The sequence below is a fragment of the Trichosurus vulpecula genome, chromosome 1 (assembly GCF_011100635.1).
Source record: "Trichosurus vulpecula isolate mTriVul1 chromosome 1, mTriVul1.pri, whole genome shotgun sequence".
NCBI lineage: Eukaryota > Metazoa > Chordata > Mammalia > Diprotodontia > Phalangeridae > Trichosurus > Trichosurus vulpecula.
The window spans coordinates 6,255,217-6,327,305 of record NC_050573.1 but is presented as its reverse complement, the minus strand read 5'-3'; the positions used below and the strand labels follow the sequence as shown (position 1 = coordinate 6,327,305).

The window sequence follows — 72,089 nt, the reverse complement described above, 5'->3', positions numbered from 1 at the left end:
GACTAACTTATCAGAACAACCCTATTATTATCAACAATTTTTTACAATTCATGAATTTAAGGTGACAAAAGTTTAAGGCCTTGTTCCAGGTTACATTGCTAGTCAGTGTCTGAGGCTAGATTTGAACTCAGGTCTTCCTGATTCCAGGTCCAGCACTCTCTGCACTGTGGCACCATCTTTATGTGTAACTGAGGTGAATTGGAAAAGTAGGTCATGGTAATTCATCTGAAATGTCAGTGTTGGAGGGAGTTGTATATGTAATATGTATGTTGAAGTCCCCTAGTATGATGGAGGACTTAGGGAGGAAAGAAAGATTATGAATCAATTACTTAACTCATTGTGAAGGAAGGGGATTGAATCTCCTGGGAGTTAGTAGGTAGTGGCTACCAGAATCTTGAATGGTTGGTAGACATGGATTAATTAAGCCTCAAACAAAGGAGGAGAAGTTACTGAGCGATGGTGGTAGAGAGAGAACCTAGGTTACAGGGAGCAAGGATTGCAATTGCCCCACCTACCCACCTCAGCCAGTGGGTGGGGGTGGGGGCCAGTGAAAGTACCAATCCATACCAGAGAGAACAGCCAGGGAGGTGTTGCCATTAGGAGACATCCAGGTCTCAGTGAGAGCCAGAAAGTGGGAAGAGGGGAAAGGAAAAGATTAAAGAGATAATTAAGTTTTGTTTTGTTTTTTACTTATAGAGCAGTCATCGTACACGGCACAGTAGAAAGAGTAGCTTTAAAGGTAGCTTTAACTTGGGATATTGGAGGGAGATTGAGTTAAAGGGGATGGAAATTAGGGAGTGGGCAGTAGGAGATGGAGAAAAGGGTTTAAACAATGACAGCCAGAATCAGAATCACTGGACTGGGGAGAGTATGATTGGGTCGGTGCTTATTAATCATTGAGAAATAAGTTCAGGTAGGTTACTATTGTTCAAAGGGGTTTGTTAATCATTGAGCAGTGAATTCAGGTTGGTTGTCATTGATCATAGGGGTTCAGACTCAGGGATAATAAGTGAGAGAGCATGAAGGAGAGGCATGGATCATGAAAACTGGCCCATTTGCTTTTGCTCACACCCAATGCTCCGGACACATACACTGGAGCTTCTCTAAGAGGAGGCCTGCTTAAGTGAGGCCAATCTTAATACATATAGCAATGGCTTCCATGTTTTTCATTTTAAAATACATTAACTGTACCCTTATTCTAGGTTAGATGGAGCTAATGCTCCATCTTTACAAAACCAAACCTAGACTCTCTTTTTTATTATTCCTTTTATTCTTGAAACTATCTTTCCATGTAACTAGGAGTAGTCATATAGTGGTTATTCATAGGCTTAATCCCAATATTGATTGCCAGGGATGCTTTAACTTACTTTGTTTCTTTGACCTGGATTGCTTGGCATTTGGTAGCCTGAGGAACCTCTTACTCTTAGAAGCTGTTAAACCTGAAAGTTTGGCAAACAAGCTAGGTGATGGAAAAATCCATGTTGTTTATTATTTTCCCTTAAAGCATAGCTAAGCTAGCTTACTTGTACGTACAAGGAGTCAGAGCATAAGCTCTGGCTGCTGAACAAAGGAATGAGAAAACTTATATACATTATTTTTAGCGGACTCAACAAGCCTGTGTTACCTCACTTTTATGATCCCCATGTATGTTTAACCATGATACAAGAAGAGGATTTTCCTTCATGGAATAGATTTGTAAATACAATAAGATAAGAGTGTTAACAAGGGTCAGTTGAAGTATATGCCCACAGAATATTAAGTGAGGTAGTCTCTCAGGATTATGAACTCATCCCTTAATGGTTAATAAGGGGAAAGAATGTTCTGCGAGCCAAGATGGTGGCTGGAAAGCAGGGACTAGTGTGAGCTCTGCACCAAGTCCCTCCAAAAACCTATAAAAATGGCTCTGAACCAATTCTAGAACTGCAGAACCCACAAAATAGCAGAGGGAAGCATGGCTCCAGCCCAGGACAGCTTGGATGGTTGCTGGGTGAGGTCTTTCATGAACGGAGCTGGGAGGGGAGCAGAGCAGAGCCCAGCATGGGCAGTGCAGACCAACCAGACCAGGAGCCGGGCAGAGCGGGACCTAGCACCCTGAATCAGTGAGCTGTGGCAGTTGCCAGACTTCTCAACCCACAAACACCAAAGACAATAGAGAAGAACTGCAGAACCCACAGGATAGCGGAGAGGGGCAGGGCTCTAGCCCAGGACCGCTTGGATGGTCTCTGGGTAAGTTTTATCCCGCATGGAGCTGGGAGTGGAGCAGAGCAGAACCCAGCGTGGGCGGCACAGACCAACCAGACCAGGAGCCAGATGGAGTGCCCTAGCACCCTGAATCAGTGAGCTGCAGCAGTTACCAGACTTCTCAACCCACAAACACCAAAGACAAAAGAGAAGGTTACTGGGAAAAGCTGCCGACGACAGAGTGAAAAAAGGAGTTCACGGTTCAGCCACCATCCTGGGGGCAGCAGAGGTGGGGCAGCTACAGAACTACAGCTGCAGTTGCTTCCGGCCCCAGTCCCACCTGGTGGGAGGAGTTGGGTGGCGGATCAGAGCAGGAGTGCAGAGCCTGCTGAAGATCTAAGTCCAGACTGGGTTGGGGGTTCTTGGGGAAGAAGGAGTGCTGGGGCAGCAGTGCTGGCGCATCCCCCCAAGCTTGGAACATAGTTCTGTTAACTCTACAAGCAGTCGTACCCTGCTGAAAAACTCAAGGGGCAAGTAAGTTGGTTGGGAAAATGTCCAGGCAGCGAAAACGCACCCAGATTCAGTCTCAGACTTTGGAATCTTTCTTTGGTAACAAAGAAGACCAAAACATACAGCCAGAAGAAGTCAACAAAATCAAAGAACCTACATCAAAAGCCTCCAAGAAAAACATGAACTGGTCTCAGGCCATGGAAGAGCTCAAAAAGGATTTGGTAAAGCAAGTTAGAGAAGTAGAGGAAAAATTGGGAAGAGAAATGAGAAGGATGCGAGAAAACCATGAAAAACAAGTCAATGACTTGCTAAAAGAGACCCAAAAAAATGAAAAATATACTGAAGAAAGCAACACCTTAAAAAATAGACTAACTCGAATGGCAAAAGAGCTCCAAAAAGCCAACACACTAAAAGGTGGAGAATCACCTGCATTCTGAAAGAAGCCATGAGAGGCCAGGTGGAAACCAGGCACACAAGCCTGAGTTGGAACACAGGAGACTGAAATTCAGCCCTGGGGCAAGATGGAAACTTTGCAGCAAGGAATTAAGTGTATCTCTGTGCTTCCTCCCCCACCCCAGCCCCCTGGGCCTATTTGGGACCTAAGAGGGAGGGGTACATTTGTTTATGGTGGGGTGGGGGAAGTGCCTTGGACCCCCAGGGACCCGACCCTGTTGCCTTTATCACCCAGCCACCCCTCAGGACTTGGAACTGGGAACTGGAACATAATGGGGAGAACAGACTCCAACAGAACTTTGCTTGGACTTTGGGTGCCAAGTGGAAGCCTGAAATGGCAGTGTGGGGAGAAGGAGACACCCCCAAGAGAACCCTATTTGTTTGTTTGTTTGCTTTAGGACTTTACTAACTAAAGCATGCCTGTGCCTGAGGGTACTGGAAAAAGCCTGCAGTGACAGTACTTTATGAGTATGAGCTAAAGAGATTAACTTGCTTTGACCTAGGGGTGGACATTTGAATTGTAAACCAAGGGAAACTTTGTTTGGGAATGGCACTGAATGATATATTTTGCTTAGTTGTGAATGGTATGTTTTAGTTTCCTGGGTGATTGGATCACAATGTATAATGCTTCTGTTTTGTTCCAGGATCCATGGCTATTTAGATTATGTATAGTCATGTATCCTGGAACAGGGGTGGAGTGTGTTGGCAATCAAAATGGGCTCTTCGCACTCAGTTCAACTAAGTGCACTTGAAGAATTTGGCCTTTGTTTCCCTGATTAGACTGGGAGTGCTTGGTGACCTCCTTTCCTCAAGGGAAGGCCTAGTTTATATGGATTTGAGTGGCATGTTTGGGACATCAGAGGATTTTAAACCACATGGGTTTAAGTCACCTCTTTGTGACGATTTTAGGTCACATGTGTGACTCAGCCTTGACCCTGAAAAAGATATAAAACCAGGGGTTGGCTTTCTCTTTTTCAGAGCTCTGACCCACAAGCAGTGGTGGTGTGCATGACTCTGGTCCAACCCTTGTTATGAGCTCCTGGGCTGAACTTAGATGTTGGTAACTATGAATTGTATTTGGTCTGTCTGTCGATGTTTGTAATTTGTTTGTATTTGCTCTGAAGTTCAGGGTGCTGGATTTTTCCCCTGAACTAAGTGAATGGTATTTGTATGCCGGATTAAAGTAAGCTTGTTGACCCCTTAACATTGACATCCTTAGTAAAGCAGATCAAAAGAACCTGGGCTTCTGCAGTGTTCTGTGAGCTGGGTTGTTGTTGACTTTACACCCCCTACAGAAGCTGCTAGCTGAATTATTGAAACATACATCTTCCTTTTCTTCTCATCAAGCTCCTCCCACCACATGTGACCTAGGCTTCCTGTGACATAAGCAGGTCACATGGCCTACTAATGGGTGGGAAAGATCTTCAAATTTAAATTGCTATTACTTTTGGCTCCAATATCTTTCTTATCCATTACAAAGGGCAATGGGAATTCTGAGATAACTGGTGTCAAGAGACCTTTACACAACAACATAACAGGAATAACACAAGATAAGCATACAAAACAATGTCGTCATTCCCCCCTTGAACTAATGGGGCTCAAAATCTTGGGGTGAAGGGAGAAGGTCACAGTTGTGGACAGGTCCAGAGATGACACATCACAGTAATGAACAGGTCTAGAGGTAACATCCAAACACATCAGAGGGTGACATCTGGCTTAAGCCATCAGGCATTTGCAGGTAGATGGTACTAAGCCTGCAGAAAACAAATTTCACCAACAAATTTAACAGATGAAAATCCAAAAAGAAAGAAAGAGACTCTCATAGCCTCATTCATGATAGAATACATGAGTCAAAGATACAGTTCCATAATTATTTTCTCTTGGGTAAACTACTGTTACAGCATTATCTTTCCCATGTGCTATAATTTCTGTAGCCTTTGGAATATCATCAGGCTTCTGCTTTATCCATACTTTAGCTCCCAATTTTATTCTATCAGTAGAACCAAACCCTTCCTTTCCTCTGTTAGTTATTTTGGAAGGAGGGTAAGTTTTCACAAGGGGTATTGTTTCACAAGGAATAATAATCAATTGAACTATTCTATCATTTTTACAAAACTGTGTAGGTTCTTCACCTAAATTTTGGTGGGTCACAATAATTTTTCCTTGATAATTAGAATCTATCAGTCCAGCCAATAGATGTATTCCTTGAGCTCCTAATCCTGGTTTAGGTAACATCCATCCAAAGTGATTCTTATGGATTCTCATATATATCCCAGCAGAGATTTTTCTTATCTCTTTTCTATCCAACCAAAAGTCCTCTAAACCATGTAAATCATATCCTGCCAAATCAGGTATTCCTGGATACAGTGTTGGGACATCTTCCCTCGCAGTCCAATACTCAATATTTTGGATCTTATGTATTTGCTGTTTTCTAATTTTCAGATCTGGGGTTATCATTCTGGCTAGAAGTGTACTTCCCCCAATGGTCTATTATTCAAATTATGTAAAGCAGTGAACAAATTATCCTTCCAATGTTGATACACATTATTAGAATTTAACTTCCTTAACTGTTCTTTTAACAATCCATTCATTCTTTCTATCAACACAGATGCTTGTGGATAATATGGAATATGATATATCTACTCTATATTGTTTAACACACGATATCTCTTCATCTCATTACCTTTGAAATGTGAGCCATTGTCACTTTGAATCTGCATTGGGGTTCCATAATATAGCCTTATAATATCTAGAGTTTTACAGGTGTTTTTCTGTGTTGCATTCTTATAAGGACAAGGCACTTACACATCTGAATAGGTGTCAACACAAGCACATATAAATTTACATCCTTTATCTTGGGATAGTGGTCCAATATAATCTATCTGCCAAATCTGGGCTAGAACTTTTCCTCTTGCTATTTCCCTAGTTACTACCCAAGGAACAGTTTCTTCCTTTTCCAATTGACATACATAACATTCCTCTGCTACTTGCTTTAACAATGAATGAGAGATACTAATAGTTTGATCTCGTGCCCAGCAGGGTGTGGCCTGGACCCCTAAAAGACTGGCTGTTTGGTGGACTCATTTTGCTAGTACCAGATCATCAGCTGGTGTCAGTGTAGGGACAATATGTTCAGTAACAATCTTTGCTAGTCGATCATCATGTGCATTGTACTCACGTTCTGGCATAGTGAGGGGCACATGAGCATCCACACGAAAAACTGACAAATTAGTAACCAAAGACATGTTCCATATATCGTCCCATAATTCTTTGCCCCAAACTTGTTTACCATGAATTTCCCAATTTTGATTTTTCCCCATTGGCATCCATGTAGCCAACTCATTAGCTGTTGCCCATGAATCAGTGAATATATGACACTGTCCTCCTTTCTCTGTTTTAATAGCTTGATGTACTGTCATAAGTTCACCATATTGACTACTTCCACCTATCCCAGTACTTTCCAAAGTTCTCTTAGTATATGGGTTATAGGCTACTGCTTTCCAGTGTCTTTTATGGCCCAAATATTTTGCTGTCCTATCAGTAAACCATACATGTTTCTTCTGTTCTTCAGTCAGTCCATCATATCCCTCATTCCATTTTACCAAGGATTGTAACAATTGTTGCTTTGGTTCAGAGAGTTTGTCATTTCCATCAATGTTGATGCCTGCTATAGATTCATGTAGAGCAGAAACTCCACTTTTGCCTGTTTTTGATCCATTCTGAATATACCATTTCCATTTAATTATGCTGACCTCTTATTCATGTCTGATTCTGTGAGATGCTGGGGCACTCATTACCCAAGTCATAATAGGGATTCCAGGCCTTAATATCACTTCATGGGCCAGAGTCAGTTGTTCTGTCTCTAACAACACACAATATGCAGCTAATAACTGCTTTTCAAAAGGCATATATTGTAATCCAGTTGAAGGCAGTTTTCTTGATCAAAATCCTAAGGGTACATTTCAGCTTTGTTGTTTCTGCCACAAACTCTAATTCACACAGACATCTTATACAGTCACTTGTAATTCCCCTGGTGCACTTTGCATAGGCCATATATCCAGAGCCGATTTTAAAGCAGCTTTAGCTCCTTCAAAAGCTTTACTCTGTTCAAGTCCGCAGTCAAATTCATATTTTTTCCTGGTAACTTTATATAAGGGTTTCAAAATCTGTCCCAAATGCAGAATGTGGTGCCTCCAATATCCAAACGGTCCTATGGACCTCTTTTTTATTGGTGGGGATAGGAAAGTCTTGGGTCTTTTGTCAATCTTGCAGCAGAATTTCTCACAGTCCTTTATTCCATTGTATACCCCAAAATTTAACAGTTTGAACTGGCCCTTGAATCTTTCCAGGGTTAATTTCCCATCCTTTGCTTTTCATATGCTCATTTGAAAGTATCAGACTCTTCTCCACTTTTACATTTCCTCCCTCTATCATGTTGTCATGTATGTAGTGGGTAAGCTGTCCACCAAGTAACTTCAATTCATCCAAGTGTTCAGCCACAATCCTATGCAAAATAGTTGGGCTATGCAGATATCCTTGTGGCAAGCATGTAAAAGTATCTTGTTGGCCCTGCCACATGAAAGTGAAGTGATCCCATTGCTTAGTCTATTAGGATTGTAAAGAAAGCATTGGCCAAATCAATAATTGTGGACCAAGTCCCATCATATTTCTGGATCCTTTCTGTTAAGGAACAGCAGCATACAAGGTAGAAATCACTTTATTCAATTGTCTGTAATCCACTGTCATTCTCCATGTTCCATCCGACTTTTGTACTGGCCATACAGGATTATTCCATTGAGTGGTTGTAGGGACTAACACTCCTACTTCAATATATTCATTTAGAGTATTTCATCTTGCCCACTTGGCACACGATACTGCTTCAAAGTAATTACTTTAGGAGGTTCAGGTAAAGTGATTGGGTCCATTTTTATTTTTCCTACTAAAACTGTATTAATCCCTACTTTATCTCCTCAGGTAAATTCAGAGTCATACTTTTCAATATATCTATTCAGGAATGGGTACAATGACCATAGCATATTCTTTTTTAGGCAATTGTCCAATTTTCATCATCAGTTTGGCTTGTCTGGCTGGGGTTCTGACTTTTATAATAATCAATATGATTTGTGTAATGAATATAGCAGTAGATTAGATTTTGCAGAGTTGCTTTTCCCAGCTTGTGAGTTAGACTCACAACACAGCTGAAACTGATCAATCAAACCTTGACAAGGCTCACAGTCTCTGACATCCTTCTGCCTGCGTACCTGAAGTGAAGTGAATCAAAGACTGTAGGACCTGTTCCCCTCACTGAACTCTGGTCCTGTGACTCACCACATAACGACCCCCAAGGACCTGAGCATTCTTACTCCCAGAGGACTCCAGAATTGTTGTATTGTCTTCCATTTGTGGATTTCTCATAGGAAACCACTCTGGACCTGGGAACCATTGTTTGTAATCCACCTTCACCCCTCCCTTCCCACTTGTGATTTATGTATATAATCTCTGTCTTCCCTTCAGCAAGGTGGAATTCTGATCAGGAGAATTCCCAATTTGCCAATCTGTTCCTCACAATGAAACTAATTAATTAAATGACTACTCAATTACTGGCATTTTGTCTCTGGCCTGCTGTTTCATTATTCTCAGGATAGAGAATGGTTCAGTAAAATCCTGTTAACACTCCATCCTGACATCACTTTTACTTCTACCTATATTTGGGCAATATATATTGACTTTGTCAGACTTGCTTGTTAGATTTGTGTCTTCTAGACCACAGGCCGTTCACCTACAGTTGGTATTAAACAGTGAGTACCAGTCCATGTACCTCACTGTCCCCTGGATGCAGCCTGTTCTCAGTTCTTGTCAAACTCCTCATTGGGACCCCCTCCAAGCAGGGACAGCTCTATGGCCCTTGCCAGAAGGAAGCAGTTTCAGAAGTTGAGACCTTTGCCCCTTACCCCAAAAGAATTTAGGTCTCATTGTTTGAGGGGGGAATGATGTGGCAGTAATGATGGATCCCTAAAAGGCCCTGGACTTCCCCACTTGGCCCAGCACCTAGCTTTTGCTGGAGGCGTCTGGCCCATCCCAGCATAATCACTGTGGCTCTCCGGCCACTTAACTTGCTCATCTGTCTACACCTGGCCTCACCCTGGCTACTTGCCACTTCTTAATTCCTTCCAGATCTTCCCACAGTTTTTCTGGATAAAAATATCCATCTTATCCTCATCAAATGCATGGGTTCTTAAAATCTCACCCATTTCTATTGGCAACACAGTGACCCTTGTCTCTGACTGAAAGAAGGCTTGAATGGTCAAATTCTTTCAAGGCAGACCCATGCTATTTGTACTTGAATTTTGGGGTTCCTGAGACCCCTATACCACAACAATACTTCCTACATCCAATCTTGCAAGAGAACCATTCACATTCACCATACATACTCAATCCTAACCTGTAGGGGAAAGACACAAAGGCCTGAATCTGGATAGACCAAAATGGTGACCTTCACCTCTTTAAGCTAAGGTCTTTCCCAGGTCCCAGTTTATCTGAGGCAACATTCAGTTAGTAATTAAGGGCTACTTAAGAATTGAGCAAAAGATGGCCTAGTCTGTCCTCCCAAAAGTACCAATCTGGTAGAGGAAGACCCTCAGCGTTTCTAGCCAGAACAGAAAACAATCTCTGTTTGCACTCACTCTAATCCAGGGGTGGGGAACCTGTGGTCTGGAGGCCATGTATGAGCCCCTAGGTCCTCAAGCAAGGCCCTTTGACTGAATCCAAACTTCACAGAACACATCCTCTTAATAAAAGGATTTGTTCTGTAAAACTTGGACTCAGTCAAAGGGCTGAATCCAAAGACCTAGAGGGCCACATGTGGCCTCCAGGTTGCAGGTTCCTCATCCTTACAAAGCCATCAAAACCCAAAGAATGAGCAAGTGAAGCTTGGGCTGGGGCCCATTATTGGACATTCAATGAAAACCAGAGTGATTTGAGTTTAAAGGCTTAGGTAGGTCAATTTAAATCTGAATGGGATTTTCCAAAGGCTGTTTGTTCAGAGCATATTTCTTAAATGAAAACATTGACAATTGAGTGATAGATTGGGCCTCCTCTTCAGTTTCTGAGCACCATAAGTGAAGCCCTGTTCTAGGGAATGATGATATGTAATCAGCCAATCAACAAGTATTTCTGAAGTGCCCACTATGTGCTAGATACTGTACTATGCACTGGGGATACAATGAGAGTCTTTGCCCTGGAAGAGCTAACAATCTAATGAGGTGGCAGCAAAAAAAAAATAAGCCTGTAGAAATAAGCTGTAAATTGGATAAATAGGAAATAATTTATAGAACAAAGACACTGCAATTAAGATAGATTAAGAAAGGCTTCTTTTAGAAGCTGAAATTTCTGATGGGACTGCAAGGAAGCCACAGAACCAGGAAATGGAGATGAGGAAGGAGAGAGTTCCAGGAATGGAGGACAGCCAGAGGAAAAGTCAGCTGGAGTCAAGAGATGGAATGTCTTGTTTATGGGACAGTAATGAGGCCTCCAACAGTGTATTAATGACTAGGTGGGCAGGGCGGTGCAAAGTACAAAAGGAATGGAAAGGCGGTTTAGTATATGAAGGGTTTAGTATATGAAGCAGGGTTTAGTATATGAAGAGTTTTGAATGCCACGCAGCGGAGTTTGTATTTTATCCTGAAGGTGGTAGAGAGGCATTAGAGTTTATGGAGTATGGGAGTGACATTGTCAGACATTCACTTTAGAAAAATTACTTTCAAGACAGAATGGAGGATGCACTAGAACGAGGAGAAACTTGTGGCCAGAGACTCACTAGTAGGCTACAGCAGTAATCCAGGTATAACGTTTTGAGGTTGTGCCAGTATCAGAGGAGAGGAGGGGAACATATTTGAGAAATGTTGCAAAAGTAAAAACAGACATTGGTAATAGGTTGGATAAAGGGGATGAGAGATAGTGAGGAGTCAAGAGTAAGACTGAAATTATGAACATGGAGGATGTAAGCAACACTGTGGGTTCCAGAGGTTCATTTCTATGTGTCTCAGCATGAAGCCAGATTTTGTCCCACCTCCAAATAAGACTACAAACCAGGCCCACTATCCCTCATGTAAGGGAGCCCTTCCCTCAGGCACCACTCAGTGGTGAGGATTTCTCTTCCCTTTCAGCTGCACTGCTTCCTAAAGAACACGCAGTTTAACAACAGTGCTGGTGACCAAGTATTTGTGGATGAGAATAGAAGGCCAGAGGCTCAAAATACCATTATGAACTATGTGGTGTTTCCTAATTGGGCTGATTTGTAGTGAAAAACAGGGCTGAACTGTGGTGACAGTTTGTCTCCAAAGCTGCACTTGGTCAAGATTTCACAATGTGTGGGGCTGCCAAAGTGTGGGGTAAGTTGGATTCAAAGGTCTGAGACCTTTTAAATATTAACTTTATGCTTCTAATCAAAGGAATAATTCTTGCCCTATTTGATTTGACCCATGTTGAATACAGGGCCAACTAAGTGGCAGAGTAGATAAAGTGCCAGGTCTGGAATCAGGAAGACTCATCTTCGTGAGTTCACATCTGACCTCAGAACCTTAGTAGCTGTGTGACCCTGGACCTGTCACTTAACCCTGTTTGTCTCAGTTTCCTCATCTGTAAAACAAGTGAGAAGGAAATGGCAAACCATTCCAGTATCTTTGCCAAAAAAGAAAAATCAAATAAGGTTCCAAATAGTCAAACACAATTGAAAAGTGACTGAACAGCAACAATAAAAATGCATATATTTTAAATCAAAAACATCTGATGACTAATTTAGAAAAATAGGATTATAGATGTAGACAATGAAGTGACCTCACAGGCCATCTTGTTCATCACCCTCTATTTCACTCATGACAAAACTGATGCTCAGAAAGGGTGAGTGATTTATACTCAGCATCAGTTAAAACTAGTCTTCCCTGGTTTCTCTGAAACTATCTTGTTCGTCATTTCTTACAGCACAGTAGTATTTCATACTATATACCCATGGCTCTTTCTCTGGGTATGTGTGTATTTCCATTCTTTGCCGTTTCAAAAACAGCTGGAAATATTTTCGTGCATCCTTAGTTACTGTTTCTTTTGCTTTGACCTTATACTTCCTTTAATCTATCTTCTAATTCCTCCTGCTCCCTCTTGTTATATTCTTCCCTTTTCTGAGCAGTTCGTATAAAAGTGAAGATGAAGAGTCAGCCTCTCCCCACCCTATTCCTTGTTTGTGTAGATATCTCCTCATTCACCCTGATTGTGAGATAATACCCTCTAACCTTCCATTACTTTTCCTACCAAGTGTATTCCTCTTCCCATCTTCCATTCTCTATTTAAGATCCTCAGGATAAAACAGACCCACTCCCAGTCACTGGCTAGTTACTCTAAATCTATGACCCCTAATGATAAGATTCAGAGATGACCTATGAATTATCTCTCCACAGTAGAATGTAAGCTGCTTATGCCTCACTAGCATTTTCTCATTGTTCATTTGTGTTTACATTTTTGTGATTTTCTTGACTCAGGTTTAAATGTCAAAATTTCTATACAGCTCTAATCTTTCCATGAGTAATACTTTGTAGTCCTTTATTTCATTAAAGATCTCCTTTTTCCTTTCATGATTATACTTAGATTCTCTAGATAAATTGTTCTGGGTAATGCAATAGAGTCCTGCTCCCAGTGCCAGGTTAGGGTCTTCTTTGATCTCTTGACCAGTTTTTGACCCCCTTACCATCTGTGGGTTGAGATATTATGAAGTGGCTGGGACAGATTTGAATGCCTTGCACGGGGGCTCCAGGCCTCAATGCTGGCTTTTGCAGGAACTCGGGGAGTCACTGTTGTCTTGCCCAGGACAGGGTGCACTGGACCGTACTCCTTTCTTACCTCATTAAGAAAGACATTTCCTGCCAAGCTTTTAAGTTGTCTTGGGCTGGGATATTGTTTCACTCCATCCTTTTGTTGAATTTACTACTCCAGAATTCATTTGGGCCCAGAATCCCCTTTGTATTCTTTGAGATTACTCCTATATGGCAGCACTACTGGGTTGCTACTCTCTAGGCCTGTTGCTCCAAGGTCTGTGGGGGACTGCCCTCCATCAGCCTCCCCCAGACCATTTTCGCTCCAATGCCTCAGGGCCTACTTCACCTCCCTGCAAGGACTCAAGGGAGGGCATCCCCCAAGACTTCCTGGGTCTCTGGAGCAAGGCAGGGCAGGGTTTCCACTCACCTAGCTCCTCAGTTGCCCTCCGGGGCCTATGGGAAGGGGTATTCTCCTTTCTAAACAGCTAGTCTTTTCTCACAGTGACTCAGCCAAGGCAGCTCACTCTCACACCTGCTGTGTGGGGAAGTGAAAACCTTCCTCTCCTCCAGAAGCAAGTGGACTCCCTCCTCTGAGCCCAGATACTCTGGGGAAAAAACAGGGAGATCTGAGGCCTGGTCTTTCTGTTGAGATGAGTCTGAGACCCCTCAGGCTCAGACAGCTCTCTCTAGCCCTCAGCTGGGATTCACTCTCTGTATTCATTTACTAAACTCTTGGACCAAAATGAGTTCCCCTCCACATGTTCCCTGAAATGGTTTCTAAGTCTCCACAGTTCTTCCAGTGGGTCTTCTGGCTTTCACATCAAACAATTTTCTTCTCTTGTTCAAGCCATAGCATATGTCTCAAGGAGCTAGAGAGGAATGTTAATCTCCCCATAGATCTGGCCCATGACAGAGAAATAAAGAGACACACTGAGGCCCCAGTAGTTCATTCTGTGACACAGCCAGGGAAGAGGGGTCTGGATTGATTGATCCTACCTTAGCTAAAGGAAATGAACAAAGAGGACATAGCAGAGAGTAGTGGGAAGAAAGAAACTTGAAAAATGATCTGGAGATGGCAGGATGAACCCTCATAAAAATTCAATTTTATTTTATTTTCAGTTCTGAATCCTCCTCACCAGACTAGGAAATCAAGAAAAACAAAAACAATTAAAATGCATTGTCAAGTGAAATGAATTCATGCTTTGGTCATGCCGCCAAACAAACAGCAAAATAAAACATAAGCCTCACTCTGCACTTTGAGTCCATCACTTCTTTTTCAGGAGGTAGACTACATAGTCCATCATGAGTCTCCTGCAATCATTGTGTGAATCAGAGCTCACAGGTCTTCAAAAGATGTTGTAACAGTAAGCGGGCCAGGACTTTTTGTTGTCTTTTGTTTTGGAGTGCTTCTCAGCACTAAGGCAATCAAGAGTGTTTGATTGAAATGGGAGTCTTTGCCAACCTGCTTAAGTCACAGGAAGGCTTAGGTCACATGGGTTTGACTCTAATGGTTGTGATGCCCTCTGACCTTGAAGAAGTGTAAATGTACTCTGAGGTTAGCATTTTGCTTGGGGTTCACTCATTGGAAGATGATTCCTATGAAATGGCCAGAGGAGACTCCGGGTAGTAGCCCTTGCAGCCCCTGGCTTTGGAAACTCAGATGTTGGTGCTTCTCTTTTTAGTAATTATGTATGTAATATCTTGGACAAACAGATAGAAGCTTCTCTGTTGATTTGTATTTATTTGCTCTGTTTATTTAATTTCTGCTTGTAATTTCTGTTTGTATTCTCTCCAAAGTTCAGGGTGTTAGCTTTTCCCCCTGAACCAAGTGAATGATATATATATATATATATATATATATATATATATATATATATATATATATGTGTGTGTGTGTGTGTGTGTGTGTATACATGTATATGTTTAACTAAAGTGAGATTGTTAGCCCTTAAAGTTGCTTTCCTTAGAAAAGCAGATCAAAGAACGGGTGCTAGCAGCCCTCCTGTGTGCTGTTATTGTTGGTGTACGCAGCCACAGGAGCAGCAAGTAGCATTGTTGTTACAGAAGTCTCCATGATATTGTTGCTATTAAATACATTTTTTCTTGGTTCTGCTCACTTCCCCTTCCATCAGTTCATTTAGTTCTTCCCAAGTTTTTCTGAAATCATCCCCTTCATCATTTCTTATACCTCAATGGAATTCCATCATTTTGATATTCTGTAACTTTCCCCACCATTCCCTGGTTGACTGGCTACACCTCTGAGTCCAATTCTTTCACACCACAAAGAAAGCCAGGATAAATACTTTTGTGCATTTGGTTCCTTTAATCTCCTTAGAGCCTAGACTGAGTAGCTACAATCCTGGGTCAAATGAGTGCATAGTTTAATAGCTTTGGGGCCATAGTTTGAAATTGCTTTCCAGAACAATTAGACCAGTTCTCAGCTCCACCAACAGTGGATTAATGTGCCTCTTTTCCTGCAGTTTCTCTGGGATTCGTCTTTTTCTTTTTTTGGTATTCTGGTCCAATCTGATGTAAGTGAGATGGTATGAAAGTGTTGTCTTAATTTATATTTCTTTAAATGGTAATAATTTAATGCATTTTAAAATTATGTTTGTAGCTTGTATTTCTTCCTCTGAAAGCTGTTGTTGTTCATCCTTTCTTCTCGAAAGGACCAATGACATCATTAGAGTGATATCTTTACTTGTGGGTTCATTCCATGTCTGGGAGAAGTTGGACTTTTGCTGATGCCTCAGATATAGACAGAAATGCCCTCCTAAACCCATGACTGCTGGGGGATGCAAGCCTTGGGCTCTAGATCTGGCTGGCAGCTTGCAGTGGAGGAGGGGCTGCCTCTTTCTCAAAGTTATGGGATGCGTACAGACTGCCCCCTCTCTTGCAGATTGGAACAACCTTTTCTAGTTATTGGAAGAGGCTTCCTATAACACTGTATGTTCTCAGTTCTCCCCGGATTTCTGGAAAAAATAGGTCTCTCTTGGAACACAGCTTCTGCTGATATTAAATCTTTCCAAAAGGGATTGGCGATACTGGATTCTAATGATTTTTCATTTTTCCACTGTTCTTACTCCACTAATACATACTGTCCTGAGGTCCATTATCTTGAATGTGATAAAGATAGCAATAGGGTTTCCCACCTTAATGTGTGCCCAGATCCCCTGGGGCAAGGCCAGAGGGAGACCAGAGGCTAAGTGTGCCTGAGTGGTTAAGCCTGACCTTGGTGTCTCTGCAGACTGAACATGTTTGTGGATCCCTCTGCTGAGCTGAAGCCCATCCCTGGGCCCATGAGCCTTGACCATAATGAGTCTGGTTTCTCCCTCTCCTTGTATATGCTTTCCTCCTATGAAACTGGGTCCTCTGTTCCAATTTCCTTGAGGTGGTCCCCTGTTCTTGACAATTTTTCATGACAAAATATTTTCTTTCTTTCTGCAAGTCTTTCTCTTTTCTCACCCAGAAGACTGGGTTCCACCTTGGTCTCTGCTCTTCTCCTTCTCAAACTCCTTATTCCCTTCCTGCTTAGTCCACCCTAGTTCCTGCTGGATGAGTCCTTGAAAAAGAACAAATTTATTCAAAATTAATTTCTATTTTAATGTCTTGCACATTTATGTCTGGTATCCCATAATTCAGTAGTGTGACTTTCAGGAGCATCCTCTGGTCCCGCATTATAAAAAGTTTCTTCAAAGGGGAACTTACTGGTATCATACCAGCACTGGAAACTATAATCCTTCCCCAGGGAAAAACCTAATCCATAAATTAAATTTAACCTAAATGTAACCCTGAACTACCCTCTTTTGGGGGACTCCTCTCTGCTGAAAAATCTAGTCCTTAAAATAACTTAAATGTAGCCCTAAACTCCCTTCTCCTGGGGGAAAACTTAATCTTTAACTATACCTAATTTTACAGTTAGCTTACCTCTCCTAGGGACAAACTAAACAATCCTAAATATTTAACCTTAATCAGGGAAGGCCATGAGGTACCCTACATGTAATGACAGTGAGAAAGGGTGGGGGAAGAGAAGTGTGCAGACCACGGTGGAGACACCCTAAACATCTTGGCTTCCTGATGCATCTATAGCTGGGCCTGGGCTGCTCCCAGTACGTATTATATCATCTCTAAGACCAGGTCGGGAACTTTCATGGAAATCACTTCTCCTCCCCTCCCTTCGTGTCCCAGTTCCTTCCTTCTGCCCATGTTCGGAACTGTTCCCAGGACTGGGTGGGTTTGGGGCTGAACAGCTCTCAGTCTGCCCCATAGAAGGAGCAGGGAAGGACCGTAGCCATGAGGGCCTCACGCAGACCAGAGATCCCCAGCACCAGGGCCCTCAGGATGAAAGCCATTTGCCTTCTTGTCAGCCAAGCTGAATCACCATCCTCTGGCCAACGGCCCCCTCTGGTGACCCTAGGTCCGATGGTGGCTCCTGAGAGGGGTAGTAGAGAGGCTGACTTTGGGGGAAGGGACTGTGCAGCTGCAGCTGGGCCACGCACTTCCTGAGTTGTTCCCCATGGTGCCACACCACCCCCTCAGTTGCCAACCCACCACTGGTGTGTGGCTACCAGTGTGCAAGAGTGAACTCTTTGCTCTGGCTAACCAGGACTCCCAGCTATTCTTTAGATTCATTTTGCCTCCTCCTGGTGGGGGAATGGGTAGAGTGCTGGTTTATCATGGGGGCAAGTGGATAGAGTGCTATGCCTGCAGTTAGGAAGACCTGAATTAAAATCCAGCCTCCTACACTTACTTACTGTGTGATCCTGGGTAGATCCCTTTACGTCTATTTGCCTCAGTTCCCTCTACTGAAAAATGGGAATAATAATAGCACCTACCTCCCAGAATTGTTGTGAGGATCCATACTAATAAGGAATATTTGTATTCGCTCTGTGCCAGGCACTACGCTAAGCCCTTATAACGTTAATGCAACACAAGATCTTCCCAGCCCATTAATAGGCCTCATGTGGAGCCCATTAAGGGAAGCTTGATCAGGAGAGGGTTGTTGTGTAGGAAGGCTCACACCTTTTGCTAATTTCTAATTAGGCAACATGTGATGCCCTCTGGCTCTGAGAAGGGTATATATACTCGAGGTTAGCATTTTGCTTTGGGGCTCGCTTGTTGGAAGAGTGTTCATGTGATTTGGCCAGATGAGACTCTGGGTAGCTGTTAAGGAGACCCCCCTACCCTGCCATGGCTTTGAAAACCCAGATGCTGGTGCTTCTCTCTCTGGTAACTATGTGTGTTGGTCAGACTGTTGTATCTGTCTGTTGATCTGTGCCAATTTCTCAGACAGTCAGAAGCCCTGTCTGGTGTTCTTTGCTGTTTGTATTTTCTCTGCTTGTAATTTTTGTTTGTATTTTCTCAGGGTGCTGATTTTTCCCCTGAACTAAGTCAATGATGTATATGTTTAGTTAAAGTAACACTGTTAACCCCATAAAGTTGCTTTCTTTAAAAAAGCAGATAAAAGATTCTGGGCTGGCAGCCCTCCTGTATGCTGGTGGTGTCAGACTTACTCCCCTGCAGCAGCATTGCTCTTACAGTACTTTACAATTAGCATCTCACATGATCTTCACAACAACCCTTTGAGGGAGGGACTACTACTCTCCTCATTTCACATATGAGGACACTGAGGCAAAAAGAGATTAAATAACTTGCCCAGGGTCATTTAGCTGGATTTGAACTCATGTCTTCCTGAATCCAGGCCCACTGCTCCAGCCAGTGAGATACCACCTGAGAGTATTTCTGACATCTCAAAGTCTGCTGTATTATTTACTAAATGCAACAAACCAGAGTATGTGCATTTGAATGCTCTGTAGTAACCAGAGGAATGCTCGTCTGTCCAGATGAAAGTCTCTAAAAATCAGCATCTCAGATTGAGGATTCTGATCCCAGAGGACCTCTCCTCCTAATATCACCAGTAAATTAGCCTAGGGATATGAATGGCCAGAGGAGCCTGTGGCTCTGCCCTCCCAGGCCTGCCTCCCATACCAGGACTCTGCTTGGCTTAGGGCTTAACCATTTCCACTTCTGGTTAGAAGCCACTGATGAAACTAGACATGCCACAGTTGTCATTCCACCTCCATCATCCTGAGGGCATCTACGCTCTGCACCCTGGGGCGCAGGTAGAATGCATCTTTCTGGAAATACTTGGTCTTTCTGACACTTTGTCTAGGTCTTACCTTAAAGAGACGGTATACTGCAGGGAAAAGATCATTGGCTTTAGAAGAGGAGGACACTGGTTCAAATCATACTTCTCCCACTTATGGAAGGGGAAGGCATCTCCCATTCCTCATCCCGCCCCACTTAAAAGCAATTACCTCAGTGATGTTAAAACAATTTCCATTCTATCACATATGCTCCCAAAATGGGCAAGACCAGCCCCTGTAGAGTGCTGGAATGATCTTGGAGGGGAGGTGTGGGAGTGGGGTCGTTAATTGGTGGGGAAGGGGTATTGAATAAAAATAAGGAGAGGGTGGAAGCATGAGGAGAGAAGATGAGAAACTTTTGAAAAAGCGTTTTTATGTTTCATCTGTTGTGTAACAGAGTTAAAGTAGTAGTGATCGCATTATTTTTAGGACAAACACACAGAATGCAAGTTACCACTGATCAGTGGTCGAATGCACCGACAAGCCTTAACAAACCAGTGTCGGCAGGTGAGCCGGTTGTGCATTGTTGGGAAGTCCAGCATACCGTGGCAGTAACATGTGTGTGTAATGACCTGTTTACAATATGACACTGTATGGTTACATGATGCAATATTGCATCATCAAAATTTCAGTGCAGGAAAAAGCCCCACAAATTTATGATAGATTATTAAATTTAAGATGCTTCATTTTTTAAAAAAAAAGTATATATTTTTTGAAATGACACAAAGTAAAAAAAAAACCATTAAAGGTAAAAGAAAGGTTAAAGAAAGTAGAGTTCCTGGAGCATGCCTAGTAATTTTTTTTGAAATGGGGTGGTAGGCCAAATAAGTTTGGAAGCTTGTGTTCTATCAGAATGAGCAGTGTATAAGGCCTTCAGATCTCCTTGAGTCAACCTAAGCCATTGGGTGAAGAACTGAAATGAAGAGCTGTCCCCAGATGAGAGAGAGAGGGGTTGTCACGTCCAGAACAGTCAGAAAAAATGGGCAGCTCAGGAGCAAGCAGCAAAAGGAGAAATAGAAGGGAGGCCTGGGGCATGGCAGAGAAGGGAGATCTCCAAGGGGCCATCAGCCCTCCTGGCATCTCAGAGCAGAAGACTCCAGTTGAAACCATCAGTTATACCCACCTACTCAAAGACTATGGAAGGTTCCAAGAAAAGGTCTTGTCTTTCCTCAGCATCCGCTCCCAGTGTCTCTCTGTGACACCTTAGATGTATACATTTCCAGGAACTAGACTTTTGCCTCGACGACAAAGAAGTCAGGGCTTCACTAGAGGTATACGTGAATGTAAATTAAGACAGAGAGCCAAACCTTTGCCTAAATGTTAGGAATTTTCCTTTCTGGGGGCTCAGAACAATTGTCCAGTCAGCAAACATTTACTAAGCATGACTGTGCACCCTGTACTAGGCTAAGCTCTGGGGATATACAAGAAGGCAAAACATAGTCCCTGCTCTCAAAGAACTCAATCTAATAAGAGAAAATACCTGCAGGTGATTTGTATAAACAAAATGCAGACAGGATAAACCGAGGTAATCGACCAAGAGAAAGCAGGATTGTGGAATTGTGGAAACTGTGGTCATACTAAATTTCTGTGTAAAATAAATTACATAAGGCAGAAGAGAAGTGAATGGTATGGACCTGAGGGGAAAGCTAAAGCTGCAAGGAGCCCCAAGGGAGAGACAATACATGGGGCACAGCCCTGGCCCCACCACCTGCACAACCAGCTCCCTTCACACCCCACTGGAGACAGCCCAGAATTCTACACTGCAAACTCTGATTATAAGAGCATGGCTCCCCCCAGGCCGCCGGCTCCATTTCCAGCCCAGCCCTGCCAACATTATGAGGGGAGCAGTCTTTGGATCAGAAGCTGACCTTCATCAGTACTGACAGCACCAACACTAACCAACTGCCATCGATGATGAGTGAGGCCCAGAGCCTTGGGGGATGGTGAGGCCTTCAGAGCCCCAGGGCTGCTTCTAGGCCAGCCCCCAGAGCCAGCATTCAGGGAAGCCATCCCTGGAAAAGGCTTTTAGGTTGCTGATGGCCCTGCATCCTCAGCCATCACGGCTCCTAAATGGACAGAGAAGAAAGTTGTGGTCACCTAAGGCCTTAGCATGTCAACAGCTGAAGCAGAGATGATTTTATTAGTGGAAATAATGTTAAAGAATGTGCATTATTACCATGTGTTTGCCAGGGTACTCAAAGGACCTTTGGATAGGATCTGAGGCTGAAATTTCCTCTTTGGGTTGTCTTTGTGAGACATTTTTGTGTTAGAATGTGAGAGCAGGGACTATCTCTGCTTTCCTCTTTGGCTTAGCTCAGTGACAGGCCTATATAGAGTAAGTACTTAAGGAATGTTTATTCATTATTTACCCCTAGGCTTCATAGGAGCTAATTATTGTAATTTGGCAAGATACTTGACCACCCTGAGCCTCAGTTTCTTCATATGCAAAATGAGGGGGTGGACTCCACAGCCTCTGAGGTCTCCCATTCTGTGGCCTATGATGTCATGAAGCCTCAGCAGCAGAATGGAGTGTGTGGGAGGGAGGGGCTCAGGACTCTCTAAGTTCTGGGCCAATTCTATTATCCCCTGATATCTGAGCTTGAAAGGGAGTGTGCCAAGCCAAGAGGGAAGGGGGAAGGGAGAACCCAGGAGCCCCAGGGAACCTGGCCTTGATTAAGGGGCAGCCAAGTGGGGCAGTAGATAGAGTGGCCTAGAGTCAGGAAGACCTGAGTTCGAATGTGGCCTTGGACACTTTACAGCCGTCTGACCCTAAGCCAGTCACTGGGCCTGTGATTGCCTCAGTCTCCCCTCATGTAAAATGGGGATAATAATAGCACCCACCTCCAGGACTGTTGTGAGGAAGAGATGAGACAATAATTGTAAAGTGCTTATCAGAGTGCCTGGCACACAGTGACTGTTATATCTATGTTTGTTACTATTATTATTATTATTAAAAGTGATAATATTTGTAACATGCTTATGTAGCATCTGGTGTGCAGTTGGCACTGTATCTAAGTTAGCTATATTATTTTTATCATTATTGTTCTAGCACCCAGGAGCAAGCTGGGGGAGGCTGGACATTGCCTGGACACTCGAGTTTCCATGGATTTGGGATCTCACAGGGTGAGTGTTCATTTCAGCAGCTCACCACCCATAGGGGCCTCCTCATCCTGTGAACTTCTTTCTGTGTGTCCACCCACAGGGCTGGAGAGGCCTTCCATTCAATCCAGCAAGCATTTATTAAATCCCTACAAAAGGAGGTAACCCTTGCCCTCTGGGAGTTTAACTTCTGCTGAGTGAGATAGAACATGTACACAAATAAAGTGGCAGCTGGGTGGTGCAGTGGATAGAGCACTGGGCCTGGAGTCTTTCTGAGTTCAAATCTGTCCTCAGACACTTCCCAGACCCATGACTCTGGGCAAATCACTTCACCCTGTTTGCCTCAGTTCCTCATCTGTATAATGAGCTGGAGAAGGAAATGATAAACCACTCCAGCATCTCTGCCAAAAAAACCCCAAATGGAGTCCCAGGGAGTCAGACGTGATTGAAAAAGGGCTGGGCAACAACAGCAACAAAATATAGAACAAGGAAAATTGTAGTAAGGGAAAGGGAAGGGCACCAACATTTATTAAGCACCTACTATGTGCCAGGAACTGTGCTAAACACTTTACAAATACTGGTTTATTTGATCAGGAGACAGCATGAACACTAGGGAGGAGTCAGAGAAGGCCTCATGGAAGAGGTTGGTGCCAGAGCTAAGTCTCAGAGGCTCAAATGAAATGATGTGTGTATAGATATATACACGAATATGTATATACATGTATGTATACACACATGTATATTCATGCACATGTATGTCTTTGCACACCTTAAAAGGCCAACCAAAGAAATGCTAGTTATTGTTGTCAATGTAAATTGTTGCCATCATCACCCTCATCACAGGAAGAGGAGGTTTCTGAGACATGGCAGTCAGTGATGGGGTGCTCAGATCTCAGCCCTAAGACCCCACCTCTGGCAATAACTCATGAGTGGGCCCCACTGAGGCAAACTATCTCTCCCTGCTACTAGAACAAGCTGACCTCTGCAGGATTTCACTTGAATAAACAGGATGATCTTGTCCCAGGTGTTCTATTATATACTGATTCCCACAGTCACCTTATAAAATCCAGAGGTCAAGTTATAGATGTAAATTCCTGAGGCTATCTTGTTACTGCCATCTTAGAAGTCCCCCACCTCAAATCCCCTTAGGGTTTCCAGTAGAGAATGACACCTGTGCCCAAGGGACAGAAACTGTATGTTCTTTTAAGACTTGATCACTCCTTGATCCCACCCTGGGGCCACCTAGATAGCATACTTGACACACTATTCACTAAACTTATTCTATATAAGCTTTAGCAACACCCCCACTAAGCTGCAAGTTCCCTAAGGAGCTCTGCCTGTTTTATTAGAGTCTTAATAAACTTTTGCAACTTGACTGGAAGACTGCTTAGTCTGAGAATTCTTTCCAGACAATTCTGCCTTGTACCTCAGTATTGTGGAGTCCCTTCACCCCTAAAACATATCAGCCAGGAGTGAGGAGAACCTTCCCGGCACCCTGGGAGATGTGGCTCAGGCAGTGACTGGGGCTCATTGGCTGTACCTTGCTAAGGGAAGGAAGCTCTAGGAAATGAGGCTGGAAAGGTTCCTGGGCTCAGCGGTCACCCCGTAGGTGGGGGAAGGGGGAGCACTGGGGACTTTCCTTCAGTCCCAGGATGAAAAGCTCCAGTGGCACTGAAGGCCCAGGGCATTCTCTGGGCACATGCCCTCCCCCTTGCTGAATGCTGCTCAGAGAGAGTATCTCCCTTGCTTTGCCAAGAATGGGGCTTTCCCCCAGGCCTGGGGCTCCATGGTGAGGGGTACTGGAGAGACCTCTGGATTTGGACTTAGGAAGACTCAGATCCAAATCTAACCAGCCCTGGATGATCTGGGTGACCCTGGGCCTCGGTTTCCTCAGCTATAACATGACAAGCTTGGACTTAATGATCTATTTGGTCACTTTGGGCTCCAAATGGATTTCCTTATAATTCATCCTCATCCTCCTGCCTTTCCCTCCCCACTGGGGAGCCTTTAATCATGTAATGCTTGGCAAAGAGCAGTGGATAATCCTTACTGCCTGTGTGACCTTGACCAAGTGCCTTTCCCTCTCTCAACCTAACTTCCCTTGGACCCAACCAATCTCAATAAGTCTCATGATTCTATTTCTTTAAATGCTTTTGCCCTTTTCTGTTTTCTTGCTTCTTCGCCTTTTCCCCTGGCCCCCAATACCAGCCTCTCTGAATCACTCAGTAATCTGACCAATACAGGCCAGGGAGTCAACCATGCTCAGTGTCATAGAACCCATTAGTCCTGGGCAGCGCATAGACACCATCTCAATTTTCTGTAAGGGCTCTGATGGGAGGGAAGACAGCAGGTACAGAGAACTCTGCCTCTTTGTGTCCTGCTGATGCTTGGCATCTTCCCCTGTGACCACAGTCACTTTTCTCTTACAGATGGGTTGGTGGGGATAAGGTCATTTGGAGGCTGACTCTGCTGCTGGTCTTGGTCAGTAGTTATCTTAGAATTCCAGGTCTGATCCTCCTCATTCCATGGGCTTGGTGTGTGGGGCCTCATCTGGTCCCATGGATTACTCAAAGTTAACATAATGATTGACTAATCACACTCTGCAAAAGCCTGGGGAGAGGCCATTCCCAAAGTGGTTACAAAGGAGTTTGTTTGCCAAACTAAAGGTGGAAAAAAGCCCCTGGCAAAGAAGTGGCAAACAGTCAGGAGCAGGTTCCAGGGGATCTCAGGGGTTCCTCACCAAGGTCCTAAAACACTTCCATGTTTTTCTAAGTTAAAGGTGCCACAGCTGAGTGTCCTCCCCAGGGGATTGCTAAAGTTAGACTGAACTGACCCAGGCCTGAACTCTGCCTTCCTTCTCAGCTGTCTCAGTCCTTGTTGTGGGAATGTGGGAGGTAAAGGCCAGCCTCCCTGGTTCCACCAGCGCCTTGGCCCACAGTGCGGGGGCATTCCTCTGCTTTCACCCATCACTTTGGGGGATCACCAAGCTAGCTTGAAATTCCAACTGGGCCCCTTTGCATAGTAAACCCTTCAGCTCTCTGGACCTCAGATCCATCCCCTAGAAAGTCAGGGAGTCAGGCTGGATAGCTCTCAGGTCACTTTGGCTGGTCAATCCCAGCCTGGAGTATTCTCTCCAACTCTATGTCCCCCCACCTGGGCTCCATTACTCTATCCATACCTTGGTCTGTACTGGGGTAGCAAGTTCTCCAGCCTCATTTTCACCCAGTGCCGTGGCAGTGGCCAGACTTCCCCACACTCCAGTGTCCTGTTTCTAGTACCTCTGTCATAACTGTCATAAGGAGAAGCAGCTCCTGGGAAGAAGGGCCAGCCATCCCCACTAAATGTCACCAACTGCTCCCCACAGGGTCTCAAGCCAGTTTAAGTGAGAGAGGGGAGGCAACATGTACCAGGCAAGGCAAACCATAGTCACCGCTTTGAGTACTATCTCCCCTCAGACTCGAGTGGAGACAGCCCAGGACCCTAAGCAAAAGAATTGTTAGAACAGCCAAGCTTCCAGGGGAGCAACCACTGGGAATGAAGAGTCTGGAAACAACAAGGCTGGGGCCAGCTTGGGCAGGGACCAGGCCACAGCCACTAAAGAAAGTTCTGGTACTGAGGCATTAGCCCTGTCCAGGGGTTTAGCATCAGAAACTGAAGTGCTTTTATCAGTGGAAATGGCATGAAAGAAGAGGCCTTCCCATGCACTGTGGGGTGTTCTCCAAGGACCATGGAGCCTTTCCCTCTCACTTGCAGCTGAGACCTTCCCTAGGTCTTGTTTCCCCAGATAGAGCATGGGCTTTCAGAGAGTAAGGCCTGTCTCTCCTGTTTGCATCCCCAGCACTACACACAGAGTTAGCACTGAATCAATGCTTTCTTCATTCTCTTCACTCAGAGTAAGGTCAGCTACATCCACCTCACAGTGCTGCCTTTAGAACACTGAAGGGGGAAACGTAGCTGGGCTCATGCTGGGAAAGGGAGACTGTAGCAGGATGTGTGGCCCATGAATAAATCTGGCTCTCGTCTGAGTGTGTCCATTTGGCATTTGAAGCCATAATTAGGACCTTTCTGATTCTTCTAGTTAACAAGGAATATTTAAAACCTCCTTTTTAGGAAAACTAGAAACATTTAGAAATCCTATTTCTTGGGCCTAAACCCCTCTTCAGACTTTCCCTTTTAGTAAAATGAGTAGAACCACAGTGACCACCTTTCTTAGGGATGTAGGATAAGGGTCGTGACCAAACTGAACCAGTCTAGAAGACATCATTGCCTTCCCTACCCCTGCTGGAGTTGCCCAGTCCAGGAGGTAAAGTTCCCTCCTTCCTGTGACAGTGAGGTACCTTCTCCCCTTCTACTCAGCTGGAATCTGATTACACATTTTTGAGGGAATCCAGAGAAGCCTCACTCCCTGGAGAAGAGCTGCATGAGAGGGATGCCCTGGTGACTTGGCTATTCAGCCATTTGGGAATGTTCAAGAAAGACATTATGACATTTTGTGACTTTCTTTTGTGGCATTTCTTATATATGTAACATTGTCTCAAGGCAGAAAATCATGTCAGACGGAGGGCATGAGAGACTCATTGTGGACCTCTCTCTCTGGAAGTGACTTAGCTATAGATTACTGTTAAATCCAATGTTTCTGGAAGATCTGAGCCTAAAAGAGCAAAGAAAGGTATTAGAAGGAGCCTTTTTCTTGGACAATTTAATGGTATCTTCCACCTGGATGCACATACCCAATAAAAGTAGCCATGGGCCTAGACCTGCTCCTCTTTCCAAAGAGATTGTTAGGCAGTCCTTTGGATGGAGAGCTGTTGTTAGAGACAGGAGAACCCAAGATCAATTAAATCCTATCACAAAGAAATAGTGGTACTCAGGCAATGTTCTCGTTTTTTTATTTATAAAATGTGAGTTTCTTCAGGTTGTCAGATGAGAATGTGGGGGTGGGGAGAGCTGTGGAGGTTTGAGAAGAGATTTGAAGCTTTGGAGGAGGCATTGTAGTGAATGAGGTGTTGATTGCCTTTCTGCAGTGAGTGTCCATTTGAAATTAGGCAAAATACATTTGAAATGATCCATTCAGTATGATTTTCTTCAGTTTCATTCAGCAGCATACATGATGATAGTTGATGGTGGGAATAAACCAAGCCTGACGCTTGGCAGGACAAGGGGGTAAGGGACTCAAGAGAAAAGGACAGCAAAGCTCAGTCAACTAGCATCAACCAGCAATAGCACCCATGATGTATCAGCTACCATGCTAAGCCTTGGAGTTGAACTGGTTCCCCGAGGGGTTAAGATGGGGGAGGGAGGAAAGTGTAGCCAGTCCAGGAGTGATGGCTTGGGAAATGACTGAGGGGTAGAAGGATTTGAGACCACAGAAAAATTAAAGGATACAGTTACAAGGTAGAAAGAGCGGTAGAACGACAACAGATTGTGATCAGATAAAGGAATTTCAGAGTTCATAAATATGGAAATGGAACAACTGTGGGTAGCAAGATCAAGGGTAAAATTAAAAAGTAAAAATAAGCATTTATTGAGTGCCTACTATGTTTCAGGCACTGGGCTGGCTCATTGACTCTCAGAACAACTCTATTATTATGTCCAATTTTTTACAGTTGAGTAAACTGAGACAGACAGAAGTTTAAGGACTTGCCCCAGGTCACACTGCTAGTAAGTGTCTGAGGCTATATTTGAACTCAGCTCTTTCTGACTTCAGGTCCAGCACTCCACCCTGTGGCATCACCTAGCTGCCTCTATGACTATCTTTACATGTAACTGAGGCAAATTGGAAAAGTAGGTCATGGTAAATCCTCAGATTAAGTCACTGAAATGTCAGAGTTGGAGGGAATTTCGTATGTAATATGTATGTTGAAGTTCCCTAGTATGATGGAGGAGTTGGGGAGGAAAGACTGTGAGCCAATTACCAAATTCACTGAGGAAGGAAGGGGAATGAGTCTCCTGGGAGTCAGTAGATAGTAGCTACCAGAATCCTGATTGGTTGGTAGATAAGGATTGATTGAGCCTCAAAGGAACAGAAGTTATTGAGTGATGGTGGTAGAAGGAGAACCTAGTGGTGGCTACAGGGAGCAAGTATTCCAATTGCCCTACCCCCCACCTCAGGCAGTGTGGGTTGGGGGGGGCAGTGAAAATGCCAATCCATACCAGAGAGAGCAGCCAGGGAGGCATCTTCTTTAGGAGACATTCAGGTCTCAATGAGAGCCAGAAGGTGGAAGGAGTGGGAAGGAAAAGATTAAACAGAAAAGTCATTGAGCAGCCATTATAGAGGGTAGTGGAAGGAGTGGGTACTTTTAGCCTCAGATATGGGAGGGTGGCTGAATTAAGGAGGATGTAAATTAGGGAGTGGGCAGTTGGAGACAGAAAAATGGGTTGAAACGTCAACAGTGAGATTCAGAATCACTGGGCTGTGGAGAGTATGTTTGGCTTGGTGCTTATTAATTACTGAGGAATAAGTTCAGGTAGGTTACCATTTTTCAAGAGGGTTTGTTAATCATTGAGAAGTGAGCTCATGTTGGTTGTCATTGATCATAGGAGTTTGGACTCAGGGATAATGGTAAGCAAGAGAGCATCCTGAGGATGGCAATCAGCATGGAGGAGAGCCTTGAGGCATGGATCACCAATACTGGCCCGTTTGCTTTTGCTCACACCCAATGTTCCATCTCTCATCTCAGTGCCTTTCACTCTCTTCAAGCTGCCAATAACCACACAAAAATTGCTCTAAATCATTAATAATTATAGAAATTGTAATGTCTGGAAACAAATGACCAAAGAGTCACAGAGGTTGTGCAACTGCTCTTAATTCAAAAAATACCAGAGATCTCACACAGGTTATCACAATCACAGTTAACTCTAAGAAATAAAGTAAAATCAAAATAAAGCCAAAGAGCTAACAGTGATCATAAGCAAAAAGCTTTCATCCTGCCATTGGAGAAGGGAAACTAGGCATATGTACCAGGGCGTCCTCTAAGAGGAGACCCACTTAAGTGAGGCCAGTCTTAATACATATAGCAATGGCTTCCATGATTCTCATTTTAAAATAGATTACCTGTACACTTATTCCATGTTATAGCAGATATAAAAGCTAGTGCTCCATCTTTCTAACAAAAACTAGATTCTCTTTTTATTATTCTTGAAACTATCTCTCTGTAGAACCAGGCGGGGTAGTCATGTAATGGTCAGTCATAGATTCATCCCAATACTGATCACCAGGGAAGCTTTAACTTACTCTGTTTCTCTAACCTAGACTGTTTGGCATTGGGTAACCTAATGAACCTTTTGCTCTTACGGGATTGCCGTATTTTTGACAGAAATAGTTTAGACACCCAATCAATTTTAGCCCTGCTGAAGCTCAGAAGTCCTGAAGTCAGTGACCCAACAGTCTCAGCTGCCCAAATAGCAGGTCCCGTAGGCTTGTGCCATGATGCCCAGCAGTAACTTCTCTTTAGCTTTCAGACCTTGCTCCTAGTTATGTTTTCTGGGTCAGGTGGACATAATATGATCATTCTTCCATAGGATATCCATTCAAACCTTGGAAGACCATCACTGTACTTTTCTGAATTCTTTCCATTTCTAGGATAAACATCTCTTGTTCAGTAAAGTTGTCCTTGAATTTCAGAGTGTCTATCATTTTAAATATACGCAGGCAATTTTCTCCTTTATCTATCTCTTTCTTTTCAGAGCTCTGTTTATTAAATTTTAGATGGCAAGAAAAATATACTTTTACAAACATTTATTTAGGTGCACTCCATTCCATCTCCCCTCATTCTTATACTTTTAGATGTGATCTAGATAGGCAGTGTTTTGTAGAAATGTTAGCATGGATCTCCCAATCAGGAAGGCCTGGGGTTCAAATATGACTTTTAGACACATACATAGTATGAGATCCTGGTCAACTCAATCAACCTTCACATTGCCCGTATTATCCTCAAAGAGAATAATTTCACAACTCTTGTGGCTTCTGCTGTTCTGAATTAGTAGAAGGAGTTTCCTCGTGAGGGAGCTCCCCAATCTGATAAAATTGCAGGAATCCAAATTAATGTCACCCAGAAATCCACATCTTCTCACATACAATCTACTGAACTAGTTGCTCACATTAAACTAACAATTCACTTCTATTTTTTTGTCTTTTCCTTATGATATATGTAGATTTTCTTCATTTCCATAGAATTGAAGTTCTTAACATAAAAGAATATCCTTAAAATGATCCCAGAGGAATGATCTAGAAAGAGCTTGACAGGTCAAAGCATTGAAATGAATAATTGAAGAAGATGAAATTCAGTAGTAATAGATTAAAAGTCTTATACTTGGTCTACCTTGCCAAATAAAGGAAGGAAAAGACATGGTGAGACAATCAATCAATAAGCATTTATTAAGAAGTTGCTATGTGCCAGGAACTGTGCTAAATGCTAGGGAGCCAAAAGAGGCAAAAGACAGTCCCTACACTAAAGAGGCCCATAATCTAATGGAGACTATTATAAATACACAAATTAAGTAAAAAGGACATATGAAGGAAGACACTATCTGCATCAAGAAAGAACTTATAAATATATGTGTAGAATAATTTTACATATATACATGCTTACATATGTATATATGTATGCACACATCATTAGGGCAACATGATGGTACAATAAATAGAGGCACAGGCCAGGAATAAGGAAGACCTGAGTTCAAATCTGGCCTCAGAAACTTACTGGCTGTGTGACCCTGGGCAAGTTACAGTTTGTCTCAGTTTCCTCATCTGTAAAATGAGCTGGAGAAGCAAATGGATAACCTCTTCAAATATCTTTGCTGAGGAAGCTTCAAATGGTGTCAGAAAGAATTGGACATGACTGAAGAAACTTGAACAGCAGCAACAACTGGACATTCAGGTTAAGATGTCTCAAAGGCAAATGAAAATGGAAAATTGGAGGCCAGCAGGTCTGAAATAGATCTGGAAGGTTTTTTTTGGTCTATGAAGTCAATGTGATACATGTGACATGATAGTCATGAAAGCAAAAGGCACATTGCATAATATTAATTGAGGCACAGAGTCCGTGAATAAGAGAGATATTCCAATACTTACAGTCTTGTGTTCAATGTTGGCAGCCTCGGTTTAAGAGGCAGGTTGATAGCTAGCATTTGGTATTTAAGCTAGAGAATGGCCATTGTAAGGCTTCCAGGTGAAGGGAGTTCTTTCCTCACTTTCATGATGATCATTTGAAAGAGCTGGGAAAGTTCAGTCTAGTGAAGAGAGCATTTCAAGGAGCAGGATGTGATAGGTTTGTTCAAGAATTTGAAAGACTTCCATGTGGAAGAGGGATGGTCCTTCTTCTATTTTTCTCAAGAGGCAAGAAACAGGAGCAGAGAATGGAAGGTGCCAAGCAGTCACATGTTCAAACACTTGTAGCTGTCCAAAAGAGTAGTGCCCTGTGGCTAGTGAGGTCTAGCTTATTGCAGGGCTTCCACCACCTCACTTAGTTTAGTTTGTGGACCTTAGTAGATCCTTAAGAAATATTAATTGATCAAACAGAGGCTAAATGGTAATTTTTAGGTATTCTGCAATGGGAATTAATTTAGGTATGGATTAGAAAAGAAAGGCTCTGAGGGCAATCATTTCCATAGAAATCTTAGGAAATATATATACACTCATTGGTCAATGATATGGTCAGTTGCAGTTTCTGTCATACTTCCTACATCCAGGCCTCCAAGAAAACCATCCACCACTCACCATGCACACTCAATGCTACCCTGCAGGAGGAAGATATAAAGGCCTTTCTCTAGGCAGTGGTGATGGCTCAGGATGCAGTGGGTGACCTTGGCCTCTTTAAAGTCTTTCCCAGGTCTCAGTTTGTCTGAGGCAATACCCACTTAGTGATTAAGGGCTAGGTAAGAATTGAGATCAAAGATGGCCTAGTTTGCCATCAAAAATGTTGGAACCATTGATTCAAATAAGTAAGTGTGAGGATCACCACCATGTTTACTATGTATAATGAGCATATTCTGATTGTGGATTTCCTTGAAAATGATAAAATGGAGCTTTAGGCTTCTCTTACTCGAGCTAAGTTGCACTTGACCTGGGAAAGCTGTCTGCTGCACTCATTGGTGTCCTCAGAAGCTAAGTGCCAGAGAACAAAGCCTTTTCATGTTCCATACATACATACATACAATTCATTTTCATACATTCATTCATCTATCCCATCATTTATTCATACCACTGCACCTCTCCTTCCTTCTGCAGGCTACATGGTATACCCATGATCAGTGGCTATATTGGGATGGGCTAGACTCCCATCAAGTGTCTTCAGGCTATCCCAAGGTTTGTGTTCTTTCTCCTCTACTGCATTTAATCCTGCATCCCAGAACATTCATTGACATTTGTTATTTCTTGTGCTTAATGACCTCTGGGGTACCTTATAATTCTGGTGATCCCTGACAAAGACAGATTCTGGTCCACTTGCATTTTGAGTGGATGAGCCAGGCTTTTGCACTTCTCTAAGGGGCAATAAAGTATAGTAGAAAGAGTATTAGATTTGTAGTAAAAAAGCTCAATGGAATTTATCTGCTACATGTTGTGTAAATACAAGCGTCTGCATACTTTTCTGGGCATGTTTCCTCATTTGTAAGATGAAGATGTAAAATCAGATGTCCTCTAGGTTCTCTAGAAGCTCTAAATTCTTTATTCCCACCATCAAAAGAGCACAATGCATACCCACTCATCCTGTCATTACAGCCTTATTCAGGTAGGGCATATGTGCCTCCCTGTATCTTCAATCTAGTCATTGGAGATTAGAATTCTGTCATAAACCAATTGGACTAAGGAAGGTCTCAGGCCACTTTTATTTCTGAAACTGTGATATTTTGATTCTGCCTAAAGACTGAGGGGAAGAGTATGAAAGGGAATATGTGAGCATGGTATATACTACAAGCGTTCTTCAGAGTAGAATACACTGAGTCCTGCGCATGAGATCTGGTTCACATTTAACCTGGTGCAGGCATGCAGATGGACATCAAGGTCTTCAGTCTTCCAGGTTGTCGTGGCCATTGCCATCTCTGAAGGTTGTTTTTAAGTCTTGTGGCCTACAAGGGAATTTTTCGTGACTCTTAGTCATCACAGGACATTTCCTGAACCCTGGATAAAGAAATTAGTTTCCTAGAAAGGCACTTCTATACTGTAGCCTCAGCTTGGACCAAGGGAATGAAAGTACAAAATACAATTTTGCACTTATGTTTTTTCCCTTGGACGCAGAGACTCAGCTGGAGATGCCCCAGGCAGTCTGCTCCCCAGAGTTTTTCATCAACCAAGATTTCTCTGTGGAGGCAGGAGAAGGAGGAGTGGGCCCTGTCAGTATCTAACAATAAGGGTACTGGGAGACAGAGTTCAGTCTCAAAGCTGGTGAAACTATAAAAACTTCTGTTGATCTTGTACCATTGCCCCTGTCTTACACATGGGCCTGACTAATGTCCCATTGTGATTCCTCAGGTGTGGTAGGGAGACCGGAGCCTGGATATCTACAGAGGGACAGGTCATTTCTGATGCTGGACAGTTCCCCATCAATCCATGACTGAGGCAGTTGACTTTGCTCTGTCTGAGTGGCTCCTTGGTTTCCTCAGAGTTGGAGCTTTGATTAATTTTCACGAAGATGTTGCTCCATATTCACAAAAATGCTCCTCAACTCCTTCTTTCCCTTCTCATGCCTCTGTTGTTGCAGCTTCCAGGGTCTGGGCACAGGAGTGAGAATCCCCACTGCTTCTACCGGATTAACCCCGTTGTTTCGCGAGATGGGGACCTGGAGATTGGGATCTTTTTACCCTTGTTCTCAGTTGAAGTCAACAATGTAACAGGAGCAGAACAGTTTGAAAGTCCTCCAAACACAGCTTGTAAGCCTTATCAGTAAGTGTCTCTCTGTCTGGACTCATTTTCATTGTGATGATTAAAAAAGTCCTTGTAGTTTAGCAGTAGGACAGGCCCATGTACCATGAGGTGATGGGTGCTCTCCCCCTCATCTCATCTCTGAATATTTTTTACTTTCTTGTCAGTTTGCTCTCTGTCTGATTGACTTTAAAAGATGAACACAGAAAACCTCTCTCCTCTGCTTCCCCCCTCCAACTCCCTTGTCAAGGGCCCATTCCCAGAAAGCTCTGATCTGAGCAGGCTTGGTCTTTTATCACTCTGCCTTCCCAGCCTTCCTGACTTCGTGTTAATACTTAAGTAATCAAAGTCATGAAAGTCCTTAGACTCTATGTTCCCTGGAGTTAGGTTAATACCCTGAAGCAGCAGAATTACCTGTAGCCTGTGCCACTTTTTCCATCCCTGGGCAGAGTTTTTGCTTTTGAGTATACTGATACTGGGAGAGGAGAAATCTACCCTATCCACAGGAATGAAAACTCTCATATTTCCTCTCTACTTTTCCTCTATCAGTGGAAAAGATATTGTTAGGTCTTGTCTTTCTTATGGGTAAGTAAATTTATTATTTTCTTCTACTTCCTGGAACTAGTTACCTGTATATGACAGAGCAGGCCAGGCTAGGAAACCTCAACAATACTTACCAGACCAGCCCTGACAGCCTGAAGCTGGAACTTCGAGTGTGTTTGGCAGAGAGAGGTATGCCTAGGATGCAGTTGTAACAAGTACTGAGATTTGGAAATGTCTTTATGGAATGCCTGCTGTCACTCAGTGTTGTATGGAGAATTCAGATTTTCTCCAGGTAATATGGGAGGGGCTTTTTTATTTCTCTAAGTCAGCTTTACTGAACTGGGGGAAATCTAAAAGAAGTGGGACTGGATTGACTTTCTGGGACTTTGACAAACTATGCTGACATTTGGGGTGGTGGCCAGGCCTTAGTTTTGTGCATGGTCCTGTATCAATTTCCTTTGCAGAAAACCTGGTTTACATAGCAGGAGCTTTGTGTGTAGCAATGCAGCACTCACCTATGAGCCTCTGTAGGTCTGCACTCTAGAAATAGGATTCAGACTGAAATGGATGAATTCCTGGATAATTTCCTTTTATGACTGCTAAGGAGAAGAAGTTGGCTGTTTACTTTGTCTTCTGCTTGTGGAAGTTAGATTAAGATAAAACACTGAATGTTTCCTTGGGGATGAGAATTCTGATCTCTTCTGTACCTTCTTGTAGCCAAATGCTTCTGTACCTCTGTTTTACCTCATGTCACTTTTTAATCCCTCTGGATTCTCTTATTTCTGTTTCTACCTTTCTTTCTATTTTAAGTAAACTAACTAAATTATGATTCTTAAATTATAATTCTCTATATTTTAAATAGATGTTTCTATTTTTTGTCTAGAAGACAAAATGATTAAATCATTTTAAGTTTGGTTATCTTTTTAATGCTTTAATATGCCTTTTCTTATTTTCTTCTATTTCTTTATTATTTACCAACTAGGCAGAATTGGTGGTTTGACTCAGAGGGAAAAGAAGGTTCAACCATCCATTGGTGAAACATGAAACAAAAATGCTGTTCTAAGTGAAACTCCCTGTTAAGCCCTATATGGTATGAGTATTTTGTCTTGAGAATAGCACTCCATGGTGAAGGCAGGTCTCTAATGTTGTCCTCAGTGATAATATTTTTAATGGAAATTGAATGTAAGTGAGGTAGCCAACATCTTGGGAGTATGTCATTCTCAGCTTCTGCCTCCGTTAAAACAGGTCCAGAGGGTCTGAGAGGTGGTAATCGCTGGTGAAAACACACTAGGTATATGAAAACATTGCAAAGAATAATACCTGTATTTGTTCTTCACTACTGGCCCCTTGGTTGAACATCTGGTACTAAATCACAGTCTTTGAAATGTCTTTGGTTTTCTACTCTTCTCAATCCCTGTATGAGAAAGGGAGAAAGTGAGGAGGAGGGGGAAAGACTGAGTCAGGACCTCACCTTTCATTGGAGATGTCAGACAGGACCCGAGTAAGATACTGGGGGGCTAAAAATCCTATTCCCACATTTGTGTGAGCTTGTTTGTATACTTTCCTCCTCTTGGAATCACCTCTTCCCTAAATACCCATAAATCAAAATCATTCTCAGATTTTATGAGCCATTATTCCCTCCATGAAGCCTTTGCTTATTTCTTCAGGGGCATGGGCCCTGCCTCTGCTCAGCTTTCTTAGATCTCAGTGACATTCACCTTTACCATATCAACCGTGTATTATGGTTGTTGATATATCTATACTCCAGGACTTCTAGGGTCAAGGACCATCCATGTCTTCTTGTGGAACGAGTGAGTTACTGAAATACACAGAGTTACAGGAGTATTTTTTTTCAAGGGAAAAGACAAAGTTTATTAAGGATTCACCATTATGGATTGTCTTAAGAAATCCCACACTTTGTGACACCTGTTTTCACAAGTGGGCCAGATTCAATCTACTGAGCTAGATTTAATCTGAGCACCTTCATGGAGGATGAGACTTATATACACAAAGATTGTGGGAGGGATTGAGGGGTGGTCTGGGGTGACTAGAGAGGGGTTTAGGGAGGGTCTTGAGGAGGAGTCTAAGGAGGAGCCCTGTGGAACCCGGATGAGGTCAGACTTCAGGAACCAAGAGAATGGGATTAAAGGTGGGAAGTAGCTGAAGGAATGGATATTGATAGTACCAAGGGTGGGAAGTAGCTGGACAATAAAGGGCAAGGCTAGGTAGATAGCCTCAGGCCAAGGCCAGATCAAGTGGGAAGATTCAAGGAGAGTTCAATGGGGCTCCCAGAGACTGTATTCCAGATTCAAGGGGTTCCCAGAGACTGTACTCTCATCATTCCCCCCACAAACAAATAGGACCCAAATTCTTTTGGGGTCCAAGGGGATTCTCACAGTCTAAACCCCATCATCCCCCCCTCAAACAAATGGGACCCAAATTCTTTTGGGGTCAGGGATGAAGGTCTCAGCTTCTGAAATTGCTTCCTGCTGGCAAGGGGCATAGAGCTGTCCATGCCTCAATGGATCCAGTTCAAGGAGTACATAGTCTGAGCAGTCATCTGGAAGTTGATAGCATGGAGCCTGGAGGAGATAAATCTCACAAGGAGGTTAAGCAAACAAGCACCAGACAGACAGTATAGGTGTATAGAGAAAGGACAATTTCCCTGATGTAAAAGACAATTTCCCTGGAGGGAATTAAAGATGACTGTTTTGTACCTAACTACCCTAATCACTTGTTCTGTGTACCACACTGCTTTGGGGTTCAGAAGTGTGTGGCACACCTGCAAAGTTAGGTCAGGGGTATCTAAGAGCAAAGTTTGATATTTGGTGAGCCTGTGGCTAGCCAGCCACTGATGATCATCTGCTTCTAGGATGCTCTGGACTCGATGGGGAGTCAAAGCTTCTAAGGGCTGGTCAAGTAGAAGTTTAGAAGCTTCCTCAATTAGAGTGCCTGTTGCAGTCATGGAGTCTAATTGTTTTGAAAAATAGGCAACTGGCTTGGGATCAGGTCCTAAGAACTGGATTAGGATTCCCAAAGCCTGTCCTTTCCTTTCATCAACATACTGAGTGAACGGTTTTTCTAGATTAGGTAAAGCTAATGCTGGAGCAGGGGTCAGTTTATTTTTCAAAGTCCCAGAAGCTTTACTCTGGTCAGGGCCCCACTCTAGAAGGAGTGGGTCAGGGTCTTGAGTGGCAATTAATGGTTGCAGTTCCTCCCAAGCCTTGGGTTTAATTGGATATTGAAGGTGATGGAGGGGAGCTATGGCTGGGGTGGCAGAAGTAGCTCACCCAGGAATTCCCTGATCCCAAACAATTGGCTCAACCCTCTCCCACACCTCTGGGGGAGCATAGGGAGGTCTGGTAAACAGAGGGAAAAGGGATTTATGAGGTTTAAGTAGAGAAAATTGGCTCCTCAATTTCACCATCATGTTCCTTCCCAGTAAGGGGGCAGGGCCAGAGCAGAGTGCAAAGAAGGAGTGTTCAAACAACAGATCCTTGATACGCATGACCCGATGGGTTGAGGGGCACATAGGGCCACAGTAATTAGTTAAAACAAGAGAACATAGCCATTATAAAGTGGGTAACCTTACCTTCAGTCTCGATTTTGTCCAGGGCGGCAAGAGAGAGGTGGAGAAAGTGGGAGCACTGCCAAGCCCCAGGCTTTCCCCTCCTTCTGAGTCCTGAGAAGACTGGAGGACAGGGTACTGGGAGGAGGCTCTACCTCTTTTCCAACCTCGGGGACAATCCTTCCTCCAATGTCCCTCCTGGTTACATGCTGGGCATGATCCTGGAAGTGTGTATCCTGAAGGCTTCCTCCAGGGTGGAGCCCTAGAGGGGCACTCCTTGGACCAGTGACCCTCCTTGTGGATTCTAAAGCAGGTTTCCCCACTGCCCAAGTCACAGGGCTTCCTCCAAGGGGGCATCCTGGAGGGGCACTCCCTTGTCTTTTCCTGGCCCTGGAAGCAGCCAAGAATAGAGAATGTTCTCTGTCTCTAGCTCTTTCCCTGTATTTTCTTTCCTCTGCTGCAACAAGGTCTCTATTGTTGAAAACTCCAAAGGCCATCTCCAGTAATTGGGCCTGAGGTGTTTGGGGTCCCATTGCCAATTTCTGCAGTTTCCTCCTAATATCTGGGGCAGACTGATTAATGAAATATGTGTTAAGTATTTCCACCCTTTCAATAGAATTGGGATCCAAATTTGTATACTTCTTAATAGCTTCTATTATCTGGGCTTGGAAAAGAGCAGGGTTTTCCTTTTCTTCCTGAGTAACTTCCCTAATTTTTTTGAAAATTTATTTGCTTTTGAAATGCAGGCCTTAGGCCTTCTAACAGGCAAATTGCCATATGATCTCTTTTTCCTCTATCCTCACTCCTTTGATAATTCCATCCTGGGTCACTAGAGGGAATAGCAGCTGTACCTGGGGGATATTTTATGGGGTTATTGCTAGCCAAACTATCCCCAAATTTTTGGGCGTGTTCCCAGATTCTCCTCTTCTCCTTGGTGGTACAACAAGTGGAGAAAAGGATATGCAAATCACCCCAAGAAAGTTCAAATTGTAGGGACAGATCCCTAAAATCCTCAGTAAACTTAGTGAGGTCTTCTGAGTATCTCTCCAGTTTTTCTTTAATTTGAATGAGATCTGAAATGGAGAATGGAACATGCACTCTCCTTGTCTCCGTAGGGGAGGCAGGCACTTCCCTCAGGGAAAAAATCTTTAAGGCACTGTAGGACCTGAAGTTTGGGGAGGGATATAGGAAGTCCCGCTTCTGGTGAGGGAGGGTCTAGGGGGTGCTGGCTGACCTAGATTAGACTGCAAGGCCAGGGCATCTGGCTGGCAAACGAGAAGATCAGCTGGTACCTGATGAGGGGTAGGGGTCAGAGAGAGAGAGATACCAAAGAAGTCTGAATGGGAGGCACCTCAGAGAGAAGGGCCAGGGGAGGAGGTACTGCCATGGGGGCAGGGCTCCAGGCTGGAACCTGAGTAGGGGTTGCCTCAGGGGTTGGGCCCATGGTGGTAGATACTGCAGGGCCTGAAATACGGGCAGGCCATGAGGCCCAAACCTGAGTAGGGGTCCCTTCAGGTGAAGGGGCCACAGAGGGAGGCACCTCAACCAGACCCTTGACTGGGACCTGAGCAGGCATCACCAAGGGGGGAGGGGCCATGGGGGGAGATGCAGGGTGGGAGACTTGGACTGTGAAGGAGGCAGGAAAAGAGAGGGGTTGCACTACAGGAAGCCAAGGGAAAGAGAGGATGCCCACAGAAGGGGGAGCACAGGAAACAAGGGTGCTCCAGGGAGGTTGGGGAACAGGAGGAGGGGCTAGGGCTGAAGCCCTGGGGGCTATGAGGAGGGGTTATCCAAAATGTCCTGTTGACCCCTATTGCCCCTTTGGGGGGTGGGGTCTCTAGCTATGAGCATCTTACAATCTTTTCTGAGAATGGGTTTCCGAGAGAGCTCCACGAAGGTCATTACATAAGGAATTTCATCCATTTTCTTTCTCTCTGACAATATAATTCTAACTGTAAAAGAGTATTATATTGTAAAGTACCCAAAATAGGCCACACTTCATGGCCTTCTAGATGATATTGTGGCCAAGCAGTATTGCAAAGGTATACCACCTTTTTCTTTTTAAGTTCTTCAGAGAACTTAATTTTTTTCCCAATTTTGTAAAAGCCAGCCCAAGGGTGAATTTTTGGGAATCGAGGAGGATTGACCCATTGTGGGCTGGGGGAGGGGGGTGCGGTGCTGGAAGTCCCTTCCTCTGCAAGGAGGATCTGGGAGTAAGCCTCCAAAAGGAACAAAGAAAGACAGGAAAAAATAAACACAAAAGATACCTGGAGCTTTCCCATTCCCTAGCGCTGAGAGAATTGAGAAAATTGGGGGCACGCTTCTGGATAGGGCATCCATCCCTGTCCTCTATGCTCCAGAAGGTGTGCCCAGGTCCATGGCTTTGAGCATAAACCACTGGACCGAGAACCTGAGAGCATCAGGCTGAGTACGAGACAGTGAGCAGCTCTCTGACCTACTGGGGACCTGGGAAGTCAGGCCCAAAAAGCACCTCCAAAATGTTTGGCAAGTGAGAAGGGGATTGGGAGAGGGAGAGACTTACCTTCCAGTCTTGGTTGGAGAAGAACTTGAGATAAGCATTATTCCTGGTCTAAGGGAACCAAAAAAATGAAGAGGTTTAAGAAAAATGATGATAGGTAGGGAACCATAGGTTTCTAGGGGTGCTTGAGACCCCAAAATACTGACACGCCGGGTCCTGCAGAAAGAATTTAACTCAAGCCTTCTCAGCCAGGGGAAAAGACAAAGTTTGTTAAAGATTCTCCATAATGGTTTGTCTTAAGAAATCCCACCCTTTGTGATGCCTGTTTTCACAAGTGGGCCAGATTCAATCTACTGAGCTACATTGAATCTGAGCTGTTACATGAGAATTTAAAGCCAATAGTCCTCACCATCTCAGGAATCACAAGAAGGGAAGGGTATAAGAACAAGGCACATAGGGATGGACTATTTTTAATACAAATCCAGTGAGCTGAACAACTGTTGTAGGCTTTTGTTTTGACTTACATGGCTGGGGAAATTCATTCTTGTGAAAAGTTTTCTATTTGAAGGTTTTGTTAATGTTCCATGACCCTTACCCACCCCCACAGGTGGATGCATAAAAATTATCAGCAGGCCCTGGCTTTAGTGTTTGCTGTAGAGGAGATTAACAGAGATCCCAATCTGTTGCCCAACATTTCCCTGGGATTCCACCTCTATAACACCTACCACAGTGATGAGAGGACCTTGGAGAGCTCCCTGCGCTGGCTGTCTGGGCTGGGCCAGCTCATCCCTAACTACAGCTGCTGGGAGCAGGACAAGTCTGTGGCTGTCATTGGAGGAGCCACATCAGCTCTGTCTGTCCAGATGGGGACCCTGTTCGACCTCTACAATTTTCCACAGGTGAATGATGACATTGAACCTAATATACTCTATGCCTCTGTCTACCAAAAGAATGATAATAATAATAATAATAATGATAATACAATAGCAGCAAAGCAATAGCCTAGCATTCCTTAATGCCTTTAAAATTTTAAGTGCTTTACATATGTATTCCTTTTGATCTTCACAACAAACCCACAAGGCAGCTGCTCTTCTTACTCCCACTTACAGAGGAGGATCCTGAGACTGAGAAAAGTTAAGTTGCTTGTCCAAGATCATGCAGCTCATAAATTCCTATGGCAGGATTTAATCTCGGGTCTTCTTGACAGCAGTTTAACCCTCCATCCACTGCATCATGCAGCCTCCTCAGTCTCAGGTATGGTGAACTTCTCCTGGAGCATCAACCAGATTGTAAGCCAAAAATGGAACTGGAGTCATTTAGCTTCCACCACACCATGGGATGTGAGAGGAAACCTGGCTGTGCTTGTCCACTATAGAGATAAGTTTGCTGAAGATTGGAGAAGTTGACATGTTTACTCGTCATTACACAATTCACTGGTGGAAGAGTAAAGATTAGAACTTACATGTCTGGACTTTAATTTGAATAATCATTCAGTCTATTTTATCTCACTCCATGTGCTTCACCATTTATGGTCATTTGTTCCTTTAAGGTTAGCCCTGGGAGACAAGATGGCGACTAGAAAGCAGGGACTTGCCTAGGGCTCTCCCCGAAGACCCTCCAAACCCAAATAAAAAATGTCTCTGAATAAATTCTAGAAATGCAGAACCCATGAAATAGCAGAGAGAAGCAGGGCTCCAGGGCAGGACAGCCTGGTAAGGTCTATCACACTGAGTTGGGAGCGGAGGGAAGCAGAGGCCAGCATGGGTGGTGGCAGGACCAGCCGCACTGGGAGCTGGGCAGAACAGGCCCTAGGACCCTGAATCAGTGAGCTGTGGCAGTTACCAGACTTCTCAACCCACAAACACCAAAGACAACAGAGAAGGTTAGTGGGAAAAGCTGCAGGGAACAGAGTGAAAGGAGTTCTCAGTTTGGCCACTGCCCTGGGGGAAGCAGGACTGGTGCAGCTACAGAAATACAGCTGCAGTTGCTTCCAGTCCCAGGCCCACCTGGTGGGAAGAATTAAGTGGTGGATCAGAGTGGGAGTGCAGAGCTTGCTTAAGATCTGAGTCCGTTCTGGGTTGGCAGTTCTTGGGGGAGGAGCAGCAATGGTGTGGCAGAGCTTGCTGTATAGAAATAGCTCTGAAAACAACAACACATCCCCTCAAGCTTGGAACAAAGTGCTCTCTACTCTACAAGCAGTCATATCCCCACCAAAAACTCAAGGGTCAAGTAGTTGGCTGGGAACATGGCCAGGCAGCGAAAACGGACTCAGATGAAGACTCAGACTTTGGAATCTTTCTTTGGTGACAAAGAAGACCAAAACATACATCCAGAAGAAGTCAACAAAGTCAAAGAGCCTACATCACAAGACTCCAAGAAAAACATGAACTGGTCTCAGGCTGTGGAAGAGCTCAAAAAAGAGTTGGAAAAGCAAGTTAGAGAAATAGAGGAAAAATTGGGAAGAGAAATGAGAATGATGCGAGAAAATCATGAAAACAAGTCAGTGACTTGCTAAAGGAGACCCAAAAAATACTGAAGAAAATAACACCTTAAAAATAGACTAACTCAAATGGCAAAAGAGCTCCAAAAAGCCAAGGAGGAGAAGAATGCCTTGAAAGGCAGAATTAGCCAAATGGAAAAGCAGGTCCAAAATACCACAAAAGAAAATACTACCTTGAAAATCAGATTGGAGCAAGTGGAAGCTAGTGACTTTATGAGAAATCAAGATATTATAAAACAGAACCAAAGGAATCAAAAAGGGGAAGACAATGTGAAATATCTCATTGGAAAAACCATTGACCTGGAAAATAGATGCAGGAGAGATAATTTAAAAATTATTGGACTACCTGAAAGCCATGTACAAACAAAGAGCCTAGATGTCATCTTTCAAGAAGTTATCAAGGAAAACTGCCCTGATAACCTAGAGCCAGAGGGTAAAATAGAAATTGAAAGAATCCACAGATTGCCTCTTGAAAAATATCCCAAAAAGAAAATTCCTAGGAATATTGTTGCCCAATTCCAGAGTTCCCAGATCAAGGAGAAAATACTGCAAGCAGCCAGAGAGAAACAATTGGAGTATTGTGGAAACACAATCAGAATAACAGAAGATCTAGCAGCTTCTACATTAAGGGATCGAAGGGCTTAGAATAGGATATTCCGGAGTCCAATGGAACTAGGATTAAAACCTAGAATCACCTACCCAGGAAAACTGAATATAATGCTCCAAGGCAAAATATAGATTTTCAATAAAATTGAGGACTTTCAAGCTTTCTCAGTGAAAAGACCAGAGTTGAATAGAAAATTTGACTTTACAACACAAGAATCAAGAGAAGCATGAAAAGGTAAACAAGAAAGAGAAATCATAAGGGACTTACTAAAGTTGAACTGTTTTGTTTACATTCCTACATGCAAAGATGATGTGTATAATTCATGAGACCTTAGTATTAGGGTAGCTGAAGGGAATATACATATATATGTATACATATATAGACATATATATGTGCGTATATATACATATATATATATACATACAGACAGAGGGCACAAGGTGAGTTGAATATGAAGGGATGATATCTAAAAAAATCAAATTAAGGGATAAGAGAGGAATACATTGAGAGAGGGAGAAAAGGAGAGACAGAATGGAGTAAATTATCTCACATAAAAGTGGAAAGAAAAATTAGTTCTGTTGGGAGGGAAGAGGGGGCAGGTGAGGGGGAATGAGTGAATATTAGTCTCATTGGATTTGACCTTAGGAGGGAATGGCATACACCCTCAATTGGGTATCTTACCCCACAGGAAAGAAGGAGGAGGAAGATAAAAAAGGGGGATGATAGAAGGGAGGGCAGATGGGGGGAGGAGGTAATCAAAAGCAAACACTTTTGAAAAGGGACAGGGTCAAGGGAGAAAATTGGATAAAATGGGATATGGTAGGAAGGAGCAAAATATAGTCTTTCACAACATGTGCATTGTGGAAGTGTTTTGTGTAATGATATACATGTGGCCTATGTTGAATCACTTGCCTTCTTAGGGAGAGTTGGTGGGGAGAGAAGAGGGGAGAGAATTTGGAACTCAATGTTTTAAAAGAAGATGTTCAAAAAAAGTTTTTGCATGCACCTAGGAAGTAAGATATACAGGCAATGGTGCATAAACATCTATCTACGTAAGGGAAAAGGGGATGGGGGAGAGTGAGGTGACAGAAGGGAGGGCTGACTGGCAAATGGGGCAATCAGAATATATACTGTCTTGGAGTGAGGGGGACGGTAGAAGTGCGGAGAAAAATTTGTAACTCAAACTCATGTGAAAGTCAATGTTGAAAACTAAAAATATTAAATAAATAAATAAAAATAAAAACATAATCTAAAAAAAGGTTAGCCCTGAATTTCTTGAGAAGAGTGTTATTCACCAAAGGAAAGCTGAGCATGAGCACTGGTGTAGAAGGTCCTGGTTTTGGGGTTCAGTCATGACCACATCCACAATGTTGTCTTAAGAGCACTAAGTACTTTCAAGAATGTTCAGTTGCTGGAGAAAATTCCTGCCATTCCTCTCAAATAGTCTATTAACTTTATTAATGAGCACAGAGGAAACATAGATACATGTGATAGGACGATCCAGATAGCACCCACCTGTAAGGACTGGAAGGAGTCTTCTATAAGCACTGGTCTTGGTGGTGGGCCAATCTGCATTTCAGCTTGCTGCCTTCTGAACTCTGTCATTGTGGGTGAGGCAGATAACTGACTGTTTTGTTAGTTCAGAACCAAGAACAGAAGTAGGGATGGCTTCATGGAACAGAAATAAAGGAACTTGTGAGGGCTTCACTTAGGTGAAATGGAGGCCAGTTTTCAGTATACAACTGCTCATATTAAAAGAGGAAAGATTGACGGCCTCTCTCCATTTGTATTCACACTCTTTATGTTAGAACTTTCAAAGCTTCACTCAATACTATTTGTCTCCAACAACACCACAGATACTGATTCAACATTTAAGGGCTTTTGAGGAACAGGTAGGGGGAGATCTGTTGTGTCTCTAGCATCAGAGTTACAGATAGTTCATATCATATACTTGGAGAACAGAGTAAAACAGAAAAATTCCAATTTCAAGAGGCACAGGGATTGATTCTACTCTGAAAGCAGAGTAAAAGTTAGGGTCTAAGTTAGGGATTTACTTGACAGATTTGTGTCGCATCCTTGCCAAATGATATAGTCACATAAGGTCCCATTTAGGGAAGAGGCATACTGGTGTTTCTATTCTGGGGCTCTTTTTCCTTGATCCTGATGGGGTACAGTTATGTCAGAAAAGGAGGAATGTGTCTACTTCCATAATGTGACAGGTTCTTTCATAGTGTGACTTGTGGGTGCATACCAGATTGTCTGATCTGAGACAAAAATTGTGGTGGTTAGTGGGGTACTTGGATGGTGAAGGACCTTAAATCTATGCCCTATGGTTGAAGGAACTGGCAAAGAAACTGTAGACAAGAGAGGCAATTGGTCCATGGGACAATGGGCCTATTTTCCTCTATTCAAAAGTATATCATGTGGAGGAGGGATTAGATTTGTGCCATGTGGCCTGGGAAGGTGGACCCAATAACAATTTTTGGAAGTTACAAAGAAAGGAAATTTAGGTTAGGTGAAAGAAAGATCTCATTTCCTAACAATTATAATTATGTTCATTGTACATGAAGAACAATGAGCTGTCTTTATGGGTAGTCAGTTCATATTCATTGGGAATCTTCAGTAGTAGCATGGATGCTTAGTCCTCAGCTGTTATTATAGAAGGGATTTTTTTCTGTATTGTTTGGTTTATGTTTCATGAATATCCTTTATCAACCTCATATTTCTGATTTAATACAACCAGAAATCCATATTCAAGATTCATAAGAGAGCAAATAGTTTTTGTGGTTTGAAATGCAACATTTAAATCGAGTAATCACATATATAGGTGAATTACATGTTTTTCAAAGTAAAAAAAAATGTGCACAATACTGTTCAAGTGTTTTTCATTCATTTACAAAAGAAAACTATTGCCCCACCCACAATAACAAGTAATAGAATTAATCTAGAAATCTACTCTGGGCCAACAATCAAACAAAGAAGTGATAATATATCCTGGTTCCTTTGGGAAGCACAATGAAGACACACTGGCTAGAGTAGAAGTAATAACAGAATCTCAAAACTGTCTTCACTAAATCATTGTCTTTTTGAGGGTTCAGACAGAAGGATAAATAGAGGCTTTCAGAGATGTCACCTAGAATAAACTGTGTATTAAAATATAAAATTTTTTCTATTGACAAATATGCCCATTTGAGAATTTGTATTTTGCTTGAGTTCTCTCAAAATAGGTCAGCTGAACCATGCTTTTTTCATCCAGATCAGCTATGGTCCATTTGATTCAGTTCTTAATGATAAGGTCCAGTTTCCTTCACTCTATCAGATGGCCCCCAAAGACTCTTCTCTTCACCGAGGTGTTGTTCACTTATTGGTATATTTTGAATGGAACTGGATAGGTCTCGTTGCCTCCAATGATATGGGTGGTGAAGAATTCCTCTGGGAAATAAGAGAGGAAATGGTAAAGAATGGAGTTTGCATCTCCTTCACAGAGAAGATCCCTGTCAGTGAGAGAAGACATATGGAGTCACAAGAAACATTCATGCCCAGGATCATCATGTCATCAGCCAAAGTGATTGTCATCCATGGTGACACAGATTCATTAATGATTCTGAGATACTCACAAATGGGTCCTTTTTTACAGAAGGTGTGGATTGGCACATCTCACTGGGACATTACTGTGAGACCCTTCTATCTTTATGGTTATACTTTCCATGGGGCTCTTATGTTTTCATATTTGACAAGCGAAATTCCTGGGTTCAAGACTTTTCTTGAGAAAGTTACACCTTCTAAATACCCAGATGACATTTTACTTAGGGGATTCTGGCTTTCAGCTTTTAAGTGCTCGGGTCAACCAGAAGACCCAGAGCAAGGGATCTGTTCACCAAATACTTCCTTGGCAACTTTGCCTCTGTGCTCTTTTGATATGACTATGTCTGGCTTGAGTTACACCATCTATAATAGTGTCTTTGCTGTGGCTTTGGTTCTTCATGAAATGCTCATGAGAAAATCAGAGAAAAGATCAATGGGAGATGAAGACTACGTATTGCCTCATTCATGGCAGGTAATATTGAAAGTGTGGTCACCTTTTAGCTATGGTATAGTGAGGATATATTTTGGCCATGGGTGGGACAAGGCTTTTCCAACTCATAAATTCTCTAATTGTATGTTCCTTTAAGATTGTATTGTTAATTTCCAATAACTGTCTGTGTGCAGTGGAGCTCATTATTGCTGTTCCTTCTACAGAGTCTTCGAGTTGTAAAGGATCTCAGGGAACGACCCTCAGGTCATTCATGTATCTGGACAGAAACTGCTTTTTGCAACAACTTTGCTGGTGTACTTACAGTCATGGGGTTACCTATCTCCTCTAAAGATACCTTATTCAAATTTGTGGCAGCTATAATTTTTGAAAAAGAATTCATAATTAGCCAGGAGGGGTAGGCTGGTTAGATTATAGAATTCCTACATTGGTTGGCAACCAAGGCTGTCCTCACAGCCTGTCTTCCTGCTCATGGGTAATTTCATCATTCATTGTCATTCTGCAATAAAGGGTATGTTATATTTCCTCAATCAATGGTATTTTATGATATTTACTCCTAAGTTAGCAATGATGCACAGTTTCTCATTAATCAATTAATTCTGAACTCTGGTCCCAGGTAATACATTAATTGAAGACATTTCTTTTCCTATAAATTTTTAATGATCTTTGTCATCCGTTCCTGGAATCACAATCTTAGAGAAATATGAATTCTATTGAGCATACATTTTATTAAGAATGTAACAAATTATACAAAGAGATATTTCAATAACTCATCTGTGATAATAAAGTTTCTGGGTAAAATAACATCTAGCCATTAATCGAAACTGTTTTTTTCATTGTTTTGAAAACAAACACTCCCACTAGTCAACGCTCTCCAGATGTCAAAGTTTCTCAAACATTTCGCTTAGGTCATCATCACAGGCAGATTTAAAATCAGTTTTTTCAAAATGTTCTTTTGACTTTCTCATGAAAGTTAAGTTACTCAGTCTCTCAGGAAAGTTTTCTCAGTATTTCTCTTCCTTGCACAGTCTCTCCCACTTAAACTTACTCCTTCCCAATTCCATTCCCTTTTGAAATACAGTATCAGTTTCCTTATTCAAGGTCAAAGGGGCTAGAGAAGCCAGTGCTCCATCTTTCTAAAAATAAAAAGGAGGGGTGGTATAAAGTTCCAAAAGAATGGAAAGGTGGTGCTTGGTTAGGGTGAGGTGAGTCTCTGGCCACAAGCTTCTTCTCATTCCAGTCCATCCTCTGTTTGTATGAGGTTTTGAGGTTGTGCCAGTATCAGAGGGGAGCAGTGGTGTGTATTTGAGAGATGCAGCAAAAATGAAATCAACACACCCTGGGGATAGATTAGATAAAGGGGGTGAGAGATAGTGAGGAGTTGAGGGTTAAACTGAAATTATGAACACTATGGCTTCCAGAGGGTCATTTCTGTGTGTCCCAGTAGAAACTCGGATCTGATCCCACCTCCAAATAAGACTACAAAACTCCATAAGACTACAAAGTAGGCCCAGTATCCCTCATACAAGAGAGCCCTTCCCTCAGGCACCACCCAGTGATGAGGATTTCTCTTCCCTTTCAGCTGCACTCCTCCCTAAGGAATATGCAATTTAACAACAGTGCTGGTGACCAGGTGTTTGTGGATGAGAATAGTAGATCAGAGGCTCAATACGCCATTATGAACTATGTGATGTTTCTTGATGGGGATGAAGCTCTAGTAAAAGTGGGGCAGTTTGTCCCCAAGGCTCCGCTTGGTCAAGATTTCACAATATGTGCAGATGCCATAACATGGAGCTGGTTCCATCCCGAGGTCAGAGACATTTTAAATGTTACTTTTTTGCTTCGAATCAAAGGAATAATTCTTATCCTATTTGGTTTACTCTATATTCCATATAGGTGCAGCTAGGTGCAAAGTGGACAGAGTGCCTGGAGTCAGGAAGACTCATCTTCTGAAGTTCATGTCTGGCCTCATACACTCACTAGCTGTGTGACCATGGGCAAGTCATTCAACCCTGTTTGCCTCAATTCTTCATCTGTAAAATGAGCCAGAAGGAAATGGCAAATCACTCCAATACCTTTGTCAAGAAAACCTCTAATAAGTTTATTAAGATTCAGACATGATTTTAAAATGGCTGAACTACACAATCATTATGAATGGGAGACATCTAATGACTAATTTTAAAATGGGATTATAGGTAGAGATAATGAAGAGACCTCTCAAACCATTCAGTCCATTACCCTCTATTTTACATATGAGGAAAGTGATTCTCAGGGAGGGTGAGTGATTTATGCAAAGTCACAAGGCAATGAGTACAGTAGGTATTTAGTAAGATATATATGCATGTGTATGTATGTGTGTGTGTGTGTGTGTATGTGCATGTGTGTGCATATATAGGTGTATGCATGCATGTGTATCAAATTTTTTCATTCGGTAAAACTTATCCTTCTTTCCATCCCATTCTAACTCTTCCCTCTTCCCAAATGAGAAAGGAAGCAAAACAAATTTCCACATGACCCAATCCAAAAAAGATCATATCTCATTTTGCATTCTGAGCCTTATACCTCCCAATCAGGAAGGGGGTCACATGTTTCTTCATTAATCCTCTGAATTTGTAGTTTGTTGTTAAACTGATCAGAGCTCTTAATTCCTTCAAAGTTATTACTTTATACCTTGTCATTGTTTTAGTAGAATGAGTTTCCCTGGTTCTCTTTCACTTGGCTTCAGTTCATACAAATCTTCTATTTTCTCTGAAATAATCCCCTTTATCATTTCTTACAACATAAGAGCATTTCATAATATAAATATATACATACATACATACATACATACATATCTACAGGTGTCTATACATATTTTATATTATACATAGATGCATACATTTATGTATATTTATAATAATTTCTTCAACCATTTTCCAGTTTGTGGACACCATTTCAGATTCCCATTCCTTTTCATTTCAATAACAGCTATTAATATTTTTAAATTTTTTATTATTTTTGAACTTGAATACAAAAGGGCAAAATATTTCCATGTACATGGCAGAACATAAAAAGAAGATTCAACATAAAAACATGACTTTCCACTTCACACTGTGTATTTTTTCCTGAAAATTAAGTAATAAACACTATACGCCATTTTCAAAGCTATTCTGTTTTTCTATAATTCCTTCTAAGTTTTTTTTGTTCTCTGTCATGCACTTTTTATTTTTTTTCTCCCTCCCTCCCATACTTACCATAGAGAAGGCTATCTTTGACAAAAATAGTTGTATGTATTTGTAGATATAGATATATAGATATAGACATATAGATGTGTGTAAAACCATAGCACACATTCTTCTATTTATCATTTCCTTCTCTGGAGCTAAAAAGCAACTTCTTTCGTAGGTCTTTTGTAGTTGATTTGAGTATTTATAATACTCAAAATGACTGACACTTCAATGTTGTTCTTATAGCAATATTGCTGTTACAGTGTACAACATTTTCTTGGTTCTATTCATTTCACTTTTAACTATTTCATGCAAGTCTTTCCATGGTTTTCTAAAATCAACCACTCATCATTTCTCATAGCATAGTAGTATTACATTACAATTATATATATACTACAACTTGCTTAGCCATTCTCCAATTGACAGGCTATTAACAGTTGACATTCCCTCAATTTCTACTTCTTTATCACCAAAAAGAGAGCTGCTATAACATTTTGCAACATAAAAGTTTTTTCTTCCTAATCAATTTAGGAAACATACCTAATAGTGGTATTGCTGAGTCAAAGGGTATACAATTTTATAAAACCAATTATAACAATTTTGGAATTCTAGATTGCTCTCAAAGTGGTTGGATGAGTTCATAGTTCCATCAGCAGTGAATTAGTATCCCAATTTTCTCATATCCCTTCCAACATTTATCACTTTCCCCTTCTGTCATTTCAGCAAATCTGGTAGGTGTAAAATAATATCTCAAAGTTGTTTTAATTTGAATTTTTCTAATCAGTAGTGATGTAGAGCATTTTATATGACAATGTATAGTTTTGATTTCTTCATCAAAAACTGCCTCTTCATATTCTTGACTATTTATCATTTATCATACTGTCATGCATTTGGAAAAGTTCTTTATAAGTTTGAGATGGGAGACCATTATCTGAAAAAAATCTATAAAAATTTACTCTCAATTTTAAAGTTTTTATGCCCTAATATATTGTGAATTTTTGTACAGGTACCATGTACTGCTGAGTATAAGGTGTATTCCTTTCTTTTCCCATTCAGTCCTCTCTGGATATCTTTCTTATCTAAGATTCAATTCATGTCCTTAATTTCTTTCTTATACGATTTGGTTAGATTTTTCTAATTCTGTGAGGGGAAGTTTAAAATGCCCCCTTAATATAGAATTACTATCTATTTCCACCTGTAATTCTTTTAACTTTTTCTTTAAAAATTTGGTGCATATGGGTTTAGTATTGATATTGCTTCATATTCTATGGTGCTTTTTGTCATAATGTAATTTCCCTCTTTGTCTCTTTTAATTAAATCTATTTTAGATTTAACTTCGTGTGAGATCATCATGATTGCTACCCATGATTTTTACCTCACTTGAAGCATAATAAATTCTACCCCAGCCCTTTATTTTAACTCTGTGTATATCTCTTATTTTAAATGTGTTTCTTTTTTCATATTTTATTTAATATTTTTGTTTTCAACATTGATTTCCACAAGATTTTGAGTTATAAATTTTCTCCCCATTTCTCCCCTCCCCCACTCCAAGATGGTATATATGCTGATTACCCCATTCCCCAGTCAGCCCTCCCTTCTGTCACCCCACTACCCCCCCATCCCAATTCCCCTTACTTTCTTGTAGGGCAGGATAGATTTCTATGCCCCATTCCCTATATAACTTATTTCCCAGTTGCATTCAAAAACAACTTTTTTTGACCATCTGCTTTTAAAACTTTGAGTTCCAAATTCTCTCCCCTCTTCCCTTCCCACTATCCCTCCTTAAGAAGGCAAGCAATTCAACATAGGCCACACATGTATCATTACGTAAAACCCTTCCACAATAATCATGTTGTGAAATATGACCTATATTTCCATCCATCGTATTCTTGTCCCCTTTATTCAGTTCTCTCCCTTGACCCTGTCCCTTTTCAGAAATGTTTGCTTTTGATTACTACCTCCCTTGATCTGCCCTCCCTTCTATCATCCCCCCTCTCTTATCTTATGTTTGAACTCAAAGTTTCTATACTGCTCTAATCTTTTTGTAAGTAATTCTTTGTAATTATCTCTTTCATTAAGGATCTGCCTTTTTCCTTTAAGGATTAAACTTAATTTTTCTAGGCAAGCTATTTAGGGCAATGCAATAAAGTCCTGCACCCAATACCAGCTAAGAAGCTCTGGTCACCTCATTCTGACCAATTGTTTGACTCCCTTATGATCTATGGGCTGAGACTTTGGCCAGTAGCTGGCACAGATTGTAATGCCCCCAAAGCCTTGCTGTTGGCATAGGCAGGGGATTTGGGCCTCAACGTTGGCTTTTGCAGTGGGTTAGAGTCTCACTGCTGCCTTGAAGAAGCATAGGATGTGCTGAATTGCACTCCCTTTTGACCACATTAAGACAGACCTTTTCTGAAAACCTCTTAAGTTGTATTTGGCTACAATATTGATTCATACCTTTTTGGATAGTTTCACTACTCCAGAATTTATTTTGAGACATTATTTCAAAGCTGTTGGGGGAGGGGATGTTGGAGACCTCAGGAGAGTCTTTATCTTCACTCTGTAATCTTAGCTATGCATTGATGTAGGAACTTTAAATAGCATCTAGTATACCCTCTTCATTTAATATAGGAAGAAACTGAGCTTCAGAAAGATAGTGTCTTACCCAAGAGGTTTCCAAATCTGGTATTCTTTTTCCTGTCCTACAGCCATGTGAATGAAAGGAAAGCATCCACTGAGATTAATTTAGGGAGAGAAATGGTATTTAGGCCTGCAAGATCTTTGTTCTATAGAGCTGAAAAATGGCTTGAACTTTATACTTCTAACTGGCTGAATTTCTGAGTGTCCCAGAATAGGCTATTTTTCTGAAGGACTTTTACAATACCTTTTATTTTGTGTTTTATTCTCACTTCATTCTTCTGGTCCTTCAACCCCCAAAGACTTGTAAACTTAATGGAAACAGAGTAAATGAATTTGTTTACCTTTCAATCAATTTTTGTCAATCATTTTGAGTAACATTCACAACATATTTATTATCCTAGCATTTCAATCGTGAAGCCATATAGTTCAAACCAGTTAGCTTGCTTTGAAGATACTGAAGCCCTCAGATTTCAAAATTTGGTCCAAATAACTTAAATAGTAGAAAATGTGGGATTAAGACCCAGATGCTTAAATGGAGAATATTTCAATACTTTTACATTTGAATCAGGTATAAATCTCCTAACCCTTGTTATAGGGAGCCAGGTTTGAGGAATTATGACTCTTACATGTATAGGTCAGCCATCACACCAAAATTCCACTTATCAGGCTGCTACATGACTCCTTACCATATTACTTCTCATCCCAGATTTAAGGCAATCAAGCTGTATTTTATAAAATTAAATTATAAAATTATAAAATTAAAAACTTATTTCATTAACAAATTAACTCTGATGTTCCAATGAAGAGACTATTCATCAGTGCGCTCTCTCTCTCTCTCTCTCTCTCTCTCTCTCCCTCTCCCTCTCTCCCTCTCTCTCTCTCTCTACCTCTCTCTCTCTCTCTCTCTCTCTCTCTCTCTCTCTCTCTCTCCCTCTCTCTCTCTCTCCCTTTTTCTTTGTCTCTTCTTCTGTGTGTGTCTCTGTCTGTCTCTCTATTTTAATCCCTCCTTTAATTCTCCCAAAGACTTAGTGTCACTGGCTATTTAATTAATCATCAGGAAAATAAACAACATTATCACCCATTTAAATACTTCAAAAATGTTGAAAGCTCGTAAATGGTCACCAACAAATGTCAACTTGGACTTCTGACTTCTTAGCTCTGGAATAACATTACCACCACTCATCTCTTTTAGGATGTTCAAAGTCTATTGTCAAGATGCTTCTTGGCAAGGAAAGATCTTCCTTGAGCAATTTTTGCAGGAAAAATTCTCTTGGTCTTTTTTCTATGTGCTTAGTCTCCCCCAGACATGGCAATTGGGAGCTTCTCTAAATAGTAAACTGCCACTCTCAGCAAGATCCTCATTCTTCTTAATGATACATAAAATCGAAGGGGCAAGGGAAGAAGCCCTTCTTAAATATCTCCCAATAGGTAAGCACTTATCTGCAGAAAGTACCATTATTATTCTCATTTTGAAGTTTAGCAAAGTGAGATAGACAAAGGTAAAGTGATTTACCTAGGGCCATACAACCAGTATGAGTGGCTGGATTTTAATTCAGGTCTTCCTGACTCTAAGCTCAGTATTCTATTTACACTCCCACTTATCTGTCTGTGGGAGTGGCTGTAGACGTAGTGGTTACATAAAAAAGCTTCTTTTTCTACCCCAAATCTCAGTAGCTCTCAATTAAATATGTCTATTCCACTCTTCTGTCACTATCTCAGGTTCCCTTTGGAGTATGCAGTGACAGCTGTCATGCTGGATTTAGGAAGACCCCTTTGGAGGGGAAGGCTGCCTGCTGCTTTGACTGCTCCCCATGTCCAGAAGGGGAGATCTCCAGTCAGATGGGTGAGTTTTTGCAGGAAATGCACTTCTCGCTATAGAAATAGAAAAATAGTCAAGAGGAACATCGTGGTCTGAGTAAGAGGTTATATGAGACCAAGGAGGATGAGAGGAGTATCCTCAAATAAGTATCCAGGACATGATGCCATTTTTTGCTATTTCTCCAATTTTTTAAAAAACAACTTTTTATTACATAATATTTTTAGTTTTCAACATTGATTTCCACAAGATTTTGAGTTAGAAATTTTGTCCCCATTTCTACCTTCCCCCACCCCAAGGTGGCATATTTTCTGATTGCCCCTTTCCTCAGTCTGCTGTGCCTTTTGTCACCCCACTCTCCCCCATTCCCTTTCCCCTGCTTTGTTGTAGGGCAAGGTAAATTTCTAAATCCCATTGCCTGTATATCTTATTTACCAGTTGCATGTACAAACAACTTTTTGGAGCATTTGTTTTTAGAGCTTGGAGTTCCAAATTCTCTCTCTTCTTCCTTCCCCACCCACCCTTCTTGAGAAGGCAAGCAATTCAACATAGGCCAGACTTGTGTCCTTATGCAAAACACTTCAACGAGAGTCATGTTGTGAAAGACTAGCTATATTTCCCTCCATCCTATTCTTTTCCCCCTTTATTCAATTTTCTCCCTTGATCCTGTCCCTTTTCAGAAATGTTTGCTTTTGATTACCACCTCCCTTGATCTGCCTTCCCTTCTATCATCCCCCCTCTCTTATCCTTTTCTCCCCTACTTTCCTGTAGGGTAAGATAGCCAATTGAGTGTGTAAGCTATTCCCTCCTTAAGTCAAATCCATTTAGAGCAAGATTCACTCATTCCCTTTCATCTGCCCCCTCTTCCCTTCTAATAGAACTGCTTTTTCTTACCACTTTCATGTGAGATAATTTATCCCATTCTCTCTCTCCTTTTCTCCTTCTCCCAATATATTCCTCTCTCACTCCTTAATTTTATTTATTTATTTATTTGAAGTACCATCCCTTCGTATTCAACTCACCCTCTGCCCTCTGTCTATACTGTATGTTTTGATCTTCTTTGTCACCCAAAAAAGACTCTATAGTCTAAGTCTGAGTCCTTTTATGCTGCCTGCTGCTCATGTTCCCAGCCAACTGCTTGACCCTTGATCTTTTCTTGATGTTATGATTGCCTTCAGAATGGAGAGTACTTTGTTCCAAGCTTCAGGGGCCTTGCACAGCTGTTTTCAGAGCTACTTCTAAGCCACGACAAGCTCTGCCCCATCAGTGCTCCTCCTCCCCCAAGAGCCACCAACCAGGAATGCAACCCAGATTCAAGCAGGGCAAAACAAGAGAACCCTGTGCCAGTAAAACTCTTCCTGCACTCCCTCTCTGATCTTTGGATTGATTCCTCCCACCAGGTGGGCCAGGGACTCAGGAAACAGCTGCAGCTGGAGCTCTGGAAGCAGCCCCAGGAGGTTCCAGCTGCTGCTGGTGCACCACCTCTGTTGCCACCAGGGCTGGGGCAGGACTGCACACTTCTCTCACCCCAATCCAGCAGTTTTCCCACTGACCTGCTCCCTGGTCTTTGGTGTTTGTGGCTTGAGAAGCTTGGTAACTGCTACAGCTCAGTGATTCATGGCACTGACTCCTGCTCTGCCAGACTCCCTGTCTGCTCTGTCCTGGTGAGGCCCACACTGGGCTGTGCTCTCCTCCCAGTACAGTGTAATAGACCCTTCCCAGTGTCTATCCAGGCAGTCCTGGGCTGGAGACCTGCTTCCCTCTGTTATTTCGGGGGTTCTGTAGCTCTAGAATTTGTTCAGAGCCATTTTTACAGGTCTCTGGAGGGATTTGGGGGAAAGCTTAAATGAGTCCCTGTTTTCCAGCCAGTATCATGACTCTGTGCCCGCATGATACCTTTGATGCCACTACACAATGAGATGTGTAATCTAAAGAAAAAAAAAACATTTGCCTTTTTATTTCTTTACCTTGTCCTGGATAAAATGGTTGGTGTGTAGAGGGTGTATATGGATATAAATATAGATAAAGATATATGTATGTATGTATATAATACATATATGTCTGTATGTGTCTCTGTGTATGTGTGTACATATGTTTGTATACAAATACATATGTATAAAGATATATATTTTTTTCCGGGTCAGAGCCAAATTTTCCACTGGATGTAAGGTGGCTGGACCCAAGATTCCATCAGGGATCTATTCTAAAATAAGGCTGGGGGAGGTTATTTCAGGGAAACTATTTCCAATCCAGCAGAAAATCAAGGGTAGTGATTGAAATGAGGCAGTGTGAGTTTCTGAGGTGGTTAGAGTTACATTATGGTTGAAGGATTTAAGGTGAGATTTTTTTTCTGGCATCAATCTGCAAAGGTCATTAGAACAAATTGCTCTCAAGTTCAGATACAGAGGAACCAGCCAACCCCCCTTGCTCCAACTGGGTTGTCATGTTTTCTTAGTGCTATTCCTTCCTCCACCATAATAATACCTGGGACTGTGAAATGAGAGTCAAGAATACCTGGAAGATTTGATTCATTCTGGAGGAGATCAAATTGTGTGGGCTTTGAGGGTTAACTTAAACAAGGTAAAATAATTTGCAAGATGCCTGAGAGTTACAGAAATAAGGAAAGGGGAGGGGAGCAGTTAAATCTTCTGTGGCCTCTGTGTTGTCCAAAATAAGGGATGTAACCAGTCAGCATTTGTAGATTAGGGCTACTTTCAACAGGCTTCTCCTTCTTTTCTTTTGCATTCTCTATCTCTCTCTCTCTCCCTCTCTGTTGTTATCTCTCTGCCTCTGTCTGTCTTTTTATTTCTTGACCGCATGGCTCTCACTCTGTTTCTTCATATTTCTGTCTCTCTCTGTCTCTGTCTCTGTCTCTGTCTCTGTCTCTGTCTCTATCTCTGTCTTTCTGTCTCTCTGTCTCTCTGTCTCTCTGTCTCTCTCTCTCTCTCTCTCTTCTTCCTCTGTCCCTCTCTCTCTTTCCTTCTTCCTTCTAGGTTCTTGGGTGTGGCCTTTTGACTGAGTCCAAGTTTTACAGAATAAATCCTTTTATTTATGGGATTTATTCTCTGAAGTTTGGGTTCAGTCAAAAGGCTGCACATGAGGACCTAGAACATGCGGTCTTGAGGTCTCAGGTACCCTACTTTTACACAATCTCTTCTACTGCCTTAATGTGGGAAGACATGCGTCTTTCTCTCACAATGAAAGTCATTTCTTGATTCAGTGATGGGGATGAGAATGATGGTAATAAAAAGTATAATAAAAGCCGACACTTATGTAGACATTCAATTTTGTGCTTTATATGTGCTATCTTCTTTGAATCTCTCAATAATCCTGTGAATGAGGTACAAGTATTATCCCCATTTCACTGATAGACAAACGAAACCAGACAAAAGTGAAGTGATTTGCCCAGGGTCACAAGGGTAGTAGGTATCTGAGGCACGGTTTCATCTCTGGCATTCTTGCCCTCCACTTCTATTCCCTACTTAACTTGCCATTTATTTACTTAGGCTGTATAGTAAAATTCAGAGGTTTTTAGGATTTTGTGACATCCCCAGCATGCACCTGTTTGGATTTTCACCTGATGTCACAGAGGCAAGACAAGGCTTTATCTAGTACCCAAAAGATTCAAACTATAGAAGATCCCAGAAAAAAGAGGGGGAAGCAAAGAGGAGAAGAAATTTCTAGTAAAGAGACAGACTGCTGACAGCAAGGTTGCATGTATGGTGCCGCTGAGGGGTTTTGGAATGCTATTTCCCAGGCTAAGTTCAAGAAGATCTTATGGATCTGAAGGATAGTGTTAAAATATGCTCAATCCAATATTCTAAAAGCAAGGAAAAATTAATTCATGAACCAATGAGAATTTCTCTTTAAGCATTCTGATAAAACCTAGGTATTAAAGAGTGATGGAATTCCATGTTGAATATATCATGGAAAGGCATTGATTCCCTCTGGATTAGCAGGACGGACACTTACAAAATAAAAGGATCTCTCTGTGGGAAACCTGCCAGCTGTTTAATGTCGTCAATCAGTCAGTCAATCAATGGCCATTTAGTAAGTGAAAGTCTTGGTGATAAATAATGGGGACAGAAAGAGAAAAAGGAAGTGATTCCTACACACGGGGAGCTTCCATTTGAATGAAGGCGACAACACAAATGTACAGTATATGTATCTACCAAAAATGTGTCAAATGCATATGAACTAGTTGTGAAAAGGGGGTAAACTGGGAGCTGGGAAGAAGGAGGATTTCTGCAGGCAGTGCACAATTAGAGTGGTTGTTGCTAAACAGAACACACAGAGAAGCAACCTTTGTTTGATACAAAAGGACTCAAGTTTTAAGTTTATTGTCCTCAGCGAATAGATGAAGAGGACCAGATATCATCAGTTAAGTAAAAGGAATAAAAGATCGATGTGATCTAAGCCCAACCAATGACACAGGACACGAACAGACTGGGCTTATGTTTGGATGCCACCTTACCTACCTATCTACCTAACTACCTATCACTGACATTATCTCTCAGCCAAGAGGGGAGGGGTATTGCATCTTATGGAGGCAAAAGGAATTGTTATATATCATGATTATTTTCTTTTTCTGGGCATGGAGATAATTCTTTGAATCCAAACCTGTAGCGTTTGTTTGTCTCCTGCAGATGCAGATCAGTGCATGCAGTGCCCAGAAGATGAATATCCAAATAAGCAGAGAGATCACTGCCTCCCCAACCTTGTGACCTTCCTGAATATGGAAGAACCTTTGGGGATGACTTTGACCTTTGTAGCTGTTTTCTTCTCTTTACTCACAGCCCTAGTTCTGCGGATCTTTGTGAAGTTCCAAGACACCCCCCTAGTCAAAGCCAATAACCGGACTCTCAGCTACACTCTCCTCATCTCCCTTATCTTCTGTTTCCTCTGCTCCTTGCTCTTCATAGGCCAGCCTACCACTGCCACCTGCCTTCTCCGACAAACAATATTTGCAGTTGTGTTCACAGTGGCTGTTTCCTCCATTTTAGCTAAAACTGTAATAGTGGTTTTGGCTTTCAGAGTTATAAGGCCAGGGAGCAGGATCCGGATGTTCATACACCCTAGAGTGTCCAACTATGTTGTTCTCATCTGCTCAGGGATACAAGTGATTTTCTGTGGCATCTGGTTGGGAACCTCTCCTCCTTTTCCAGAGGCAGATTCACACTCTGAATCTGGCCACATAATCCTTGGATGTAATGAGGGCTCTGCCTTTGCATTTTACTGTGTCCTGGGCTACATGGGCTTTCTGGCCCTGGGAAGTTTTGCCATAGCTTTCCTGGCCAGGAAGCTGCCTGATACCTTCAATGAAGCCAAGTTCATCACTTTCAGCATGCTAGTGTTTTGCAGTGTCTGGGTGTCTTTCATCCCCACATATCAGAGCACCAAAGGGAAGGCCATGGTGATTGTAGAGATCTTCTCCATCTTGGCCTCCAGTGCTGGGTTACTGGGCTGCATTTTTCTTCCCAAATGTTATATCATCCTCTTGAAACCCGACAGAAATATACAGAAACAGACCAAGAATCAATGGGATTCCAGAGGCAAGATTTTTTTTGGAGGTCAGCCTAATACTTCCAGTTCTGGGAAAAATAGGTTTGAAGAATAATCCACATTAATTTTCTGTTGTTATATTTGTCAGTTTGGGTGATATTTCAACCCTAATTAGTATACTGTGGAATTACTTCTGCCTACTTTGTAGAATTCCGCTCCTATAGGTGGCTGGATGCCCACAGTACAGTTGACGATTGCTGTTTTGAAGATGTTGCTATTAATTTTGGAGGACACTATCACCAATGGAGTGAGTAAAATCTGAGAACTCCCAATTTTCAGAATTTTTGAAGTTCTCATCTCTTGAACAATAGGGGAATGGAAGAGCAAGAGTTATGTGGAAATTTCCTATATATAGTGGGAGTTCCCATTAAGGATTCCTTCACCACAGGATTCATTCAGAATGTAAAGGGTTCAGCTCCTGGAACTTTGGTGTGACATCCCTCACTTTTTCCGTTCAAACAATCTCAAGGTCTCTTCCTTATGGATCTTCTGTTATCATTCAAAGATGCTTTGAAAGTGATTAAGGAATTATTCCTGCCAGTTTGCGTTTGATGGACCCATTTATTCAGCCCAAATCTGTTAGCCTTTTGTAAGTCACCGGGAGTTGGGGCAGATTCCTCATTCTCTTTAGTTCGTATGAATTCCAAAAGCTCATTTCCCCCGCTAATTTCTGAAGTATTGTGACTTAGGCTGCACTTTCTGGCATGGTCCTCACAGTATTTCCATGACATCGCTATTTTCATTCTCATCTTTTGATCTTGTTTGTCCACACACTGAAAGCACAACTGAATTCTTTGTATTCTGTGGATATGGTGTCTGTGGGAATAAAGCTTTCGATATATTAATGAATGAATGAAAATTCATTGTGCATATTACTTTGCCAAGTGTTTATGATATACATAAAAAGTATTATGGTTCATGTTCTTAAGGAGCTTACATTTTACCCAGGGAAGATGACAAATATGGAAGGGTGGAGGCTTAGTGGGGCTGCTTGATTTGGGAAGACCCAGGGACAGTGACTGACAATATTAGACTATGGATGGACTCATCCTTCTGTGGAAAGGTGATATGAATCTGATGATTGCTCTCAGAGCTAAAGCTTGGAAGCAGAGGGTTGGCTTTGGGGTTCGGCATAAACACAGGGTTTCAGTACAATGTGTCTCTGAGCTAAATATGGACAACTCCCAATAAAAAGGAGTGATAAACTCCAGGATGGAAGGTGGAGGCCTGGGTATGGGGCAGAGGATAGAGCAAGAAGGCAGAACATCAATTTGATTCTGTGTCTGGACTAGATATGGGTCTTTAGCCAATATCTTGACCAAGAACTCATCAAGTCTGTCACATCCAGGTAATTCTCAAAGTACTCCACTTCTGCTTGCAAATATTAAGGAGGTGCCTGGTATGTGCCAAGCCCTCTTCTGGGTGCTGGAAGGCTAAAATGTTTCCCTGAGTAAGGTGTGGCACTCAGTGTGGCTGCTTACTGGAAACTGAGAAAAGAGGCCAGATTCCCTGAACTCCAGGAATGCCAGGTTATCCAAAGTGGATCCTGGGCCAGCCATCTCTGATACGGCTTTCAGAAGCCTTGACCCAATTTTCTGTAAGAGAATCAAGAGGGTGACATTGAGCCACTACCAGAGAGTTCCTTAGGACTCCCTCCTTGACCTTCAGCCTAGGTACCCAGAATCCCTTTTGGATTCCATGGTGTAACCACATGGTAGCCTTACTGCTCCTCTCTTGGCCTATTGCCCCAAGATCTGTGGGTGATTGTCCACTATCAGCCTCTTCCAGCGTTTTTTGGCTTTAGAGCCTACTTACTCCAGCTCCCTGCCAGACTCAAGGGAGGGCAGTGTCTATTTATTTCTGGGTACCTGGAGCAGGGCAGAGCATCAGTTCACCTAGCTCCTATGGTGATTTCCTGTGCCTATGGGAAGGGTTATTCCCCCTTCCAAATGGCCAGTCTCTTTTCACAGTCACTCAAGCAAGGCAGCCATCTCTCAGAGTTGTCATGTGGACGAACAATAAACCTTGCTCTCCTCCAGAAGCAAGTGGAGCCCAATGTCTCAGTCCAGATTCTTTGGGGCACAAACAGGAGAGCAGAGGCCTGAACTTTCTGATGTGCGGAGTTTGAGATCCTTCAGCCCTGGACACCTCTGTCTAGCTCTGAGCCTGACTTTTCCCTTTGATTCCACTTGCTGCACTCTTGGACCAAAATGAGTTCCCCTCCCCAAGTTCCTTGAAATTGTTTCCAGCTCTTAACAATTCTCCTGGTGTGTTTCCTGGCTTTTACATGAAATAATTTTCTCCTCTTGTTTGAGTCATAACATATCACTCAAAGGAGCTAGAGAGGAACATCCAGCTCCCTGCAGACCTGTCCAATCACAAAGAAACAAAGAGACACACTGAGGCCCCCAGTAGCTCATTCTCTGACACAGCCAGGGAAGAGGAGTCTGGACTGGTTGGTCCTTTCCTGGATAAAGGAAAGGAACAAAGGGCGGACTGTAGCGGGAAGGAAGGAACTAGGACAATGGGCTGGAGATGGAAGGAAGAACTCTCATGAAAATTCAACTTTTTTCTATTTTCAGTTGTGAATTCTCTTTTACCCACCTTTCCCCACACCACTAGGAAATCAAGAAAAACAAAAGCCATTACAAAAATGAATTATCTAGTGCAAGGATTTCCTGCTTTGGCCATGCCCCCAAACAAACAAACAAACAAAACAAAATATAAGGCTCACTCTGCACTCTGAGTCCATCACTTCTCTTTCAGGAAGTGATTGCCAAGTTTCATCATGAATCTTCTGGAGTTATAGTGTTGTTCAGAGTGTATAAGTCTTCAAAAGTTGTCCCCATGATACGGTTGTTTACATTTTTTTTGGTTCTGCTCATGTCCCCCTCCATCAGTTCACTCAATTCTTCCCAAGTTTCTCTGAAGCCATCCCATTCATCATTTCTTATTCCACCATAGAATTCAATTATTTTTATATTCCATAACTTTTTATGCCACCACTCCCTAGATGATGGGCTATGCCTCTGAGCCCAATTCTTTCTCACCACAAAGAGAGCTGCTATAAATACTTTAGTACATTTGCTTCCTATTCTTGTTTTTTAATCTCTGTAAGGTCTAGAATAAGTAGAGACATTGCTGGGTCCAAGCATATGCACAGTTTAATAGCTTTTGGGCCATAGTTTCAAATTACTTTCTAGGATGATTAGACCAGGACATAGCTCCATCAACAGTGCAGTAGTGTATCTCTTTTCCCACAGTTTCTCCACATTCATCATTTCCTTTTCTCTCCCTCTGATCCAATCTGATGCATTTGACGTGGTATCAAAGACTTATCTTAATCTACATTTCTCTACATATTAGTAATTTAATGCATTTTTAAAATGATGTTCATATCTTGTACTTCTTTTTCTGAAAGGACTAATGACATCATGAGAGTGATGTCTTTACTTGTGAATGAATTCCATGCCTTGCATGAATAAATATAGAATAAATATAAATGATCCACATACAGATGTTGCGGGCCGTGTTAGAGCCGAGCCCTGTCCTCCTCGGACCTCCAGGCCCAGCTGAGATAGACTCGGGGCTTTGGGATGTGGGTGGAGCCAGGAGGAGGGGTCTTGCCTTTGTTGCCTCCCTGGCAATTCCAGGTCTTTGCCCGGACATGCTTGACCACATGGAACTTCCGGCTCTCTGTCTGGGCTTGCCAGAGCACGTGGAACTTCCGGTTCTTTGCCTGGACTGCCTGCCCGCAGGGAGCTTCGGGTTAGCAGGGGAAGAGAAAGGGAGGAGAGTAGGCAGAGTCGGGGCGGTCCTAGTATCCAGGTGTATTGATTTTTACCTGTCCTTCACCCATGTAACCAAAGAATGTACCTACGTCACTAAAGATATAAAAGTGCTGCTTGCTGAAATAATAAACAGAGTCATTCACCATCTTTCGGCTCCTGCCCCATTCATTGTCCGTGAGATCAGATCCTTTGCTAGGCAAAGGCCTGGGTCTTGGGGGGAACCCCGAGTATAGTTGCGAGGCTTCAGGAGCCCGTAACAAGTGGCTCCCAAAACGTGGGGCAACCACACGGCAAGGCCACACCCGTGTGCACCCACAGCACCCAAGGTGCCTCCTTCTGGGAGCAGGAAGGAGACGACAGGAGGGAAGACTACACGAGCGCACGGCCTTGGGCCAGGTTCAACACACTCAGCGAGAAATGCTGTATCTTCTCGTCTCCGCAGACAACTCATTTTCATAGCCACAACTCAGCAAAGCTGATGAGGTAGGAGGTCTATCTTCTTATCATGGGGCAGTGTGCATTCTTCACAGACTCTAAGGACTTAGAGACATTCCATAGAATGCTTCACAAGCTTAGCAAGAAGCAAGGATGCATGATTTATTTGAGAAAAGTTAGGGGCATCATATCACAGCAGCAGCTGCAGCAAACACCATATACACTGAAGTTCCTCAAAACAAAAGTTTTACAGATAGACAGGGTTGCTGGAACAGAGCAAGAGGAGGAACTTGCAAACTTGGCAGACTTAAAGGACAAGATACCAGAAAAAGGCAACTTAGACTGTGATCTGGAGGAAAGAATGAAGTCTCCTTCGGCTCCTCCCTCAACTCCTCATTATAATTTCAATCCGTGCATGTGGGAACTTAAAATACATTACAGGAAAGTTCGGAAGAAGCTAGTAAGGGAGAAATATGTCCTAAACAGCTGGAAGAGACCAACGGGGATTTGCCCCAGATTATCTTAAGAGCAGGGTCTCCATGACCCCAGGGAAGCACGGCACCTGGCCTCTGTTACATCAGAGGGCCAAGTACTTTGTGTATAGGATTCAAAAAATCCCCTCTGTGTCTCTGTGTCTCTGCATCTTCTGTGTGAGTGTGTAATCTGACACCCTGTAATCTCCCCTATCTTTTTCTCTCCCTTCGAGGGGGAGAGAGAAAGAGAGAGAAAAATGTAGTTTTGGAAAATTGCTGGAAAATAATGTTCTTTCTTTTTCACTTCATTTCTTCAAATGTGGCCAGTTTGAAGGATCTGAAGAGAGAAAAGAAAGAAAGCGGGAACTTTTCCCTTAAATTTAAGTGAAAATGTGTTCTAATTTGGCTTAACATAAAGTCAGAATTTTTATACCATTTGGCACTAAGGTAAATTCGGAAAATGCGTGAATCTCTAATAAAGAGACACTCTGAGTCTTCCAGTACAAGGAGAGGGGACAAGGTACCACTGGATTCTCTTTTTTCCAGAGTCCTACTCATCTTTGACTGGCAAGTTCAAAGTTCTCTCTTCCAAAAAGTTTTAAGCTGTTGCTCATTTTAATCTTTAAGTTTTAAGGTGAAAAGTAAGCCAGCTGGGGAAAGGAAAAGTTGGCTGAGTATGTAATTTATTTACTTGAAATGTTTAAGGTAGTTTGGGAAAGAAAGATTGAAATTGGAGATACAGAGGGTAAACTAAAAAGAAAAGAAAAAAGTTAAGGTAAAGTTTGGGAAGGAGAGAGAGACTGGTATGGAGGAGTTTGATTGTGGGGGTGGAGGCTGTGGTTGGGTCCACGTGGCTCAGGGCCACCCCCTCCCCCCCCCACTCCACCTTAGGAGCTGAAACTAAAAGAAACTTGTAGCCTGTAATTAATGATGAAAGGTTTTATTGAAACTCTGGGTATTTACTATAAGAAAGAAAATAATCATTAAGCTCTGTCTATGTAAGGTGTGTCTGTGTTAAAAATGTTAAAATCTTACTGTTGGTCAAGGAAGCTCCCCGCCTGGGAAATTAACATAAGCAGGCTCTTTTGTTCTCTATGGGACTTCCCGGCCCAAGGTAATTTACCTGTGGCTGAGGTTTTTATCATGGATAATCCTGAGTTCCTTTTTAACTCACCTTTGTCAGTTCTGCTCAGCAACTGAAATAGTTTTAGCTTGCTCCTTTTGCTTGATAGGAAGTGGTTCATCTCTTTCAAATTCCTTAAGGTTTTTTGTTAAATCAAACCCTTTTTTGTAAAAGCAGAAGAATTAGAGTCAGGGATTGGAATGCATAAGATGAAGCTTGGAGAAAGCTGGGTGCAAATAAAGTTTTTTCTTTTCTTTCATAAATTCATTCTTGGCCAGGCAAATATTCCTAATAAAGTGTATTTAAGATATTAATGTATTGATATATGTTATGCACGTATTTATATATTAATGTATTAATATAGAAATACCAGAAGTCACAGGATCTACAATTCCTATGAAAAAGTTTTTTAGAAATTCTGCAATAACAAAGAATTCAGTTGTTATAATACTTTGAAAATATAGGAGTGTGATTTTCAAGCCTGTATCATCTAAAGCTGTATTTATGTTAATCTGGAGGTTTATGGTCTAATTTGTGAATGAATACAAATGTTTCAAGGTTATTTTGCTTTAAGAAGGAGACACATCTCATTTTAAAGCTCTCCAAATAATTTTTCTTCATGAAAGTGTAGTGACCATCCCTGTTTATATCATGATAAATTTTAAATTGTTTTTAAAATGCTCTGCAAACTCTTTTTGTATGATTTTTCAGAAGGCCTGCTGAATTTCCACCTGTAAGCTAATTGGTTGCAGTTTTCTGTGAGTTATCCAAGTTCCGGGTGAGATGATATGATGTTTTTTTATGGCAGATCTCTGTAATCAGAAATAAGCAGGTAGTGACAAAAGAGAAGTTGTAGAATATTTCTGTATTAATGGGAAAAGCTAAATGTGGATTTGAATTCATTCCATCATCTAATACATAAAGATAAAGTTATATGGCTCAATTCTTTCAGATCAGGCATAATTAGAGAAGAATAGGAAAATTGAAGAGAAACTGATGCAAATGTGTTAGAGCAGTAATTTATGATCTTAAGGGGAAGATTTTATGAACAAGGGAGGAAATGCATACAAGCTATCTAGAGCTAGCTTTAAGGATGTTGCTGAAGCAATGTGAGATTATATTCATTCAATCTTGCCATTCACAGACTTTATGGGATTGTTAACTGTTTTTCTGAGTCTATTTCCAGGTGTGAGTATCAAGGAAGGCTGACCCAAGATGCCAGCAGCCCTGTGAGAGGGCAAGCATGAGCTGCAGGTATGATTTCTTGGCAGGGTTGAGAGGGCAACTGTTCAGCATGTACTGAGGTGAGACCTTTTTGACTTGATGCCTTAATTGAAATCTGGCAGTCTAAGCCTGGCTCAATGCAGCTTGCAGTTTAACATGGCCTCTGCCTGGAGTTGACAGGAAGCTGGGGAAAATATGGTCCCCTTATTCTGTGTCCCTACTCTCTTGGTGGCAAATTTCTATTATCAGAACGTTTTATAAGCACAGTGAAAATCTATTAATATTAATTATGGAACATCTTAGATTGCTATAGGACTGGGATCAGTGTTTTTGTGTAGGCATAAGTTAGGTTTTCTCTCAGTAATGATATGGAAACAATTAGGTCAAGGGCTTGTGAGAATATTATTTTGCTATTTGGTTAATATCAAGCTTGTCTAAAGCTTTGTTACAATTAGTAATGTTAAAAGAAGAATGGTTTGTGTATTATCCTCTAAATGCCATCAAAGAAACATGGCATGACAAAAGTTTATGACATTATGTGTACTGTGTTGAAAATTGGTTATTTAATGTATCTATGTATGTACTGGAGTCTCATCCCTCTGGTGGGGAAAATTAATGATGAGTAATGTAAAGTATAAGAATTTGGGTTCTGATGTGAATTTCTTAAATAGAACAATTGGTCAAGGTTCCAATTTTGAATTTGTAAAATGATCAGGGTTATAAGGATTAGAAATGGTAACTTAAAATTCTGCTAAGATTACTCTTGTAGGAGAATGGACAGAAAGCTGGTTCCTGCAAGAAGAGAAGCAGAAGAAGCCTCTGTGCTGGAGATGTCTGGAGCAGGTGCCAAGGACCAGAAGACTTGATGCTCCCTGCTGGACAGCTATACAGAAAAAGAATTTTTGAATCTTAAAAGGACAATTACATCATTGCTTTTCCTTTTGGGTCTATGTATCTGTATTTACAAAGGGGACTGTCCCCTTTGATTTATCAATGCGTCATTCAATCTTTCCAATATTTACTTACAAGGGGATAGTTAAAGGAAAAAATTCAGATGTACCTATAGTGGTGAGGTGTCAGCAAAGACAAAAAAGGGGAGTACAAGTCATTGAGTGGAATACTGATTGAGTGGAATATTGAAGTAGCAGAATAATTATTGATTATTGATAGTTTCAAAAAATTATTAGTATTTTCAAAACATTTACCCATTTCCTAATGTATTCTTGACTATTTTCCATACAGTACCTTATGTTTTTTGTTTGGTCATAATAAGTTTTTGTCTACTTTGTGTCCTTAGGATAATGAATGCTATGTTTAAGCCTTATTTAATAGTCATAACATTACAGCAGAAATTACCCAGGTGTTACAATTGGCCACTGAGGAAGGAGGGGCAGTACTTGAGAACTTACAACCTGACAGTGTTATAGAAGATTTTCTGAGTTATATTAAGACCTTTTTAACCCCCAATTGGCTTAGTCATGTTTTAGAGACTGTGGCCATTGTGGGGGCTTTGCCTTTCATGCTATGTTGTACTCCTTTAGTGACGAGTATGTTTTTGGGGGCCCTGTATACAGCCATTGAGTCAGTACCCATTGACTTGTTGCTAAACAGAAAAGGGGGAGTTTGTTGCGGGCCAAGTTAGAGCTGAGCCCTGTCCTCCTCGGACCTCCAGGCCCAGGGGCCTGCTGACATAAACTCAGGGCTTTGAGATGTGGGTGGAGCCAGGAGGAGGGGTCTCGCCTTTGTTGCCTCCCTGGCAATTCCAGGTCTTTGCCCGGACCTGCCCGACCACATGGAACTTCCGGCTCTCTGTCTGGGCTTGCCAGAGCACGTGGAGTTTCTGGTTCTTTGCCTGGACTGCCTGCCCGCAGGGAACTTCGGGCAGGGAGCTTCGGGTTAGCAGGGGAAGAGAAAGGGAGGAGAGTAGGCAGAGTCGGGGCGGTCCTAGTATCCAGGTGTATTGATTTTTACCTGTCCTTCACCCATGTAACCAAAGAATGTACCTACGTCACTAAAGATATAAAAGTGCTGCTTGCTGAAATAATAAATGGAGTCATTCACCATCTTTCAGCTCCCACCCCATTCATTGTCCACGAGATCAGGTCCTTTGCTAGGCAAAGGCTTGGGGCTTGGGGGGAACCCCGAGTATAGTTGCGAGGCCTCTGGAGCCCGTAACAATTCCCCAGTTGATGGGATTCCCTTCAATGTCCAATTTTTGGCCACCACGAAAAAAGCTTCAATAAATATTTTTTTTATACATGTGAGTTGTTTTCCCATTTTTGTGATCTCTTTCGGATACAGGCCTACAAGTGCATTGTTGGGTCATAAGGAATGAACAGTTTTATAGCCTTTTAAGCATAGTTCCAAATTGCTCTCCAGAATGGTTGGATCAGTTCACAACTACACCAACAACGAATTAGTGTTCTAATTTTCCCATGTCTTCTCCAACATTTATCATTTTCCTGTTTTCTCATGTTATCCAATCCAGTAAGTGTGATGTGGTACCTCAGAGTTGTTTTGATTTGTATTTCTTTAATCAATAGTGACTTAGAGCATTTTATATGACCATATATAGCTTTAATTTCTTTATCGAAAGATCCATATCTTTTGACGATCTACAGGGATAATCATATGATTTCTGTTAATTTTGTTATTGATGTGGTCAATTACACTGATAGTTTTCCTAATATTGAGCAATCCCTGCACTCCTGGTATAAATCCCACATGGTCATAGTGCATTATCCTCTTGATAATTTGCTGTAATATCTTTGCTAATATTGTATTTGAAATTTTTATACCTATTTTCATCAGGGAAATTGGTCTATAAATATGTCTTCGTTTTGGCTCTTCCTGGTTCCGGTATCAGCAGTATAATTGTATATAAAAAGAAGTTGGCAGGACTCCTTCTTCACCTATTTTTCCAAATATTGTGTATGCATGTGTGAGTGTGAGTATGTGTGTGTGTGTGTGTGTGTATGTGTGTGTGTGTGTGTGTGTGTGTGTGTATAAACTAATTGTTCTTTAAATGTTTGGTACAATTCACTTGTAAATCCGTCTGGCCCTGGAGATTTATCTCTTTGGGAGTTTATTGATGACTTGTTCAATTTACTTTTTTTATGAAATGAAGTTATTTAAGTGTTTTGTTTCCTCTTCTGTTAATATGAGAAATTTATATTTTTTAATAAATATTCACCCACTTCACTTAGATTGTCATATTTATTGTACAGTTGGGCAAAATAGCTCCTAATTGTTGTTTTAATTTCCTCTTTATTGGCATTGAATTCACCCTTTGCATTTTTGATACTGGTAATTTAGCTTTATTGCTTCTTTTTATAATTAAATTAAGTAAAATTTTATCGATTTTATTGGGTTTTTTATAAAAGCAACACTTAGTTTTATTTATTAGTTCAATGTTTTCTTATTTTCAATTTTGCTAATCTCTCCTTTGACATTCAGAATTTCTAATTTGGCATTTAATTGGAGATTTTTAATTTGTTCCTTCTCTAACTTTTTTAGTTGCATGCCAAATTCATTGATTTCTTCTTTCTGCATTTTATTAATGTAAGCATTTAGAAATATAAAGTTTCCCCTAAGAACTACTTTGGCTGCATCCCATAAGTTTTGGTATGTTGTCTCATTATTTTCATTCTCTTGGATGAAGTTGTTAATTAATTTGTTTTTTTTAACCCACTCATTTCTTAACATTAGATTATTTAATTTTCAAATTAATTTTTAGTCTATCTTCCCATGCCCCTTTATTACATGTAATTTTTATTGCGTCATGATCTGGAAAGGATGCATTTTATATTTTTGTCTTTCTGCATTGGATTTGTAGGTTTTTATGCCCTAGTACATGGTCAGTTTTTTTATATTCCTTTCTATCCCCATTCAATTTTCTCCAAAAGTCTACCATATCTAACTTTTTCTAAGATTCTATTCACCTCCTTAACTTCTTTCATGTTTATTTTGTGTGTAGATTAATCAAGTTCTGAGAGGGGGTGGTTGATGTCCCTCACTATCATAGTTGTTCTCTCTATTTC

General features: G+C 41.9%; 1 protein-coding gene across 1 annotated transcript; it reads left to right on the top strand.

The window, feature by feature from the left end:
- The first annotated feature begins 33,813 nt into the window (after positions 1-33,813).
- On the top strand, positions 33,814-61,058 carry LOC118852205 (vomeronasal type-2 receptor 26-like). The gene is made up of 6 exons (XM_036761883.1): positions 33,814-34,073; positions 41,250-41,541; positions 47,006-47,806; positions 49,365-49,592; positions 55,345-55,468; positions 60,088-61,058. Exons 1-6 carry the CDS (start codon positions 33,823-33,825, stop codon positions 61,056-61,058), a joined length of 2,667 nt encoding a protein of 888 aa, XP_036617778.1. The 5' UTR covers positions 33,814-33,822.
- Positions 61,059-72,089: the final 11,031 nt, after the last annotated feature.

What these genes read in the sequence shown, in the direction of transcription:
- LOC118852205 (XM_036761883.1), top strand. Translation starts at nt 33,823, where the DNA reads ATGTTGCTCCATATTCACAAAAATGCTCCTCAACTCCTTCTTTCCCTT. An exon ending in ACAGCTTGTAAGCCTTATCA is followed by an intron (nt 34,074 to 41,249) that starts GTAAGTGTCTCT and finishes CCACCCCCACAG; the next exon opens with GTGGATGCATAAAAATTATC. An exon ending in GGAGATCTCCAGTCAGATGG is followed by an intron (nt 55,469 to 60,087) that starts GTGAGTTTTTGC and finishes TGTCTCCTGCAG; the next exon opens with ATGCAGATCAGTGCATGCAG.